At 48.4% G+C, this 70,788-nt stretch overlaps 3 protein-coding genes across 5 annotated transcripts; 1 reads left to right on the top strand and 2 right to left on the bottom strand.

Moving 5' to 3' along the window:
* Nucleotides 1–8,859: 8,859 nt before the first annotated feature.
* On the bottom strand, nucleotides 8,860–9,810 carry TAS2R60 (taste 2 receptor member 60). The gene is given in 3 exon segments (XM_065883601.1): nucleotides 8,860–8,931; nucleotides 8,933–9,591; nucleotides 9,594–9,810. Coding segments are annotated over 3 exon segments (948 nt in total).
* A 34,734-nt stretch (nucleotides 9,811–44,544) lies between these two features.
* Nucleotides 44,545–59,825, top strand: EPHA1 (EPH receptor A1). Its single transcript, XM_065883407.1, has 18 exons — nucleotides 44,545–44,658; nucleotides 45,670–45,737; nucleotides 50,045–50,326; nucleotides 51,300–51,708; nucleotides 52,172–52,327; nucleotides 52,650–52,994; nucleotides 53,119–53,246; nucleotides 53,468–53,618; nucleotides 54,149–54,245; nucleotides 54,476–54,543; nucleotides 55,375–55,500; nucleotides 56,365–56,550; nucleotides 56,711–56,772; nucleotides 56,892–57,098; nucleotides 57,272–57,421; nucleotides 57,683–57,876; nucleotides 59,250–59,405; nucleotides 59,489–59,825. The coding sequence occupies exons 1-18, from the start codon at nucleotides 44,577–44,579 to the stop codon at nucleotides 59,565–59,567; spliced, it is 2,946 nt and encodes a 981-aa protein (XP_065739479.1). The 5' UTR covers nucleotides 44,545–44,576; the 3' UTR covers nucleotides 59,568–59,825.
* Nucleotides 59,826–59,923: 98 nt separating this feature from the next.
* On the bottom strand, nucleotides 59,924–68,805 carry ZYX (zyxin). 3 transcript variants are annotated; one of them, XM_065883804.1, is made up of 10 exons: nucleotides 68,521–68,805; nucleotides 67,818–68,017; nucleotides 67,575–67,667; nucleotides 67,262–67,459; nucleotides 66,929–67,225; nucleotides 62,591–62,711; nucleotides 62,276–62,445; nucleotides 61,945–62,123; nucleotides 61,065–61,185; nucleotides 59,924–60,481 (listed from the first exon to the last, which is right to left on the bottom strand). In XM_065883804.1, exons 1-10 carry the CDS (start codon nucleotides 68,720–68,722, stop codon nucleotides 60,377–60,379), a joined length of 1,686 nt encoding a protein of 561 aa, XP_065739876.1. In that variant the 5' UTR covers nucleotides 68,723–68,805; the 3' UTR covers nucleotides 59,924–60,376. The 3 variants fall into 3 exon arrangements, with proteins under 3 accessions (XP_065739876.1, XP_065739875.1, XP_065739877.1); XM_065883803.1 differs by having other exon boundaries at nucleotides 60,377–60,481; nucleotides 66,929–67,459; nucleotides 68,521–68,722; XM_065883805.1 differs by lacking the exon at nucleotides 67,575–67,667 and having other exon boundaries at nucleotides 60,377–60,481; nucleotides 66,929–67,459; nucleotides 68,521–68,722.
* Nucleotides 68,806–70,788: the final 1,983 nt, after the last annotated feature.

The following is a 70,788-nucleotide window of genomic DNA, read 5'->3' as shown; positions in this document are numbered from 1 at the left end:
AACTAATTTCTCCAATAACTTGACAAAAAAGTATTTCCAAAGTTTAGGAATTTTGCCAAATGGATAGTTAAAAAAGGGTATCTCAGTATAGTTTTAATTTCCGTGTCTCTTGTTATAAATTAGTTTGACAATCTTTGCTGTGTTTAAGAACCGTTTGTATTTCCTTCTCTGTGAATTACATATTCATATTATTTGTCTTTTCTTTTTCTTTTGGGTTGTTGATCTTTTCCCTAAAGATTCTAAAAGCTCTTTGTATATTAAAGATTAAACTTTGGCTATGAATGCAGATCATTTCCCAGCTTGTTATATTTTTTTGTAAATTTCTTATGAATTTTTACCATGCAGAACTTTTTCATTTTAATTAATCTTTTCTTTTACGAGCTTAAAAGATTTTCCAGGGCTTCCCTGGTGGCGCAGTGGTTGAGAGTCCGCCTGCCGATGCAGGGGACAAGGGTTCGTGCCCCGGTCCGGGAAGATCCCACATGCCATGGAGCAGCTGGGCCTGTGAGCCATGGCCGCTGAGCCTGCGCGTCTGGAGCCTGTGCTCCGCAACGGGAGAGGCCACAACAGTGAGAGGCCCGCGTACTTCCAAAATAAATAAATAAATAAATAAATAAATAAATAAAAAGATTTTCCACACACCAAGGTTTTTTTTTTTTTTTTTGCTGTACGCGGGCCTCTCACTGTTGTGGCCTCTCCCGTTGCAGAGCACAGGCTCCGGACGCACAGGCTCAGCGGCCATGGTTCACGGGCCCAGCCGCTCCGCGGCATGTGGGATCTTCCCGGACCGGGGCACGAACCCGTGTCCCCCGCATCGGCAGGTAGACTCTCAACCACTGCGCCACCAGGGAAGCCCCACATCAAGGTTTTTAAAAGAATCTTCATCCTCTCACTTTTTTCCAGTAACTCTATTGGGGTTTTTTTGGTTTTTTAATATATTTATTTATTTTTGGTTGCGTTGGGTCTTCACTGCTGTGCGCAGGCTTTCTTCAGTTGCGTCAAGCGGGGCTACTCTTCATTGCGGTGTGCGGGCTTCTCACCGTGGTGCCCTCTCTCACTGCGGAGCATAGACTCTAGGCATGCGGGCCTCATTAGTTGTGGCACGCAGGCTCAGCAGTTGCGGCACACAGGTCCAGCTGCTCCGTGACATGTGGGATCTTCCCGGATCAGGGCTCGAACCGGTGTCCCCTGCATTGGCAGGCGGATTCCTAACCACTGTGCCACCAGGGAAGCCCAACTCTATTGGTTTTTTTTTTTTTTTTTGCGGTACTCAGGCCTCTCACTGTTGTGGCCTCTCCCGTTGCGGAGCACAGGCTCCGGACGCGCAGGCTCAGCGGCCATGGCTCACGGGCCCAGCCGCTCCGCGGCATGTGGGATCTTCCCGGACCGGGGCACGAACCCGCGTCCCCCGCATCGGCAGGCAGACTCTCAACCACTGCACCACCAGGGAAGCCCAACTCTATTGTTTTGAACATTAAAATATTTGATCCATTTGGACTTTATCCCAGTGTATGGCAGCACCTTAATTCTTTTTTTCAGATGACTATCCTGTTATCTCAGTATCGATTACTGAATAATCCATTTACTTCTGATCTGAAATATTATTTTTATTTACTGAATTTATACTAAAGTCCCATATTATAAATATTTGTTTTCTGGACTCTCTATTCTACTGTTGTATAGTCACACACTCTTCTAAAATTTTGAGGTTCATACCACAAATCAAACCATGGTTTTTAATGTATGATAGAGCTCATCTACCTCTTTTTGGGGGGGGATGTTCCTTCCAGCTTCCATAATAGCCTTAGATGTTAGCCCTTTTTTAAATAGGTTTATAAAGAGGGGTAAAGTTGGCATTTTTATAGATCTTACATTAAATTAGGAAATTAACTTAAGAGTAGCTGACATCTTTACAGTACTGAGCCTTCTCATCCAAGCACATGGTATTGTATTCCATTGATTCATATCTTCTTCCATGTTTTCCTGAGTGCTTTAAAGCTTCCTTCATGTAGGTCTTACATGTTTCTCATAATTTCAAAGTATTGTCTTTTTGTTGTTATTGCAAATAGAATCTTTTCTTTCATTCTAACTGGTGCCTATTTGTATATATTAGAAAATTTTGATTTCTGTGCATTTATTTTTCTCCCCACTACTTTACAAAATTCTTACTGTCCTATAGTAGTTTTTAACGTTGATTATTTGGATTTTTCAACTATGCAAAACATATATTTTGCCTCCCATTTCCAATGTCTATAACTAATTTCTTTCTCTTGATTACATTAGGTATTATCACTTTAAAATGTAAATAGTGGGAGGGCTTCCCTGGTGGCGCAGTGGTTGAGAGTCTGCCTGCCGATGCGGGGGACACGGGTTCGTGCCCCGGTCCGGGAAGATCCCACATGCCGCGGAGCGGCTGGGCCCGTGAGCCATGGCCACTGAGCCTGCGCGTCCGGAGCCTGTGCTCTGCAACCGTAGAGGCCACAACAGTGAGAGGCCTGCGTACTGCCAAAAAAAAATGTAAATAGTGGTCATAGTACTCATTCTTTTAATATCTTGAGTCTTATAAGAATGTCTAAATTCATTAAATATGCTGCAGGTTTTGGGCTGACATAGATATATGCATCGTTATTGAATACATATATTATTGAGTGTTTTATCAAAATTCATATTAAATTTTTTCAAATGACAGCATTTTGGAAGGTGGTTATATGAATTTTCATTTAGATTTATTTATAAGATAATTTAATGGATTTGCTAACAATGAATCATCCTTTAATTCCTAGATTAAACTCTATTTGATAATGATTTAACGTACTGCTGGGCTTTGCTTTCTAATTTTTTTTGTTTGTTAGGCTCGTTTTCATGACTATTCCATTGGTATTTGCAAAGAAGTTGTGTTTTCTGAGTGTGTACAGTTTGACATCTATCAATAAAAGCTAATTTATTTGATTGTACTTATTTTTTTCTCTTTTTGACGAAGTCTTTTAGTGATTCTGTTTATATTTCTTGTAATTTGTACTTTATAAGGCTGCTATGTTATTTATCATATATTCATACCAATCTAAATTTTTCATTTTACCTCTTAACATTAAAAACTTATATCATTGATCATTTAGGTTTAAATTTATTTTGTTTGCATTTACTTGACATGTTATTTTTCATTCTTTTATTTTCAACTCTCTCTTTTTTATGGATCTTAGAAATACCATAAAGTTGTTTTTGCTTTTTAGACAATCTGAAGACCATTGTCTTTTAGGTGTAAAGCCCATTTTTATTTAATTATATATCCAATATGCTTAGTCTTAGTTCTAGCACAGTATTTTATGTTTTGTGTTTTGTTTTTAAAGGGTTTCTTTAAGATTTTTATATTTGTTGCATGTTTCTTCATTTTTGTTTGTGGTTCTATTAATTCTAAGGAAAGTATGTTTTTTTGTTCTAGTGCTTACCTTTATAATTTTATATAATTTTCTTAGTCCTCTGCTTCTTTTGATCAAATCTGTTGGTTACTACCTATGAGCAATAATGAAAAAAATAATTAACTATGTTACAATAGTCTGTGACTTCCATCTTGCTGGCACTCTCTCTTGCTGACACTTTCTGTGTCACCTTCCCATTTATTCACTCTGATCTATGGAAAAGGCTGTGGCCAGGAACTTAAGGAGGCCTCCAGCCAACAGCTCATGAGGAGCTGATGTCTCATTCCAACAACCCAGGAGAAAGTGAATCCTGCCAACAGCTATGTGAGTGATTTGGGAAGTGGCTCCTTCACAGTTGAGCCTGGAGATGACTGTAGCCTGTGAGACCCAGAGCCAGGGAATACAGTTGAAATTCTCAACTGTATTTTGATGTGCCTGGATTCCTGATCTACAGGAGCTATTAGTTTGTAGTAAAGGTTGTTTCTTGACTTTCTTGACTTTAACTGATCTCATCTGTGATTGGTAGTGGTATCACATATTTTGAAATTCTGGATTATTTGTCTCTTAGCTTTACTGAAAATGCAGTTTTCAAAGTCTTTTTCAACTTTCTATTGCTTTTATGTGCTTTCCAGGGAAAGAAGAGGGAAAAACACTGACTTATGCAGCTGTGTTTATAGCAGAAGTCTTATTGTTGTTTTAGTTTGCATTTCCTTGATCAACAGTGATGATAATCTCATTTTCACATGTTTACTTGGCAATCTTTATTATATATTTTCATCATTAATCAACATTCTATTAGTTTGCCTGTCTTTTTCTTATTGATTTGTAGAAGCTCTTTGTATATTAGAGATATTAGATTTACCTTTCTGTTACTTGTCCTTTAAAATTGAAAAGGACTTCAGTGATCCTTACATTTATAGAATTTGTTATTTAAAAAGTTTAAAATTTTTCTGTAGTCAAATTTACCAATTATTTCCATTATGACAATATTTTGAGTCTGACTTAAGAAGACCTAAGAAAACAGGGGTTTAGAATTGTAGGAGCTGAAGGGTAATACATACTCTTGATGACACCCAAAAGGGTGGGGAGAAAAGAGTCAATATTTCTGTAAAATATAAAGGCAGTATTTTATAGAATAAAATATTAGAAAATTAAATTATCAAGAAAGGGAAGCTTTTAAAAAATTAAATAACATTTACATTAAAGATCATCTATGTAGGATCTAGGATAAAATGTTGGCTCTATATTTGCTGCAACACTATTAAATGACTATCTTTTCCCACACTGATTTGAAATGCTTTGTTTATCAAATATAATTTTCCATGTAACTATTACCTGGATTGTCTGCTGATGTACTTACCTATTCCTACACCAATAACACAATGTGTTACATATTATAGCACTAAAGTATCACAGTTCTATCATACACTGACCATGAGACCTCAGTAAACTCCTCTAAACCTCAGTTTCTACTTTGCAGTGTTTGTTTGAGAATTAAGTACATAAAGGATATAAGTAAATAAATTTTGTGGCCCCATGCCTCACACAAGATAAGCATTCACGAATGACTGTTATTAATACCACAATAAAGCATGATGAAATTAGACTATAGGCAAAAATTAATGATAATAATATTACTAGGTATTTTTTAACATCTTTATTGGAGTATAACTGCTTACAATGGTGTGTTAGTTTCTGCTTTATAATTACTAGGTATTTTAAAAATATAACAAATCCTACTTCTCTTTTATATTTCCCTATGTGTTCAAGTTCCAAGGGAACTTCTCCCTGTGGGGAGATCATGCAGATTCTGGTAGATGTCCCATCTCCTAGCCTAATAATATAGAGTGGAAGGAACAAAGAGTAGTTGACAGTTTGCTTAGGAAAGGTCCACTGGGTCAGTAACCAAGGGGAGAAATGGCACTTCCCTTATATTTCCAGAGGTAGGAGCTTCACAGTTGCTTAACAACATGTAAATGCATAAGAAAGAAGGAAGGTAAAGGTATCACAAAATCAGGCAAATTTTACTCTCTCATCCATTTATTATTCCTACATTGTGCATAACTCAAGAGAAACAGAATATATGTTTGACCTCCAAAAATAAGCTGGCCAGTGAATGGCATACAGCTCAAATATAACCATAAAAATATAACTGGTAGTAGTGGGTAGCCCAGATTATATACATACAGACAAAAGTACATGTGCTTACAGCTGGATTCCAGAGGCAAGAGAACCATTCTGTTCAATGTAGCAAGTATTTATAAGTGCTTCAGGGGACACATGGAAGACTATGAGGCAGCCCACACTTTCCAGAACTTTAAAATCTACTAAGGAGAATAAAATGAGTATACAGATCATACCACCACAAGGCAGAATTCATGTCACAACTGAGCAACACCCCACTTGTATGTCCTCTGAAGTGAGAGATCAAAGCTTGAGGTGTGGGGGCATCCAGAAAAGCTTCCCTGAAGAGAAGCCATTTGAATTAACCTTTAAAATTAAACAGGAGGGCTTCCCTGGTGGCACAGTGGTTGAGAGTCCGCCTGCTGATGCAGGAGACACGGGTTCATGCCCCGGTCCGGGAAGATCCCACATGCCGCAGAGCGGCTGGGCCCGTGAGCCATGGCCGCTGAGCCTGCGCGTCCGGAGCCTGTGCTCCGCAACGGGAGAGGCCACAACAGTGAGAGGCCCACGTACCGCAAAAAAAAAATTAAACAGGAAAAAAAATTAAATAGGATTTTGACAGGTAGATGTGTGATAAGAGAACACATTTCAGCACGTCATGGAGGAAGTTCCAGGCATGTCCAGAACAATGATAACCCAAATTTTGCTGCAAAATAGGGTTGGTTCTACTAGAATGGAAGCAGTGAAAGATAAAACTATTTCCACATTGTGGAGGTCCATGAATGCCAATTTAGGGACATGTGCTTTAATTGATAGGCACTGAACAGTGATAAGGGTGTGGGTGAAATTGTCAAGAGATCAATCTGGTAATGGTACTTTTGATTGGGGGTCGGGGGAGTGTGGGAGAGAAGACACTGTAATGAATCAAGTGGTGAAAAAGAAATATAAGCAGTCTAGGTGGGAGAAGAGGACAGTCTAATCTAAGGTAGGATCTACAGGAACAGGAAGAAAGGAACAGATAATAGAGATACTACAAGGGTACCAATTGAAGACAAGCTGCTGATTAGATAGAAGGGTTCAGTGGAGAGTGAGGAGTGAAAACTAACTCAGAGTTCGTAAGTCTGATTTATTAGATATCAATAATATAAAAAAATAGATTCAACTGCGTGGTGGAGGGAAAGAAAGAGGAGGAAGAAAAAAAGGACAGCTGTTACAAACTTGCTAAGTTTGAAGTGCTCATGGTACTATCAGATAGAAATGCTCAGCAAGCAGGAAAAAATACAGGCTTAGAGTTTTGAGGAAGGTCAAGGCTTTGGTGATTATTCACATGAAGGTCGTAATTGAAACTACGTGAGTAGATGTAAACAAGAAGGAAAAAGGAGAAGATTCATGTCAAGGAAGGAAGAGGGCTGGTGAAGGAAAACACCGAGTCAAGATGATGAACAGACAGTGAGGAAGCCACGAAAGGAGCCGCAGAGCAGGGAACAGAACTTAGTGCAGCATCTGAGAGGCCAAGAGAAGGACTTTTAGGAAGACATGTGGGTAAGCACTTACTGGTGATGTTTATTTTCCTGCTTTAAAATCTTCTACCAAAATCAGGTATTACTTTTTGTAAAATATTTTAATCCATTTTTTTAAGAAATCATTTTCTATTAAGAGAGGCAAATACTACAGAGACACATGAAAATGGGGGCTGAGGATAATACCACTTTAGGGATCAGGAACTCATGTGCGTCCTTCAGAAACACATTTCAACAGAAAAGGCAGCAGGAGGTTGTAGGTGCCCACGGGGAGACGCTCAGCAAGTGACTGATCAGCAGGATGGTAACTTGAGGGAGTGAAGAGTGGAGGGGATTTTTTTTTTTTGTGGGGGAAGGTAAGAGGCACACTGAAGAAGGGAAGGACAGTAAAGAGGAAAAGGTTGAGGAGTGGTGTAGAAGTGGGAATTCTTGACTCAGCAAGGGATAGAAAAGAGGCAGGAGAGCACGGGGCTAGGATAGCCTGAATGTTAGCCCTGAAAAGCCAAAAGCAGGGACCTGTCTTCTAATACAGAGGGAAAGGGGAGGAAAAAGAGGAAATGAGGCTGAGAGATTTCAAAGCAATTACAGGGACATTGAGGGATCTCAGTTTGAATGATTCAAAAGGTCACTGAGCTTAAGGAAAGTTTGAGAAAATCTGTGAAAGGCAGAAAAGCAGTCTACATGCTTCACCAAACCAAGACGGGAGCCTTCTTCTTCAATCTTATGCATCAGAAACAGATGAACCTCTCCATGTCAAAAATTTTAGTAGGTCCCAATGGTAAAATAAAAGAAGTCACATCTGGGTTCATGGACCTTAACATTTATAGAACAGACTAACTGACTGAGCTACTGTAGAGGACATAAACCATATATAAATCATAAACCCCTAGAATTCAGGGGGATCTCAAAAGGTAATCTGTGAATATACAAATCCCAGGTAACACACACAGCTGCACACATGCACAAATCACACCGTGCTCTGTAAAGAGAGTTCAGACACCAGGAACTCTTGCATGAAAGGAAAGAGAGCTTCACTGCACTAGATGGCTAGAAATCAGTTAAGGATGAAAAAGGAAATACGGTTTTACAGGATGAAGCCAAAGGAAAACTGAGTTTCCAAAAATCTGTCTGATTCAACAGATAAAAAGTGAATCGTGGGCTTCCCTGTGGTGCAGTGGTTAAGAATTCACCTGCCAGTGCAGGGGACACGGATTCAAGCCCTGGTCCGGGAAGATCCCACAGGCCACAGAGCAACTAAGCCCATGCGCCACAACTACTGAGCCTGCGCTCAAGAGCCCGTGCTCCAAAACAAGAGAAACCACTGCAATGAGAAGCCCGTGCGCTGCAATGAAGAGTAGCCCCTGCTCGCCGCAACTAGAGAAAGCCCGCATGCAGCAACAAGGACCCAACACAGGCAAAAATAAATAAAAATAAAATTAATTAATTTTTTTTAAAAAAGTGAATCATGTGTCCGGATCCTTGCATCCAGTTTCCAGAGGGATAATTTTAAACACCGAGTTTAGTCACAGGGAAATAAAAGTTTCCTGCTTCTTTGGCCACATCAAGTCCCACAGGGAACATTTACTATATCAGCTACACCCTTCCTGAGTGGAAATCAGTGACACTAGACCACTAGTTCAGTACATTCCATCTCACCTTGAAATCCTATTTCACTGCAATCATGAAATGCATCAAAGAGGGAAAGAGCATTAAATGTGGCAAAGAGATTTAAAGAAGCAATGTCCCATTCTACCCAGGCCTTCTGCAGTAGAGTCTCTGAGGCTCTTCATCAAAGCAACTCAAGATGCCCCATGCCCTGAGGAGCAGCCCCTCTCTAGCACAGCTCTCAGCCTGCGATTACTCAAGAAAAGGAACAATGGGGTTGACTACTGTGCACAGATAAATCACAGCCTGCCACACCCAGTGCCTGAATTCCCGTGGTGGAAACATACCGGAGGCACTGAGCACCAGTGACAGAAAATAGGAAACAAAGAGGACAGCAAAGGAGATGAGAGCCAGGAGAGCCTTGATGTGTGCCTGGGTGCTGGGATCATGAGAGCCTGAGATGGACAGGGAGACCTTCTTGGTGTGTCTTCCCAGAGGTGTAATGAGCAAAGCCGTGCCAGCGATGAAGACAACAATAGGGACTGTCCAGGTAACAATTTTCAAAGGGAAGAAGCAGAGTCTCTCATATGTTCTCACAGCATTCCCAGTGACATTCCAAGGTTGCAGAGCCCTCTTTAAATAGTTCTGATATATTCTCTGGTTGCCTATGAAAACTAGAATGGTGCTAAAGCTGGAGAACCCCACAGAGCTGAGCAGCATCCATGGAACCAATGCAGACACCATCTGCTTTAGCCAGAGGAAGACAGGGTGGGTGAAGGTTGCGATTTTCACACAGTAGAAGACACTGAGCCAGGTGGAGAACCATAACGTGACAGCATTCAAGAAGTCCCACTGAAAGGCTAGGAACCGGAATACAGGGTTGTATGGGAAGGCTACTGGATTCAGGAAAATATAAATGTTCTTATCACCACCCATCACAGATAGAAGCTAGAGGCTCCCAGGCTGACCAATAACTTATTGCAGGGTGACAAAGTTCTCTGCAGCAACCACTCCATGCCCAGTGCCACGGTGATTAAGCCATTACCCACCACTGCCACCAAGCACAAAAGGAATAAAATGATAGCAAAGATAAAGGCTATCTTATCAGCCAACTGAGGTCCTGGAACCACGTCCTCTCCACTCATCTCTCCTGCAGACAAGATGGGTCCCAAGACTTCAAAGTCTATTCCTGTAGGGTGGCTCTGGAAGGTCCTGTATGATGCTGGTCTCTCCAGCTTCCCTACATACAGAGGATAAAGTAGAGGATGTGGGCTATCTGAGGAGGGTGAAGAGGTTTCTTCTTCTCTGAATAGATGCAAATATCATTAAGGCTCAGTTTCAAAAGTCCCCCTGCCTGCCCATGAATTTGCCTGTCCTTCCTCTGCCTACTGTCTGCCTATATCAACATTGCTGTGGATATTATATCAGGCCCTTGCATTTAGCATCCCTTACATGGGAGCTTATACCTCTCTAAGCTGACACCTAAGATATGACCACACACCTACTGGCTGCTCTGTGAGGAAATCCAGTGAGCACACCTGCTACTAACAGTCAGAGCTCACATCCTTGGTTGGTTGGTATGTTCTGGGCATTGTCCTAAGTGATCTTCATTGTCTTTAGTTCTCACAATGACCCTATGAAGCAAGTGCCTTTAGAAAACCCCTTTGACAGGCAGAAAACTGAACAAAGCCTCTACTGACAGAGGTTAATTCAAATACTATTACTTGTGGTGACTGTTATCATCAAATAGAACACAGCAGACAATTATACATAATCACTCAAGTGAATTTTTTAACCATATTTTATTAGTGACCTTTAAAGGGCATTTCATATAGGAAAGCCTACTATGATAGCTATAGCACTAATGGGCTATGGCAGGAAGAACTCTGGGCTAGGAATCAAGGCAAGTGTTAGTCCTAGTTCCACCATCACTGTGAGTTACTGGGTATGTCAGTAGGCCCCTCTGTGCCTCAGTTTCTCCATCTGTAAGATGTGAAAAGTATCATCCGTTCTAATTCACAGGATAAGACTAGATTCTAGGACTAGAATCTCAGTTTTCAGAGTGAAAGAAGACATTAAATGGACTGACATATATACACTAGTATGTATAAAATAGATAACCAATATATAGAACCTGCTGTATAGCACATGGAAGTCCACTTCGCTGTACAGTAGAAACTAATACAACATTGTAAAACAACTATACCCCAATAAAAAAATTTTTTTTAAACATTAGAAACATCAAAAAAGATATTAAATAATTTTATAGATGAATAAATGAAGCCTCAAGTTATAGATTAAGACTCCCACCTAAAGTCACAGTTTGGAGAAAAGACCAAGACCCAAACTGATTCCAAGACCAGAAATCTTTGCAGAGTTAGCAGCACATCTTGTATCCTATCTTCTTCATCCACAGCTGAAGGCAGAAGACCAGGCTTTAAGTTTTGTCACAGTCACTATCTATGGATCTTTGGACTAGTCGTTTAACCTCTCTAAACCCAATTTCTTCATCTATAAAATATGGATCACAAATATATGTGAATATATATACACACACATATATGGATGTATATGTGGAAACTAGAAATCTCTACACATGTATAAGAAATAAGTAAGGTGGTGATGACAAGTGTTATTATAATGATATCCACCCTGTAGAGGGACAAGTGGTCCAAGGAAAATTCAGGAGAGCATCAGGGATACAACAGAGGTCCAAGGCACCAAATACTGGATATCTACTTTAATTAGAGGAAGGTGGAGTAAGCAAAGGCCACATTTTCAATAGGAATGAGGCTCAAAGAATCAAAAAAAAAAAAAAAGCAATCAGGTGAGCGCTTACTTACTCAGGTGCGTGTGAGCAGGTTAGTGTGTCACAGAGAGTAAGGCAAGCAGAAAGGGTTCTGGGTCAGCTATGGCAATAGTGAAGGCTCAGGATCAAGTAACATGAGAGTGAGGGAGTATCTTACAGAACACTCATCTTGTGACCAGCACCATAGCCTACTATTTCCATGCACAGAACCCCACAAAGACAGAAGAGAATCCGGAACTCTCAGCATCTCTTTCTAGTTCCCAGTTCACCTGAGACAAAGGTCCAGTAGAACTGTCCTTCCAACACAGAAGCCCTGCTGTGGTGAACATGGTGATCTTGGGGGAAGGAGAGGTGAACTGAGGCGACGAATTCACTCTGCCTTTCTCAGAAGATGCAAATCTCCAGGGGATAAGTTCCCAGCTGCTCTCTACCCTGCCCTTGTTCCTCTGGCTGACATTTGGCTGTTTGCTCCTGGAACACGGAGCAATAAAGCAAACTTTGAGCTCGTAGCTCTGGCGTCTGGCCAGCCACAAAGTTCTCAATATGGAAAATTTATATCTTTTCCCTTCTACTTCCTACATATTTGATGGCTCATATAATGGGAAAGATATGCTGTTAACCCTCAATTTGGCCAACAACAATTAATAAGCATCTCCCGTATAGCATAATGACCCTGTGAAAGGCGCTGGGGCTGTAACAGTGAACTAGGTATCTGCCCTCAAAGTGCTTTCATGCACTAATCATAAACCACAAACATTTACTGGACATACACTATGTGCAGATTAAGTTAATCCAGAAGTGTGAACAATCATTTGTATTTTAATAAGGAATATGCTTCGTGGTGATTCTTTTGTTGTTTGTGCTTTTTGTTTGTTACATTTTGTTTCTCAGACTTTATTTGGTGGAAGCCAAGTCTGAGAATTTTGAAATTTTCACAGGTAGTCTTTGTATGTATGATCATGAGGGTGGTAGAGGTAGGAATCCTGAGTACGTTGTCCGTGTGGGAAACACTTAGCTCAGTTCTATCTCTCAGAGGATAAAAAAGGAGCACTCCCAGGCTGTGGTTCTAAATGTATGTGTCATCCTATTTCCATACCAAGAATTCTGAGAAGAATTCAGTAACATCAGCAGCCCCTTCATTCTGGGACAGCAAAGGTGCTGTCTTGTATGTTGAAAGGACAGAGAGATGACACCAGTAAAGGAGATGGAAGTTTGATCATGTCCAGGAAATAGGTAAGTTTGACTACAGCAGAGGATTTCCATAAGGGAATGGTGGCATATCAGGCTGAAAAGGCAGGCTGGGGAGAGATCCCAGAAGGCTTTGAAAGTCAGGATGAGATATTAGGCTGTGTCTTTGGTCAAGATGGGGCCACCAAATGTTTATGGGCTCTAATGAGCTAGAGCGTAGGAAAGGGAGGTTGAGAACATCAACCAATTAAAAACTCCTGAGATAAGCCCACTAGTCCTGGCGTAAATCAAAAGGCTGTGAAAATGTTGCAGAACATGAGAGTCGCACCACCATTCCCCTCCCACCCAAGACATTCAGTAAAGTTCTGGAGCTCTGTCCAAGGGAAAGCCAGTCTTCCAGGTGACATCCCTGAGGCTCCTGCCTTTGCTGCCTCCACCCATCCCTCTTGTGGCTTAAGCCCCAAAATTCAGTCCCCGCAATTTATTATTGCCCTCCCAGCTCACTCATATTGCTGCCAAAAAAAAAAAAAAAAAAGGAAAAAAGAAAAAATTTCTTTATGATACTCCCAGCTTTCCACAGTTTCCTCTATCCGGCTTCACCTTCTCTCTACTCTTTGGGAAATCCCTTGTGCTCCTCTCCTACAATTTGGGAATCTCCTCTTTTAAAGCCCTAATCTTCTTCTTCCAAGTGAAAACGCCTCACCCTGTTACCTCATCTCTGTTCCTCTTTCTTGCTCTTCTTGCCGTAGCTCAGCCTCCAGCTAGCATTACAACAGAATGTTTTGGGGTCTCAGCTCCCAAGACTGTTGGACAACTTATCATAAATGCAGTTATTTACTTGAAAATCCTTTGTAAACTCTATTCTGTTCTGTTGTTTATTACTCCTAGCTTGATTAGCTCAGACATATAAATCTGTTAACCATGTATGGTGTTTTTCCCAATCTCTTCTGGTCTCTTGGTCTCCACTTTTTTTTATAGTAAACTCCATCAGTTAAAAAAAAAATTATGAACATGAATTCCACCATATGCATGTTTATTTAGTTTAATTATATGCTTGTAATACTCTACTAATACATTATGTACATCATAAAACACATATCAGAAATAGAGATTAAAAGGATGAGATAAAAATAAATGGAAATTGTCACGCTTTTCTTTCTACATCCAATGGATCATTTTGCACACACTCCGGGATGCAAACACCCTAATTTAGAGACTACCATCCTAGACATCGGCATCCAAGGTCCACCTCCTGGATGAGTGGACAGGAAGAGTAAGATTCTCAAAATTTAAAACTATAGCAAATTTCCTTTGTTTTCCTTTTCTATCTTCTGTTGGCCAAAGCATTTCCACATCAGAAAATTCCTTTTAATTCAACATATACCGAACACACAAAACCATGGGCAGGTCCTATAGTGGCACAAAACTCATAACATGCCCTCAGACATCAATTGTTCAAAAGAAAAAGCTCCACGGGTGGAACTGGTCTTAAGCAGGGCACAAAAGAAGGGAATGGCAAAAAACAGCAGAGAAAGGAAAGAAGGAAGTTCCAGATGGGCCAAAAGACCACAGGCTGCAGGGAAGAGCATACGGGGAGACAGAAAGAAGCTTTCCTGGGCTGAAGTAGAGAGACTGGGCTCTGAGAGCACAGCAAGGTTGAGGAGGGCAATTGATGTGTGTGGGATGGTGTGGGATGGTATGAGACAACCTATGTCACCATTCAAAAAAAACTTTAGGTTGACCACAGAACAACTGACAACCATTACAGGTCTCTGTAAAGGGAATACAGACCAAAATGATGCTTGGAGAATATATAATTAGGGCTGCTTGTGTAGAGAGTGAAAGAGGCCTGTGAGGAAATGAGGCCACCATTCTAGTCCAAGGTGGTTTGGGACCCAGATGAGGGACCAGGACCACTGGAAGGGAGGGTAGAAACAGAGAGGAGTGGAAAAAGAATCAGTGGGGTGTAGAAAGAGTGGGGAAGAAAGAAGGAAATGAACAGAGAGGACAACACCCAAACCTTGTGCATTCTTGCCACCCATGGGCTTGTCCAGTGACAGCAGTTACTGACACTGATGAGACAAACTGCTCCTTGCCCAGGGCTCTCCAAGGCCTCTTCATCAGGGCCTTTCTCAGCCTGGGGCTGCTGTGCACCGAGATGCTGGAGTGCCGACAGATGCCTGCACAGGTCACCACTTCCCAGGCCCAGCGCCAGTGATTCCAGAGGGTTAGGATGTTTACAACAACGATAATCAGGCACAGGTAACATGATGGTAGAAGGTGAGGAAGAAGGCAAGTGACTTCAGGGCCACGGTGTGAGCCCAGGTGCTGGGATCACTCGGGGCCAGGTCTATGGTCCCTCATCTGCCCCAAGTGCCGGAGCAGCGAGAACACGAGAGGGTGGGCACCGGGGACAGGAGAAATGGAATTGACCACATAATAATTACATGAGGTAGAAAAAAGTACAAAGAGACAGTCTGTGTTCTACCAGCCAGGGTGCTGTTTCCATGGGAACTCTAGGCAGCAACCATCTGCACACGAATTGTGTTCCCAGTGTCTAAAAGGATGACTACCAGAGCAGATAAGATCAGGAAGCCCAGCAGCAGCCTGGGCACTGACCGAGAAATCCTCCACTTCAGCCCAAAGAAGATGGGGTGAGAGAAGAATGAGATCTTCACACAGTAGAATGTAGCAAGCCAAGCAGTAAGCCAGAAAGTGAGAGAGTTGATGAAGTCCTAGGGGATGCTGAAATAGTAAATTCTGGAACCAAAACCAAAGAAGGCCACGAGGTTGTTCAGGAGGGCCATCCCATGCAGTCAGAACCGGGAGGCGGCCAGGGAGGCCGCCGCAATCATGTCGCCTGCAAGCAGTGTCTGGCATTGTACCCACTCCCTGATCAACACAGTAACTATGAAGCCATTCTGCAGCATGGCAGCCAGCAACTCCAGGAAAAAGATGACCATGAAGATCAACATGGGTGAGGAGGGCACCTTCTCCAGGGAGGCTCTGCTCAGACTCGGCTTCTCCTCCAGGGTGCCGGGGCACATCCACAGCCTCTCTGGACAAGCCACACTCTGTTGAGACTATAGATTCAGAGGCTCTCCTTGGATTCAGGCAAAAGCGTAGCAACCAGCAAACATCACCACCTCCCCACCCCCACCCCCACCCCTGCAGGTCCTCCAGGATTTGAAAGGAGGATTCCCGTGATTTCCCGGGGCATGCAAATCCCTCCCAACTCAATGACACCCTGTCTCTGTTTTGCCAAACCTGTATTTGCCTGTTCTTCATTAGGGCCAGATGTAGGAAAATGGTAACAGAATAGAGGCTCCAAGGGTGATTGAAAATACCCATATTTTGTACTACATTTCTCACTATACTATTTCTTTTCTAACTTTTCCTTAAAAGTTAGAAAAAGTCCTTATCCCTGTTTGCCTCCCATGACCACAAACCTTCCCTGACCCTTCATGTCCCAAGTTAATATTTTATTCCATATGCTGCATGTATTATATATGGGCAGAATAAGAAGTCATACAGAGAAATTAAAACCTTTATAGACAAGCAAAAGCTAAGAGAATTCAGCACCACCAAACCAGCTTTACAACAAATGCTAAAGGAACTTCTCTAGACAAGAAACACAAGAGAAGGAAAAGATCTATAATCACGAACCCAAAACAATTTAGAAAATGGGAATAGGAACATACATATCGATAATTACCTTAAATGTAAATGGCCTAAATGCTCCCACCAAAAGACACAGATTGGCTGAATGGATACAAAAACAAGACCCTTATATATGCTGTCTACAAGAGACCCACTTCAGACCTAGAGACACATACAGACTGAAAGTAAGGGGATGGAAAAAGATATTCCATGCAAATGGAAATCAAAAGAAAGCTGGAGTAGCAATTCTCATATCAGACAAAATAGACTTTAAAATAAGGACTATTAGAAGAGACAAAGAAGGACACTACATAATGATCAAGGGATCAATCCAAGAAGAAGATATAACAATTGTAAATATTTATGCACCCAACATAGGAGCACCTCAATACACAAGGCAAATACTAACAGCCATAAAAGGGGAAATCGACAGTAACACATTCATAGTAGGGGACTTTAACACCCCACTTTCACCCATGGACAGATCATCCAAAATGAAAATAAATAAGGAAACACAAGCTTTAAATGATACATTAAACAAGATGGACTTAATTGATATTTATAGGACACTCCATCCAAAAACAACAGAATACACATTTTTCTCAAGTGCTCATGGCACATTCTCCAGGATACATCATATCTTGGGTCACAAATCAAGCTTTGGTAAATATAAGAAAATTGAAAGTGCATCAAGTATCTTTTCTGACCACAACGCCATGAGACTAGATATCAATTACAGGAAAAGATCTGTAAAAAATACAAACACATGGAGGCTAAACAATACACTACTTAATAATGAACTTATCACTGAAGAAATCAAAGAGGAAATAAAAAAATACCTAGAAACAAATGACAGTGGAGACACAACGACCTGAAACCTATGGGATGCAGCAAAAGCAGTTCTAAGGGGGAAGTTTATAGCAATACAAGCCCACCTTAAGAAGCAAGAAACATCTCGCATAAACAACCTAACCCTGCACCTCAAGCAATTAGAGAAAGAAGAACAAAAAAACCCCAAAGCTAGCAGAAGGAAAGAAATCATAAAAATCAGATCAGAAATAAATGAAAAAGAAATGAAGGAAACAATAGCAAAGATCAATAAAACTAAAAGCTGGTTCTTTGAGAAGATAAACAAAAGTGATAAACCACTAGCCAGACTCATCAAGAAAAAAAGGGAGAAGACTCAAATCAATAGAATTAGAAATGAAAAAGGAGAAGCAACAACTGACACTGCAGAAATACAAAAGATCATGAGAGATTACTACAAGCAACTCTATGCCAATAAAATGGACAACCTGGAAGAAATGGACAAATTCTTAGAAATGCACAACCTGCCAAGACTGAATCAGGAAGAAATAGAAAATATGAACAGACCAATCACAAGCACTGAAATTGAAACTGTGATTAAAAATCTCCCAACAAGCAAAAGCCCAGGACCAGATGGCTTCACAGGTGAATTCTATCAAACGTTTAGAGAAGAGCTAACACCTATCCTTCTCAAACTCTTCCAAAATATAGCATGGGGAAGAACATTCCCAAACTCCTTCTACGAGGCCACCATCACCTTGATACCAAAACCAGACAAGGATGTCACAAAGAAAGAAAACTACAGGCCAATATCACTGATGAACATAGATGCAAAAATCCTCAACAAAATACTAGCAAACAGAACCCAACAGCACATTAAAAGAATCATACACCATGATCAAGTGGGGTTTATTCCAGGAATGCAAGGATTCTTCAATATATGCAAATCTATCAATGGGATACACCATATTAACAAATTGAAGGAGAAAAACCATATGATCATCTCAATAGATGCAGAGAAAGCTTTTGACAAAATTCAACACCCATTTATGATAAAAACCCTGCAGAAAGTAGGCATAGAGGGAACTTTCCTCAACATAATAAAGGCCATATATGAAAAGCCCACAGCCAACATCATCCTCAATGGTGAAAAACTGAAAGCATTTCCACTAAGATCAGGAACAAGACAAGGTTGCCCACTCTCACCACTCTTATTCAACATAGTTTTGGAAGTTTTAGCCACAGCAATCAGAGAAGAAAAGGAAATAAAAGGAATCCAAATCAGAAAAGAAGAAGTAAAGCTGTCACTGTTTGCAGATGACATGATACTATACATAGAGAATCTGGCAAAAAAACAGAAAGATAGATCAATGGAACAGGATAGAAAGCCCAGAGATAAACCCATGCACATATGGACACCTTATCTTTGATAAAGGTGGCAGGAACGTACAGTGGAGAAAGGACAGCCTCTTCAATAAGTGGTGCTGGGAAAACTGGACACGTACATGTAAAAGTATGAGATTAGATCACTCACTAACACCGCACACAAAAATAAGCTCAAAATGGATTAAAGACCTAAATGTAAGGCCAGAAACTATCAAACTGTAAGAGGAAAACATAGGCAGAACACTCTATGACAAATCACAGCAAGATCCTTTCTGATCCACCTCCTAGAGTAATGGAAATAAAAACAAAAATAAACAAATGGGACCTAATGAAACTTCAAAGCTTTTGCACAGCAAAGGAAACCATAAACAAGACGAAAAGACAACCCTCAGAATGGGAGAAAATATTTGCAAATGAAGCAACTGACAAAGGATTAATCTCCAAAATTTACAAGCAGCTCCTGCAGCTCAAAAACAAAAAAACAAACAACCCAATCCAAAAATGGGCAGAAGACCTAAACAGACATTTCTCCAAAGAAGATATACAGACTGCCAACAAACACATGAAAGACTGCTCAACATCATTAGTCATTAGAGAAATGCAAATCAAAACTACAATGAGATATCATCTCACACCAGTCAGAATGGCCATCATCAAAGAATCTACAAACAATAAATGCTGGAGAGGGTGTGGAGAGAAGGGAACACTCTTGCACTGCTGGTGGGAATGTGAATTGGTTCAGCCACTATGGAGAACAGTATGGAGGTTCCTTAAAAAACTACAAATAGAACTACCATATGACCCAGCAATCCCACTACTGGGCATATACCCTGAGAAAACCAAAATTCAAAAAGAGTCATGTACCAAAATGTTCACTGCAGCTCTATTTACAATAGCCCAGAGATGGAAACAACCTAAGTGCCCATCATCGGATGAATGGATAAAGAAGATGTGGCACATATATACAATGGAATATTACTCAGCCATAAAAAGAAACGAAATTGAGCTATTTGTAATGAGGTGGATAGACCTAGAGTCTGTCATACAGATGAAGTAAGTCAGAAAGAAAAAGACAAATACCGTATGCTAACACATATATATGGAATTTAAGAAGAAAAAATGTCATGAAGAACCTAGGGGTAAGACAGGAATAAAGACACAGACCTACTGAAGAACGTACTTGAGGATATGGGGTGGGGGAAGGGTGAGCTGTGACATGGCGAGAGAGAGTCATGGACATATACACACTAACAAACGTAAGATAGATAGCTAGTGGGAAGCAGCCACAAGGCACAGGGATATCGGCTCGGTGCTTTGTGACCACCTGGAGGGGTGGGATAGGGAGGCTGGGAGGGAGGGAGACGCAAGAGGGAAGAGATATGGGAACATATGTATATGTATAACTGATTCACTCTGTTATAAAGCAGAAACTAACACACCATTGTAAAGCAATTATACCCCAATAAAGATGTTAAAAAATATATATATTGTAAAATATAAAGAAAAAAAAAAAGAAGAAGTCATACATACGCACAAGTCTTGGAAACACTAAGAAAAGGCTCCCTTTCCCTTCTAGTGGCTGCTCAGGCGGCCTAAAATTTCACTGGCAGGCTCCATATTGGAGTTCAAGGAGTCTCCACTTAAAAAGTGAGTTTCCCTAATGTGTTAACATCAAATCTGTTAGCCATTAACACTTTAGTTTCAATGTGCTTAGAAAACCAAAATTAATCATTTCCCAAGAAGCCTCTGAGGAAATGAGAGAGAGTAGATACGTCGTAACGAGAAAAAGGGAAAGACAGAGAATGGAAATAGGCAGATCAGATCCAGAGTGGACATCACAATAAGAGCCAGAGGAAGCAGGAGTTGGTGGGAGATAAGAGGAGCTAAGAATAAAGCTCAGAACAAGCCCCCAGGGAGGGACTATTGTCCTTGGGATGAACCACTTCCTATAATAATGCTTAAGATAATAACAACCCACCTGTTAGAGCATCACCTTGCCATTTATAAAGTGATTTCACACGTTACATTTTGCCTCCACTGCCCACCATGCAAAGGGACACTGGTTCAGATCAGCCAACCCAGGCTCAGGTAGCCACTAAGAAAGATCCAACTAAAGTGGGTTGTAAAAGGCAGGAATGCCTGTGAACGTGAAAACAGACCAAAAAGGGGAAAAACGAAAAGAGAGAGGAGGGTATAAGAAAGCAGAGGTAAAGGTGGTGAAGCAAGGAAGATCCCGGAGTCAGGGTCCTCCCCCATGACCACTCACAGATAACAGCCTTGCTTCCCACTTCACATGGTCTCACTCAAGATTCCAAAGGTGGGAGGTCTATGTGCAAAAGATTTAAAATAAATAAAACCAAGGTTAACTATTTACAGTGGAGACCTCAGGAGAAAGAGGTTATGTCGCTTGCTTGAAGAGCTGCTTTATTTTTCTCAAAAGGTTATCAAAGAGCAGATAATCCAATCTGACCAATGGTTTTGCAACAAAGCTTCAGTGATGTGATTTAGTTCTTTGCCGGTTTTCTCTGTCTTCTCAAAGACAGCAGCAATGCGTGGTTTCTGCAGGTTTCACAACATTTTGGCTCTTCTCAGAATCCTTCGGTGAAAAGCCAGCTTCATGATGTCATCAAGAAGCAAGTTGAGGCCATGGTACACACGCCCTGTTGTGGTCATATGTAACCAAGCATTCCCTGTGTGTTCACAGGCAACTTTCATGTGACTTGCACAGTCATCAAAACATATGCTTTCCCAGAAACAGTCTTTCCCAAGACTTTTCCTTTTCTACAGTTAACAGCTCTACAAAGTGAATGTTTTCTCCCATTTTGATACTCTTCTATAAGAAGGTTGAAAGAGTACCGTTCCTCAGGTACCTGTTCATCCATCTCTCAGCGCTCCACTAGACCTGTCTTAGAAAGGTCCCATGTCCCTAATAAATGGAATATTGCCTGCCATAACAGTAAACAAAGGATGTCACTGTCAACAGCGATTGCAGCCACAAGCCGACTAAGGAAACTCAGGAAGGAAAAGCATACCTGCCATCTAGCAGCCATGAAACTGCAGCCATTCCCCAATGGTGAGCCCTGAGGAAACTCAGGATATGAAAACACAGGATACTGGCCCCAGATAGCTGAGGTGCATTTCAAAGGAATGATTTCAGGGAGCCCAGACTCCTGCATCTTCCCATACACAGAAAAGCGCTAAATGCCTTAACTTGGGATATCTGGTTTTCTTTCATTAACAATAATTTTTGACTTTCAGACTACCTGCCCTTTGTTGCAAAGTTCCTATATATCCTAGCTCCCCCCTTGCCTCCTTGGAGCAGTTCTCTCAGGGTTCCTTGAGATGCTGCCTCCTGGGCTTGAAGACCTAAAAATTCCCTCCAAATAAAACATAACCCTCAACCTTTAGGCTGTGAATAGTTTTTAGTCAACATCCCATTCATCATCTGCCTCCAAAAGAGGCCACAGGCAGAGCAACTCTTTGAGTTGTTGCTAAGAGCCCTTTCAATACACAAAAGCAATCAAAAATACCAGGTGATTCTCACAAGAGTTTGGGTCATGTTTCTGCTTTCTAAAGGTGTCTCATACTTGCAAATGAAACATATAAATCCTTTTCTGTAGCACAACTGGCAATATTTTTTTAAGATGATGCCTGAGTCTTCTATGAAGTGATGCTAGTGTCAAACACATAACAGATTCCAAGTGTATGATTCCAAAAAGATCTATTTGTACTCCCTTCGTTTTGGTGCTCTACACTTGTAAAGGAGTTTTATGGTTTCTGTTCATTAGTTTGCTTCTTTGTCTTGTTTTATTTTTTCTTATTACGTTCAAAAACTCACTGAGTCATCTTAAAAACATGTGAAAATACACATTTTATTTGGCAAGGTTTGTAAATCTTGGTGTCCATTCCCCACTGGACCTTTGAGCGACCTGCAGTGTGCAAATACTTCCACATTCTTCCATGGTTTCATCAGGTAACTGATGGTCTGTGCCACAGAAAGGTGGAGAAGGAAGGAAATAACAACGTTTTTAATGGAGAGACTGTACATAAATATGAAGCTAAATCATGCACAGTTTCAATGATGCTCATACAGAACGAGCTCTAAATAATATTTTGGCCCTACAGGCTTCCTCTCACTCTTCTATTTAAGTAAATAATTTTGGATAAAACATTGGATCTGATAGCAATCCAATATAAAACAGTATTTTAGCTCTCTAAAATTAAATTGGGAATTTCCAACATCCTCAATTATCAAAATGTATAAGCAAGTTAAACATTTTTTAATATTCAGGTAAATTTATACAGTTTCTTTTCAAATAAAAATAGCATTTTTATGATGATAAGGTTAGCCTGCAAGGAGGTCCAGAGTCCAATTTTATTTCAAATCAAAATTTTTTTGAATAGTTCTTTCTCTGTCTTGCACCATTTAAACAAATTGGAAGCAATACAATTAATCTCTTAAAGAATAAATCAATGCTCCTTCCATACTGCCATAAAGTTCACTCTAATATCTACTGGAGAGAGAAATCATGTTCAACAACTTCTAAATCTGTGGTTTAGAAACCATGCTTTCCAGGGGCTCCTTCTAGTAGTGAAGGGGCAAAGGAAAACTGAGAAAGTAGAACCACAGCTTCTCATCTTCTCTTCACACAAAGCAGCTCTGTTTATATCTACTTTCTAGACTAAGCTTCTGCGTAAGATCTAAGTTAAAGACAGAACTCCACTGAAAAAACAAATTTGAAACTACTGTCCTAGATCAAAAGTTATCAAGAGGGAAAAAGACAGGTTGAGTCAATGCATCTTCTTTCACTCCCTTCCAAAACTCTTCTAAATTGACTGTAAAGGAATTTTTTAAAAATTATTTTCAAGGCATCAATTCACAATGACAGCACAAACATTTGGGAGACTGGAAAGTATGTAGATGGAAGAGTGATAAAAACAGAGCAGAGCTGAGGAGACTGAACTCTGTGCAGGCAGAAGGAAAAATCAAAAAATAACCTGACTTTTACTCAGGATTTGTGGTACCAGGTACCATCAAAGAAAAAATGGTAAAAATTAGCAAAAAGTCAGTTTAAGGTTCAGATTCCCAGATCACTTCTCCCCTTTTGCATAACTGAGCAACCACTCCTGCCTACCCCAGGAAAAGACTGGAGGTGTATCCTCTGGAGAGGGTTAAACAGGATCCCTGAGCTGGGTGCATATTAAATCCATTTGAGGCAAAGGTATATTGAAAACAGTGAAATTAGGTGGACAAACGCTTTCCCCTCACTTGGAGTCCAGAACATTGGCACCCAGGCCTTCACCCTCCAGGCAGGAGGTAAGAATAGCCTTTTTCCAAGAATTTGAACTTTCCCAGAGGAAGATATCAGAGAGTCCTCTAAAGACACTGATATCAGAGAGTCCTCAAACAACTGGCCCAGTCAATCACTCTACAGTGAAGCCTATGGTCAACAAGTCCCATTCATGAGCTTGCTTTCCAACCAGCCTTTCCATCCCTCACTCAACAGAGCAGACAACAAGGAGTTTGGGACATCTGAGAAAAGATGGAAGATAAAACCAAAACAAAGAAATAAAATAGCTACTTGGAGGAAAAAACAAAGCAAGATAAAGAAATCTTCCCCCCACCCCCCAGTATCAATATTCCCAGAGAATTAAGAGAAAATGACAAAACTATATAAAATAAGAGAATGTTGTTTAAAAGCAACACTCAAAAATTTCAAAAGGGGAGCTCTCTGTAAATAAAAGCACATCTGAAATTTAAAACTCAGTAGAAGAGTTGGAAGATAAAATTTATGAAGTCTCTCAAAAATACAGCCAAAAAAAAAAAATGTACTGAAAAAACAGAGAACACCAGTCCACAATATCCAATACCCAAGTAACAGAAATTCTAAAAAGAGAGATATAATAAATAGAGGGCAGAAAAGCATCAACAAAATAAATGAAGAAAAGTTCCCAGAACTAAAGGATATGGATTTTCATATTAAAAGGATCTACCAAGTATCTGGCACATCATCATAAAATTTCAGAATACTGAGCATAAAGAGACCATCCTACAAGCTTCTACAGAGGGAGGATACCAAATTCAAAATATTAGAAATTGAGTGGTTTTAGTCTTCTTGAAAGTAATTTTGGAAGCTAAAAGGCAATGTAACAATTATCTCTAACCTAGGTCCTCTATCTGGACACTCAAGTGCAAGGTGGAAATAAAGAACATTCAGACAAGCCAAGCCAAGTCTCAATAAAAGACTTTCTATATACTTTACTTTCTATACACTTCTATGTACTTTACTTTCTATATACTTTCTCTGGGAACTACTCCTCCAAAGCTAGAGAGTACACCATGATAAAGGAAGACATAGGGTACAGACAATACAAGATCCAAGAGAGACGCAAACAAATCACTAGGATGATTGAAAAGGCAGATCTCTAAATGAAGGGAGGTACACCAAGCATGGGGACACGTCCATTTAGAAGCAGGACAAGAGGCTCCAGGAGAGACTTTCTCAGACAAAATCTTTGAATACCTGATGAGACCAAAATTGTTGAGAAAGATTTAAACCACTGATAAAGAGCTTGAGGGACTTCCCTGGTGGTCCAATGGTTAAGAATCCGCCTTCCAATGCAGGGGATGCAGGTTGAGGGTTTGATCCCTGGTCAATGCGGATCCCACATGCGGCACTGTGCCTACACACCCTAGAGCCCACACGCCACAACCAGAGATAAGCCTGCGCACCACAACGAAAGACCCCGCGTGCCGCAACAAAGATCCTGTGTGCCGCAAGTAACACCCGACAGAGCCAAATAAAGAAATAAAATAAACATTTTCTAAAAGTTATTAAAAAAAAGAAGTGAAGTGTTTTATTTTAAAAAAAAAGTTTGAGAGCAAAAGCAAACAAAACAAGACAATTACTAACTGAACAGAAAGCAAAAATCCGTACAGGAGAGGAAAAAATATTGTTTAATAAATGGTTCCATCATGAATAACATTTACACTTTCATTAAAAGAAAACTTGTTTGTCCACTCGCAACACTTCTGACACCAAATGGGGAGAGGGTCTCACACCAACAAATTCTCCAATCTCCAGTCATCAACCAGATGGCCTACAGTTGGATTCTGGCACTGACTACTTGAAGCTAGTGCAGACTCACAGGTTAAGGGCTCAGTCCCACAAGACTGCTTTCCACTTGTCACCTGTACTTCTGACCAATCAGCTATAAATTGGGGGTTCCCACACCACCACCTTAGGTTTAATAATTTGCTACAACAACTCACAGAACTCAGGGGAACAATTAACTTATGTTTTTGGGTTTATTATAAGGGATTCAGATGAACAGCTAGATGGAAAACTACATAGGGCTGTTAAAAAACAAAATTCATCGTAGTAAAATTTAAGATCTAATTGACTTTACTGAACAATGAAGGAATCAGGCAGCATGCCATCTATCCCAGCAATAGAAAGGATCTCCACTCAGTATAGAAATGGAAAGGTTTTTAAAGGTGAAGAGGAGGAAAAAGGAAATTACTGTATTAGCAAAAAAATGCATTCTTTTAGGCAAAGTTGCCCTCCTAAGGGGAACAGAAGGGGCCCATCCAGTGGACTATCTCATTATTGCTGATCAGGTAATTCCAGGTTGAGTGGTAAAAGTTTACATTTCTGGGAGAGGTTATAACTGCAGTTAGGTTAGGTATTTAAGTCTTGGTTTGCTGATATGGGGCCTGAACACAAGTGACTCCACTTGGGGCCTGTTTCTTCTTAACAAGACGAGGTGCAGAAGGTTTTTGAGTGCAGTTCCCCACTCCTACATCATATGGATGTGTTCACCAATGGCCTCTGAATCCCCTTGTTTAGGGTTTTTATGGAGGCTCTATTATGTAGGTATGATTGATGAAATCACTGACCACTGGTGATTAACTCAATCTTCAGACCCCTCATCTCCCCAAGGTTGGTGGTGGAAGTGAAAGTTCCAGCCTTCTAATCAAGCCTGGGTCTTTCTGGTGACCTGCCCCCATCCTGAAGCTGGGGCCCCCCAATCATCTCATTAGCATACAAAAAGGCACTCCTAGCACTCCAGAGAAGCCAAGAGTCTTAGAAGCTCTTTTGTCAGGAATTGAGATCAATGACCATATAGTAGAACAAAAGATGCTCCTGTTACCCCTAACACTCAGGAAATTACAAGGGTTTAGGAGTTCTGTGTCAGGAACTGAAGGCAGGGACCAAATGTATATTTCTTATCATGTCACAGTCCTAATATTTCAAACACTGAATATTGAGCTAGCCAACATCACAATTAAACTATATTGAAAAGTGGGATGAAAGTGTCTGCCATGGAAATGAAGTGAGGAAGAACTAAGTTTTCATATTACATAGTGGAATGAATGCCTGAGACTGAAAAATCAAAAGTAGCAATACAAGCATATAATTTAGAGACAAAGACAGAAACATACACACACACACACACACACACACGTGCACACATCAAAGGAAGTGAAAGTAGTTGCCTTAGGAAAGGGGAAACGGAAGAAGATGGCAACAAGAACCACTGTTTTTCAAAACAAGCTGGTAGAAATATCTGGCTCTTTAAACTAGATGCATATATCACTTTGATTAAATTTTATATAAATTTAAATTTTATATAAACTAAGATAGCCAAGTTATTCTTCCTTGGTTTTTGTAAGTGGCAGTGCCTCCTAGAAGCACGGATTCATTTTCCTCTTGCAATTAAGTATTGGACTGCTGTCCTCCATAAACAGGAATTATAATGATCTAATATTCATAATTTTATTAAAATCTTCCAGTATGTATTTTTCATAATCATTTGGAGGAAGAAAGGGCAGAAGTCAGTATGAGTCATGTTTCTAAAGTGGCTTAATCATTTTGCTTCAAAAAATCATAATCTAAGATTTCCATTTTTCAAATGGTGATTCTTCTGATTTTTTCTTTCTAACCCCTCCATCTTGTGCTTCCTCAGACCCTTGAACACCGTCACCCCCGCCACTCAGCATCATACAGCTTCCTGGAGGCATAAGGGGTAAAGGGAATGTGGGTGGTAGCCGATTATGAGACACTTCTTGGGATGAGGCCAAAATGTGCTGACGTATATGCCACTAGTAGTGGGAACTGGGAGATAAAATAAAGAGGCAAACGAAGAACATAGCATCCAATGTGCTCCCACAATGATGCGGAAGTTCACAGATTTCCTCTTAAACTCAGTGGACAAGAGAAGGAGTTAAAAAAGAGCATAGCCAAGATATGGGAGCAACCAAGGTGCCCATCAAAGGATGAATAAAGAAGATGTGATATATATAATGGGATATTACTCCGCCATTAAAAAGAATGTTGCCGTCTGCAACAACATGGATGGGCCTACAGGGCATTATGCTAAGTGAAATAACTCAGTCAGAGAAAGACAAATATTGTATGATTTCACTTGTATATAAAATCTAAAAACAAATGAACAAACCTAACAAAACAGAAACAAAGTCATAGATACAGAGAACAAACAGGTGATTGCCAAGAGAAGCGGGGCAGGGTGGGGAGGACAGGTGAGGGAGATTAAGAGGTACAAACTTCCAATTACAAAATAACTGAGTCACAGGTATGAAATGTACAGTGTGGGGAATATAGTCAATAATTACATATTACCTTTGTGTGGTGACACATGGTAACTAGACTTATCATGGTGATCATTGTGAAATGTATAGAAATACTGAATCACTATGTTGTGTACCAGGAACTAACAGTGTTATAAGTCAGTTATACTTCAAAAACAAACTCATAGAGAAAGGGATAGGATTTGTAGTTACCAGAAGCAGTCAAAAGGTACAAAGTCCCACTTATAAGATAAACAAGTGCTAGGGATGTAAAGTACAACACAATAAATACAATTAACACTGTGGTATGCTATATAGGAAAGTTGAGAGCAAATCCTAAGAGTTCTCATCACAAGGAAAAAATTTTTTTCTATTTCTTTAATTTTGTATCTATATGAAATGACGGATGTTTACTAAACTACCTGTGATAACCATTTCATGACATATGTATGTCCAATCATTATGCTATATACCCTAAACTTATATAGTGCTGTGCATCAATTGTATCTCAATAAACCTGGAAGAAAAAAAAAAAAAGCATTCCCAACTTTCCAGCTCCTCCTGACAATCCCCATAGAAAACTCCCATCATTTTGTCTGCATCTCCAGAAATGAAGGAAATAGAGGGATTTCAGTTGGCTGCAGCGGTAGTTTCCAACTGGGTAAACATAGGGAAGGATGGCAGAATGGTGGCAGGAACACTGGGTGAGTGTGGAACCAGTAGGGAATGGGCACTGGCCTCCCAGGCAGGTAGGCTGGCGGAGTAGTTTTTGCCCATCAGACTGTGGCAATAAAAGTAAGAGGAAAAGGAATCCCCTGGCAGTCCAGTGGTTAGGAATCTGCGCTTTCATTGCCAAGGGCATGGGTTCAATCCCTGGTCTGGGAACTAAGATCCTGCCAGCCACGCGGGCAGAAAAAAAAAAAAAAGAGGCGAGAAATAATTTTTAAAATCACAAGTTATTAAGTAGAAAGTTCTAGGAAAGAAATATAATCTCAAATTGAACCATCATTCATTGAAAACCTAATTTGTGGCTGGCATTAAGCTAAGCACGTTTGCATATAGCATTTTCTCATTTAATCTTATTTAACGATGCCATATGTGCTCCAGATTTTGCTCTTTATTATTAGATACACTGTCTATGCCTTTGTTTTTTTTCTGCAGGAAAATATCAAGAAGCTCCTGCAACTCTGCCTTTACCCTTGATGGAAAATCAGGAAGCCACGTGGCTTGACAGGGTTTTCCATTGCCCGGTGGGGCCAGAAGAAACCAGCTCTACCTACCTGTGATTTTTCAGTGTCTGAATCTCAAATTTCTGAACCAAGATGGCTGTTTGGAATAACTAACAAGTGTTTTGTCATCTCCCTGTTTCTCCTCTTCCCCATAATATTTCTTATTTACCACCAGGTGGCAATGAATAAATATGTCCACGCAGGCAAACATTAGGGAGAATCTAAGAAAATATGACATTCCAAAGCAATTTACAAAAATAAATGCTCATCTTAACATTCTACAAGTTTAAATTAACTTAGAGCCAGTTTGTTGTAAAGGGCATGTAACTAAGTTTCAGAAGACTTGGACTTGGTTTTTTTTCTGTCATTTTCTCAACATGTAACCTAGGACTAAATCTCCTCTTTTTCAACCTCAGTGTGTACAACTTAACAATAAAAACTTGGCAAGTTTGTGAACTGTCACCAAGCAATATATATATATAAATATTTTGTCCATTGCTGAGGCCTGTGTATTAGTCATTTAGCAAAACAGGCACAACCCACAAAAGATGGTACCGACAAAGCAAAAGAAACAAAATGCAAACTCTAGTTTTCTGTCTATTGTTTTCCTTTTCTGAAGGGAAACATTCCCACAACATTCCTGCTCCAATACCTTTCCTCATCTAAAAACCAAAATGCCTTTTGTGTCTTACTGATGAATAAATCTCAAATCTTGTAACAGCTTCTTTGTAAAGTTCTGAAATTCTGTTTCTTTCTCTCAGAACATTCAGTAGCACCTGCTTCATCCAACGCTTTCTAAAGGGGTCTCTCTTGTGGAATGGGCATCAAAGACTCAGACTAAATGTCCTCAAAGTTCTCTGACAGCCTGAGAGTCCCTGTTTCTGACTCCTCTCTTTCCCAGTCACTGTGGGAGAACTTTTTACCTCTTTCTTTTTCATCAGCCTCTCTGGGAAAATGTCCAACTTCACCATCTCTCCAATGCCTTAAAGCTACTCATAATTTTCAATATGCACAATTAAGATACCTCATTAATCCAAAAATCAGTCTAATACATTCTAATTATTTTGCCCTGTTCTGAACCTGATATGTGGGAAGAGTGGGGTGAGCTCTTGGAAATCATGAATGTGCCACCTCCATTAGAAGGACAGGTAAGAGCAGCTGACCCAGAGCACGGCTGCCTGCCTGGAGATGGAGGGGAGACCATGGCTCTGAATTTTCCCAGTGAACCAGAACCAGCTCTGATCCAGGTCTGGGAGCTAACTGGGAAGGAGAAAAAAGTGGAACAGAAAGAGCCGTCCTCCAGAGAGGTCATACTTCACACCCCAGCCAACCTGTGAGGACAACTCAGTTGAAATCGCTTGGGGATCTGCCTTGCCCCCAAGACCTGTTCTGACATGTATGTAAAAAGGCAAATATAAAGATACTCTTTGCTACTTTGTTTATAACAGCAAAAAATCTAGAGAAAAAAATAAAAGCATAAATGTCCTCATTAGTTCTCAGTGCCACCCCCCAAGAGATACCTAGGAAATTTATGCAGGTGTTGATTGTCATGATCTTTGGGGTTACCACTGGTATTTGCTGGTTGGTAGCCATGATGTATCTCACTCAAGGAAGAATTTTTCCCATCCAGCAAGGACTCTTGGTGTCCTGCCACATTACTGTTGGTGAAAAACATCTAAGCCAAGAACTTAACTCCACTATATATAAACACAAAGCAAATTTTGCACAGTTTTAATATATGTTGATTTCTAAGAATGGAACCACCAAATAAACTGGGGCACGTTGGAACTTTGTTTAGTTTGAATCTTTACCACGAGTTGTTCACCATCTCAGAAAAATCATGCAGTCCATGGCAATGTCATCCAGGGTATTTAATTCAGCAACAAATCACACCCAGATCTGTCTGCATTTGGGAATATAGCACTCACTTGAGTCTATATTCGTACAAGCATCTGTCTGCTTGATGATGTCATCTGCTGCAGTGTACCCAAGTCACTTATATATCAAAGTACATGTTAATTTATTATAAATGTTTTTTCTTTATATCCTTATATTACAATTAGAACATTATATTGATTTTTAATCATATTTTAAGTAACTTGTATTATTCATGAATTTCATTTCAGGACAGTATGGGGGTATTCTCCGATGTTTTTATAATAAAGAGTCATTGGTCCAGACAGAGTATCTTGAATAAAATATGATACATTATATTATGGAAAACTCTGCAACACTTAGAAGAATTAGCTAAATCTGCATATATTGATATGGAAAAATCGTTAAGACAGATAGTTGAGTGAAGAAAGCTGTTTCAGAGAAATTGATACGGTATGTACAGCTAATACCAATTAAATAAAAATACATGCACACAAAACCACATTATGTATGATGATATACGTATATAGAGAGAAAAACTGCATGGAGGAAACATCTGAAAGTCTGTAAAATAAACTTATATTTTATTCAGCCACGGGGATGGAATCAGGAATGGCAGTCAAAGTGGATTTCCACTTAAATGTGTACAGAGAATATATGCAGGTATTCATTACATAATTAAAAACTGCTAAAATTAAAATTTTGAAAAGAATTGCTGGGAAAAACAGCTAAGCTTGAGTTCTCACAGTTGTCACTCCCTATTCTTGGCTTGAACCTCAGGGAGGCCGTCTGCACCAGCAGCCTGAGTATAGCGAGGCCACTGCCCCTGGAGCCAGCTCTCCTGCGGGAGGAACTTCACCGGCGCCAGGCAACCCAAAGGCTCTCTGAGCCCCACCGGCAGTCCCCCGGCAACAGTCAGCCACGTCTGGATTCCTGCATCCTGCACAGGAGACTGGAATAGAAAACACTTTGACCCGGGTCTCCACTTAGCCCAGGTGGAGCCCTCCACTGAGCGTGACACCACTGGGAAATGGGCTTTCCCTGGTCTGCCACTCCAGGGAACAGCCTTGCATTTTCACCATCAGCCATAAAGGCGGCCCTTACGTAAGCCTCCTTGCTTTGGGGCTTTACACGCAGGAGAGGAGGGCCAATTTCATGCAGCCGTCAAGACAGACTGCGCCAAACTGGGCTTCCTCCCTCTGTTTCAGACCAAGACTCAGTGAAACATCAGGACACCCCAGTCCCATGACAGGAAGGAGACAGGAGCATCAGAGAAGGGTTACAGCGAACCCCTGGGCCTTCTGCCATCACCATAGGATCAAGGGCTCAATGCACTCTGAGAAGGAAAGTGGGTACCTGACCCCACAGTGCCATGTGACTAACTCATAATGATTTGTGGTTATGGTCAGCACAAAGGGCCCTCTCTGAAGTTCACTGGGCTTACTGTCCATATTAAATACAACAGAAAACTTGGAACTCACCTTTTGGAAAGGCAGCTATAGCAGTAGAAGAGTACATTTAGACAGCCCAGTTTGGAGGAAGACGTTCTAAACATAACAGATCCATCTACATGCATGGTAACAGTCATTTCCCCAAGTCCCAGCAGCCTGGAGGACAGGTGACGCATCACAGTGGCACTAGGCTCCGTGCGCCCCAGCCTGCTCTGAGCATCTCCACACCCGGTCCCCCAGGCCTCCACACCCCCACACAGCTGTGCAGGGCTCTGCTCCCACGGCTGTCAGGCTCCCCACTGTTGCTGTCCATCCGGCCGCTGCTCTGCCTGCCCCTGTCCTCACGTCACCACCACGCCCTGCGGTTCCCAGAGGAATGTTCCTGCCTCAGAGGAACATGCTCTTTCCTTCAACCTTCAACCTTAGACACACCTTAGACAGATAGGTCAGGACCAGAACACCTAAGAAAACTTCCCTGATGGCAAGACCCGAGTGCTATGAGAGGTCACACACCTTCACTCTCTCCAAACCCCGATGGGAGTTCCCTGCCTTCCAGGCATCCAGTTAGGTGACATTCTTTACTGCTTTATTTTTTACCCTTAAGTCCCCAGAACCTAGCCATCACTAACAAACTCTTCACAGACATAAGATTCCTGGTGTCTACACAGGCAAGCATTAAATGTGATTTAGAGTGTGAGTTCTGGTGTCAGGCCCACTTAGGTTTGAAGGTCACCTTTACCATCACTTAGCTTGAGCTAGTTAACTTCCTGGATTTCAGCTTCATCATCTATAAATGAGCGCACCACATGTTTCTTCCAAACGTTAAATGGCAATATACGCGAAGTGCCCAGCACAGTCCTGGTTCACATAAGACTCCAAAAGAGCATCAATGCTCTGTCCCGGGGCCACCTGGAAAGAGTGCAGATGAAACCCCCACTACAACTTCCCGACACAGAGATGCACATTTTAGAGAACTGTATTCTGATGTATATACTATCTCCTTTCTTTAGCACTGCTTTCTTATCTCATAATGCTTCTGTGGAGAGTGGGAATTCTAAAATTATGCTGGATTGTGACTTTGTTTGGGGGACTTCTGAATAAAAAGTATTCATAGGATTGTAGCTCTTAGTACCCAGGGGCCTTCAGAGATGATGTGGTCCTGCCCCTGACTTCAGGTAAGATCTTATTAGCCCCAGTGGAAGCCAAGAGAGCTCAAGAGACCTGGCTAGGGTCTCATAGTAAAGGATGAGGGATCAAAGGCAGAAAGAAGTTAGAATTAATCCAATAAAATTAGGACATTTGGTCACTTCCATTGTATGTGAGTGTCCATGGTTCTTGGTGTCAAACCCTCAACTTCCTAAGAACTAAGGGCATTTCTGTACAAAAACTATGCTTGTTCACTGCTGTCCCCAAAGGCCAGTTACAATTAGATGCTTCCTCCAGACTTTGCTATAAAAGGAACAATAATTATGATAATAACAGGTTAATGCCATTTTTCTATTTTCCTACTGGTTTTCTTTCTAGTTCTGAGAATTGCAAAATGACAGCGAGGGATGTATTTCAAGCTGGAAAAGTGACAAAGGAAGAGGGAACAGAAACAAACCCTCACCAGGAAATGAAAGACAAGTAAAGGGGCTTCTCTGGTGGCGCAGTGGTTAAGAATCTGCCTGCCACTGCAAGGGACACGGGTTCGAGTCCTGGTCCGGGAAGATCCCACATGCGCCACACCTACTGAGCCTGCGCTCTAGAGCCCGCGAGCCGCAACTACTGAAGCCCGCGTGCCTAGAGCCTGTGTTCCGCAACAAGAGAAGCCACCGCAATGAGAAGCCCACACACCACGAAGCCCACGCACCGCAACGAAGAGTAGCCCCTGCTCGCCACAACTAGAGAATGCCCGCGCGCAGCAAGGAAGACCCAATGCAGCCAAAAATAAAAACAAACAAATAAATAAATTTTTTTAAAAAAAGACAAGTAAAGGACAAAGTGAGCTTTGGTGCCTCTCGGGACAAATCCCCGCCCGGGGCAGAAGCCCAGGCCCACGGGGAGGATGCTAAGACCCGGCCCGAGGGAGCGAGCTGGAAGGCAAAGGGCCGGGAAAGAGTGACCTTCATTTTCAATCCAGCTGGGCGGCTGGGAGACAGAAGCAAAACCGCCGCCGCAGAGCAGCAGCAGGAACAGGACACATTAGACAGAGAACATATCATCGTGTGCTTGGAATTTCCATTCGCTTCATTCTCCTACCAGGCGCCCAGCAACACGGCAAACAAAAGACTGGCCTGCTCCCGGGTAAGTGTCCTCGGCACCGGCACCCGCTCCTCCCAAGAAAACCGAGGTCTGACTCCAGCGCCCCACACCATGACTTCGTTTGGACAGAGCCTCTCTGGGGAGGCAGAGGCGGCGGCTACATGCCCCATCACGCCTCAGTGCACAGCTTCACAAATGTCCCCTTGAAGCATCTGGGCCGTTTTTAACCCATGTTCTGCCCCAGAAGTGTCACCAGGTTAAGCCCATTAACTATTTCCTGGCAATAAAAATAAAATCTGGGTAATAAAATAAGGCCTAACCTTTCTTTTTCCTTTGTACTTAGTCGGGTTTCACTTGCTTACAGGGGTCTACGTGCTGAGGCCTCGCACCCGGCTCTTCCGACCAGAGTTCCTAGGGCGGAATGACGGCTGCCGGTACCTCGCCTCAGGCGGGCGTGTGCAGAAGTGAGGCAAACGACACTGCATCCAAGAGGGCGACCAGGGGCCGTGTGCAGAGAGGCTGCGCGTGACGGTGCCATCCAAGATGGCGGCCAGGGCCGTGTGCAGAGAGGCTGCGCGTGACGGTGCCATCCAAGATGGCGACCAGGGGCCGTGTGCAGAGAGGCTGCGCGTGACGGTGCCATCCAAGATGGCGGCCAGGGCCGTGTGCAGAGAGGCTGCGCGTGACGGTGCAATCCAAGATGGCGGCCAGGGCCGTGTGCAGAGAGGCTGCGCCTGGAGCTGATATCTGGAGCCGTGAGCAGTGCTGCTGCGCTGGAAGGGGGAGAAGTCTGTCCCGTCCCTTCTCCTCCCCGCTGCGGAGATCCCTATAAAGCAGCCCCACCCACGGCCTAGGTGGGGAACACTGTGCTCTAAAGCAGAGCTTGCATCTCTCCATTTTTTGACCAGATAATAAAGCTTTCCTTTGTTTCTGAACCAAACTTGGCCTCATTCTATGGGCTCGAGCGATACCAGGCAGGAGGACCCTTGTTGGGTCCTGACTCGAAAGGGTCAGTAACAGAAGGCACCTGCCGCATGTCCGCCTACTCTCTTGTTCTCTCTCGAGCCACCTTCTTCCAAGGCCTCTCTGGTTCTCTGCCTCTCCGTCGCCACCGCCAATCCCGTTTCTCAGTTTCCCCAGCCCGCACGCCCCACTCAGCCAAACAAAATCCTCATTAACGATTCTGATTCCAACTACGGTCCTGTTCCCAATTCCTACGTTTTTTTGCCACAGCACCAAACAATTCCTCAACACTGGCTGAGTGTCCCACAATTCAACAGAATTCTGACATTATCTACCCCAGGTTAAGGGCTCATTCCCACCAGACTGCCCCCACTTCCAATACCAACAGCAAGTCTATAGATCAGAGGCTGCCATGACCCCCTCCTCGGGTTGGATTAATCTGCTAGAGCGGCTCACAGAACTCAGGAAAACAGTTTACTTATTAGATTACTGTTTTATTATAAAAGGATATAATTCAGGAACTGCCAGATGGAAGAGATGCACGAGGTAAGGCAGGGGGATGGAGGAAGAAGCTTCCTCTCCAGGCACCAGTCTCCCAGAATCTTCATGTGTTCACCTACTCAGAAGCGCTCCAGATGCTGTCCTTTTGGGGTTTTACGGAGACTTCATTATGTAGTCATGAATGGTTAAATTTCGGGCCATTAGTGATTGATAGAGCCCCTCTCTTCTCCCAAGAGATTGGGGTGGGACTGAAAGTTCCAACCCTCTAATCACATGATAGGTTCTCCTGGCAACCAGGCCCCCTATCCTTAGGCTACTGAGGGCCTTTCCACAAGTTGCCTCATTAACATAACAAAAGACACTTTTTATCTCTCTCATCAGAAGAAATTCCAAGAGTTTTAGGTGCTGGTCAGAAACAGGGACAAAGACCAAATATATATTTATTAAATTACAATATCACATTGATTCATCACCATTATCTCTAAAGCATTTAACCCAGGGGGAGGGGGAGGAGAAGAGCAGACATTCATTCCAGAACACTTACTTCCACAATGAGATATGTCTTTTAAAAATCAAAAATATGGGAATTCCCTGGTGGTGCAGGGGTTAAGAATCTGCCTGCCAATGCAGGAGACACGGGTTTGAGCCCTGGTCCGGGAAGATCCCACATGCTGCAGAGCAACTAAGCCCGTGCACCACAACTACTGAGCCTGTGCTCTAGAGGCCGCGAGCCACAACTACTGAAGCCCACGTGCTGCAGCTACTGAAGCCCGCACACCTAGAGCCCATGCTCGGCAACAAGAGAAGCCACCGCAGTGAGCAGCCCGCGCACCGCAACGAAGACACAACACAGCCAAAAATAAATATATAAATATGTGTATATATATTTTTTAATTCAAAAATATGCCTCAGGCTTCCCTGGTGGCGCAGTGGTTGAGAGTCCGCCTGCCGATGCAGGGGACACGAGTTCGTGACCCGGTCCGGAAAGATCCCACATGCCACGGAGCGGCTGGGCCCGTGAGCCATGGCCGCTGAGCCTGTGCGTCCAGAGCCTGTGCTCCGCAACGGGAGAGGCCGCAACAGTGAGAGACCCGCGTACCGCAAAAAAAAGAAGGGAAGGAAGGAGGAGTGGGAGAAAGAAAGAAAAAGAAAAGAAACAGTGCTGCCACTTTTGCTTAGTCGGTGCTCTGTCCAGATGATGGGCAGCTTGTCAACAAGAAGGCTTAAGCAGAGTGAAGCCTCTCTCTCTAGCTTGTATCAAGAGACACTTTCAAATAATGGTCATTCTTTTTTCCCAGCCAGCATCTCCTAGACGATTTGGTTTCTGCTTTTCTGTCTGTATCTAGAACTGAAGCCAGAAGGTAAGGCAAACCCTTCATCATACCACTATGAGCCCTTCCGTCTCTTCCTTTCCCGCCTGGGTCTTACCTTCCCTCCTCTCAGAGGCTGTCATTACTGGGATGACACCGACAAGCTAAGAGAGCTACTTTCTAGCCTAAAGCCTACCCATTATCATTATCATAATAACTAGAATTTTTTTAAAAAATCACTGTCACCTTCACATCATGCTGATGAATATCCCCAGGACATTCTAAAATTTTATAAACAGTAATTATCTGCTGATAGCATACCTGGAATTTGAGGATACAGGTGCAGTTACCCACTTTCATCACCAGGTGGCGCTCACACTTTATGACCTGTGGCCTGGGTACCTTCTAAACCCAGGGATGCATTCGGAGAAGTGTACATTAACGTTTTAACAGAGGTGGTTGGTATCTACCATTCAAACATGTATGTTTCTGTGTGTATACATTTATAACAGTAATTTCCTAACTAGAACTTGCTGGAAGAAGTTATAGATTGTCCTATTAGAATCTCTTTATTAAAAACTTCTTCAGGGTTTCCCTGGTGGCGCAGTGGTTGAGAGTCTGCCTGCCAATACAGGGGACACGGGTTCGTGCCCTGGTCCGCGAAGATCGCACGTGCCGCGGAGCGGCTGGGCCCGTGAGCCATGGCCGCTGAGCCTGCGCATCCGGAACCTGTGCTCCGTAACGGGAGGGGCCACAATGGTGAGAAACTTCTTCAAAGCAAAAATTAAAAGGAATCAAATTTATGCTCAATTAATAGGCCCCATACTTATCTAATACTTCTTTTATAAGACAACAATAACTATTGCCTTCAGACCATAGGACCAGTAAATGAAAACTGTAAGTGTGTGTTATAACCAGCTACATCTCAGCCCTCTCTAGAGATTAGTTCCCCAGAACTCCCAGCCTAGACTAGCAATAAAATTGGAAGCTTTACAAATAATCTTGGTTAACCAAAGCTGACGGTTTATTTCGACCTTCTCCTCTCTCATACTAGCTAAACTAAAAATGACTTGGAAACATAGCTAGTTTACCTCTTTCGCTTCTCTTCCAGCGGTGTAACCCGCAAACTTCTTTTTTTGTGGTACACGGGCCTCTCACCGTTGTGGCCTCTCCCGTTGCAGAGCACAGGCTCCGGATGCACAGGCTCAGCGGCCATGGCTCACGGGCCCAGCCGCTCCGCGGCATGTGGGATCTTTCCAGACCGGGTCACGAACTCGTGTCCCCTGCATCGGCAGGCAGACTCTCAACCACTGCGCCACCAGGGAAGACCCCGCAAACGTTTTTTGATGAGGACAAAGCTATCTCTCTTCACCCAAGGGATTCTGGTTTAACAGTTGTCTCGACTTGTTATTAAATTTCTGACATGCCCCAGTTCACTGAGACTCATTTGTTCTCTTCCTTCTTTTCCTCCCTCCTACCTGCCCAAGCATTCATGCAGTGTATTAATTTCTCAGGTCAGCCAAAGCAAGCAGGTTAAGGTAGGAACACAACAATTTCTCATGAGACGCACACAAATATCAGTATAAGGAATTCTGAGTCTTCATGCGACTGACCCTTCCACGATTTCATGTCACTACTCCAGAAACTAAAGGAAATAACAGGATGGTTGTGAATTGGTTTTATTTTTACTTTGGAGTGAGATCAGTTAAGAATGGGAAAGAGGAAGGTGTGGTCAAGCTTGTACCTAAATGCGTGCTTGGATGTAATGCATAACCCCAAGAGAATTCCCATTTCACCCCCTTTCTCTCTCCCAGCAGCACCAGAAACAATCTGACTTCCTTCTCTGTGTCTGCTACTATCCATTCTTCAACTCAAGTTTCCACTTCCCTGTGGCCCATGCTGCAATGCAATGGAAGCTTACAGCTTCTCCGCCACCTTCTTGCCTCTAAGACAAACAGAATGCTTTGGAGGATGTTAACATTGCAAAGAGAGACAGGATTTTTTTAAGTGCAGGGAGAATTGCAATATGACCTGACAGTGTTAGAGTGGTTTTATTCCCATAGTGCCTCACAGTCTAAATGGCTCCAGAGCGATTTCTCCCAGCTCTTTCTTTACTCTTCTCTTGCCTCTTCTTGAGATCTGAACTTCAACATAACATCCCTTTTAATTCAGGGGCTGATGCTACTCAGACTCCGCCATCCTTCAGCAGACTTTCCCTTTGATTCTCCCAAATCTGTCTTGCAAATAACACTGTGTAGGAGGACACGAAAATGAAAAGGAAGTGGCCTTAAGTTATGTGGGGTACCAGGAATATCTGTTTGCACACTTGATCATATTTATACTCTCATTTACCGTGAGGTAGGTGTTTAGGACCAACATCATTCTCACCATTTCCCCCATTTTGTAGATGAGGAAGCTGAGGCTCAGGAAAATTAGATGATTTGCCCAAGCTCGCACGGCTATGAAGTGACAATATTAGAACTTTCTAATAGCCAGCTTTGCTCCTAACATCTCAGAGAAAACTTCAAACTGCCTTTATCTCAAAACAGTCCTACTTCTGGTATGAAGAGTTGCAGCTACTTAAACATCAGGTGTTTTCCTCTTGGCAAAGTGACAAGGAACAGGGGAGGGACATGCCGGAGGAAGGGGGGGAGGTAACCAGGTCAGCGGCATTGCTCACAGGCCACCTCTGCACGTATTTAATCGATTAACGAGCCGTGGGGCTAGCAAAAAGTCTCCTTTAAAAACGGACATACCGGGTTCCCTGGTGGCGCAGTGGTTGAGAGTCCGCCTGCCGATGCAAGGGACGCGGGTTCGTGCCCCGGTCCAGGAAGATCCCACATGCCGCGGAGCGGCTGGGCCCATGAGCCATGGCCGCTGAGCCTGTGCGTCTGGAGCCTGTACTCCGCAGCGGGAGAGGTCACAACCGTGAGAGGCTCGCGTACCGGAAAAAAAAAAAAAACCAAAATAACCGGACATACCTTCTGGGCAGTTTAAGCAGCTTTCAGAGACACCCAGACAAGCCCAATCAACTTCAGGGGGTGCCCAGTAGATAATTCAAGGGCGGTACTTTAACCACCAATCAAGAGGTCTTTAAAAATAAGGTGTTCTTTATACAGTGGGATACCACACAGTGATAGGAATGAATCAGTACACAACTACGTGAATAAATCTCACAAACAGCAGAGGAAAAGAAAGAACTCAGACACCAAAGAACACATATCAGGTGATTCCATTTTATGAAGCTGGAAAAAGGCAAACCTAATCCATGGTGTTTAAGGGGTGGAGTGGGGATTAGGTTGGGTAATAAAATAAAATGTAGGTGTCCCTTACCGTCTTTGCTTCTGGAAACCCTGAGTAGAGGCCACGGGCCCCCGAGTCAGACAGACCTGGGATCAAATCCTAGTTCTGCAACTGAGTGATTTTAAACAAGTAACTTAAAGCCCTGTGCCTCAGGTTTTTGCATCTATAAAATGGGACTAATAATACCTTCCTCAAAGGGTTGGTGTGAGAAGTAAATGAAATAATGTATGTGAATCGATGAACATCCTACCCCTGTCACCTGATGGTAAAGCAGGATATGCCAGGTCAGCAAGGAACCGGGTGTGATGGGGTACAGCGGACAACTTCAACAGGGTAGTACTAAGGTGGTGCTGTAGAAGAGGAGCCAGAGCCCAGAAGCTCCAGGCTGTAGAGGGGCAGGTCCTTCCTGACTACAGATGAGCCAGAGAACTTGGTCCCTCACCTGACTAGAATGAGAACAGAGGCCAGAGAACTGGGTTCCCTCCACTATGGCTCTGGGACCTATCCAGAGCTGGGGAAGACTCTTTGATTTGCATTTTGTATCGTTAACTGACATCCAATTGCATCCCTACAGGAGAGCAATCACGGTTGCCACAACATCGATGACTTGGGGCCGTCCGAACCGCTGAAGGGGAAAGCCAGAACTCAGGAGACTGCATGAAGTTCTGAACCAGGCAAAACAGAAAGCCTGGGGCCAGAGGTGGGATTGACAGCAAAGGGCACGAATGTTTTTGGGTGATGACAGTGTTCTGTTACTTCACTGAGCCAGTGGTTACCAGGGTGTATGCATTTGTCAGAACCCACTGAACTATACACCTGGGATGGGTGCCATTTATGCAAATTATCCCACAATAAAGTTGCCTTTTTTAAAAATACATTATTTATTTATGGCTGTGTTGGGTCTTCGTTGATGCACGCAGGCTCTAGGCATGCGGGCTTCAGTAGTTGTGGCATGTGGGCTCAATAGTTGTGGCACGCAGGCTTCAGTAGTTGTGGCTCACGGGCTGTAGAGCACAGGCTCAGTAGTTGTGACGCACGGGCTTTGTTGCTCTGTGGCATGTGGGATCTTCCCGGACCAGGGATCAAACCCGTGTCCCCCACATTGGCAGGCAGATACTTAACCACTGTGCTGCCAGGGAAGTCTCTAAAGTTGCTTTTAAAAGAAAAAAAAAATTGATATCTTAGTCCTTGTGGTTGTTCCACTCTGGGAGTAACTGGGGAAGCCTGTAGGAGAAGGTCAGGAAAGTCCTGGCCTCTATCATTCTTCCAGCACATTAATGTTTGCTGTTTGCTCAGTACCTTACAGTTAGCAAAGCACTTTCTCCTCTTTTGACCGTCACACCTTCCCTATGAGGTGGGCGTGATGATTAACCCCATTTTGTAGCTAGGGAAACAGAGACACACACATGCTAAAAGGGCTGGCCTACATCTTCTAACTCCGTATCCCAACGTCTTTCCTGGAAATGGCCTCGGAGATCACCTAGGTCCAAGAAAACTAAGGTTCAGAGGGTGGAAATAACTCTACAAAACTGCACTGTTCGTTAAGGAGAGAGGCCAAAATTGAAGGCGTGCCCCCTCCTACAACAAAGGGAATGAGGAATTGTCCAGTTGGGCTCACCCTGAATACAGGTGGCCCTTTCCTTCCCCTTCTGCAACACTTCCAGACCCGGCACAAAGAGACAGAGGGAAAACAAGAGCCAGGCTCCTCTGGGCTCCACCTCTCCCTGCATGGGGCTGCCACCGCCCTACCCCCTTGAGTCCCAAGGGTCTTGTTACTGTAACGAAGCACAGCACCGAGCCCATGCATTACCTCACCACAGTCTGGCTTATTTCCTAGCACGATTGTCCAGAGCTTGCTCCATTTCCCCCCTCTGTTGGCTGTGCACCCTTAGCCCATTCCTCCCTGCTGAAATCACAAAGCTCTGTCCCGAGTGAGCCTGCAGGAGCCTCCCCCTCCTTCCCGAAGTCCTTTACTTTAGAAAGAGGCCCATGGGGCAGAGCCTGTGTATCCTACCGCCCCTCTGTATATACATTCTAAAAGCATGCGTGTGTGTTGGGCCGGGGGAGAGGGGGTTAGAGCGAGACATATATGATAGTGTGTCCATAGGGGAAAACATCCTGGGTGAATCACAAGAGACAATTGATGGTGTGTAACTTTGGGGACAGGAATTGGAGGGTGGGAGGAGGGAGGATTCTACTTTCCATTTTGTTTCTTTGCTGTTCAGTGTGAATTTTCCAACCAATGGACTTGGATTACATTTATTTATTTATGCCAGTGAGGCTAGTCTGGGCCGGGAAACTATGAGCCATTTTCTTCTTATACTTATCTGTATATAAAAAAAGAAACACGAGAAGGATTAATTTTTGAAAATAAAATAAGCACCTAAAACGCATCACCTCCCTTCCTCCAGGGTGACCAAAACACGCAACAATTTAAATGATAGAAAAACTATGAATAATTCACCCAAATGAGATGGAGCCAGAGAGGGGTGTAGGAAGGAGAGGCCCCAGGAGGGGGGCTGGCCGCCGTTCCTCAGTGGATGACCACTCCCCTTGGAGCCACTGTCACCCCTGATTTGCACCTCTGCTGGGGTCCTCTCCTACCTGTCATTTTAGCCATCTGTGTGCTTGCTTTACGCCCTGGCCCCCGACACTCCTCAGACAACAATTTGTTTAGGGCCAAGACTGTCGTACTCTTCTCTGAAGCTTTCAAAGCTTGCTGCACGCAGGGTAGAAACTGAAGAAACATGTATCGAATATACTGGAAGCCAGTCTCCAACAGGTGGGAGGGCCGTGGGTCTACCCCACTAGCTTCCCTACCACTCGCGCTCGGAAGCCCTCACCAGTTTCTCACGTTGCTTCGTAAAGGGCATGGCAACGTTCAAACTCCTTAACATGTTTACCGAGACCTTCCCTGCCCCGGCCCACACCTGTCTTTCTGCCTGGTTCCCAAGACAGTCCTGAGCCCCAGCAGTCAAACTGGTCCCTTCACTCCCAGAGGCCCCTTGAGGCTCCCTGGCTCCAGGCCCTTGCTCGCGTGTTGCCCAATCTCTACCACCGAAACCCGGCTCACACAGTCTACTCCCGGGAGACTCAGTGTGCTCCCGGCTGGGCCTGCTTCCTCTGCCAACCAACCTCGCCTTGCATTATGGTCATCCAAGCCTCCCCGACGGGAACGTCAAGATGTGCCTCTTACCCGGCCTTCCCCTGTGTCTATTACAGTGCTGGGCCCTGAAGACAGGGAGAGGGAGGAATACAAATTCGAGGTAGAATTAGGCGAAAGGCTGGATCGAGACAGGGTTGGGTTTAGGGTTAGCATTAGCACTGGGTGAGTCAATTCCCGATCCCACCCACTAGGCGGCGCCCGCAGTCTCATTCCGGTCAAGACGCCTCCGCTTTTTGAAGTTTATTACCTGTTTTACAAGTTTCCTTCCTGCCCTACTGTCCCTTTAAGAAGGTGATCCAGGTGAGGCCTGGACTCCGCCCCGGGCTCTGGCCCCGCCCCCCGCCCCTGTCCGGCCGGCCCTGCTCTCCCAGTCCTCGCACCCAGGCCCAGCCGTCCGGGCCTCGGTCCCAGGTCCCGGCCCCGTGCCATGGAGCGGCGCTGGCCCCTGGGGCTCGGGCTGCTGCTGCTTCTCTGCGCCCCGCTGCCCCCGGGGGCGCGCGCCATGGAAGGTACCGACCCCCGCCCCGCCCCTCCCCCTCCTCCTGGAGTCGGCATTCCTGAGGAGGCCCTCTCCAAGAGCCCCTCTCCAGCGCTCTTGTTTTGCCCGGCTGCCAGGCGATCGACTGGCCAGGCCAGTCTTTGGTCTTTAACCCCAAACAGCTGCTTTCCCTGGTCAGTCACCCCCGCCCCGGCTGGCCAGCAGTTTTCTCCTGGGGGTGGGGAGTGAGTTTCTGGCGGAAGCAGCGTCCAGACCTCCTACCCCAGCAATGGTGGGGACCCCTCATTCCCAGGCAGCCCCGGCCTCAGGCGCCCAACCCAGAGATCTGAACCCTCTGAAGTCAGAAGTGGAAGTCGCTTTATGCCAACCTAGGCCGCTGGGGGATGGGTTAGGTACTCAGGAGGCAGGGGCTCCGGAAAGCAGGGGTCAAGCCTTCCATGTGGACCCTTGCATGCTCTCTGACCCTACTACCCCCGCTTCCTGGACTCTCCGCTCTGTCTCTACCCCCAGTCCACACCCCCAATCAGGGGCAAGTCAGGCCCTTTGCCAGGGGGAGGGAGCCCCTGCACCCAGGACCCCCCTCCCAAGTCCCCTGTCCACACCCAGCCCACTCATGACCCCCAGAGGCTGAGCTCCTCTCTCGCCCATCCGCCCTTCCAGTTCTGCTGCTGATGGGTCCCCCAGGCTGCACCAGCCCCACTGAGTGAGAGGCTGCCCGTCCTCTCTGGGGCTGCTCTTCCTAACGCTTCCTGCGTTGACTTTGGTCAAAGGTCCAGCGCTCCAACCCTTGCCCCACTCTGCTTTCCTCCCTTCACACTCGGGAGGAAGACAGACTAATCATCGTAGCCCTTCACTCCTCCTCCCTGGGCGGGTTTCCTCCCCTAAATCTCAGGAACTCATAGCTGTTAACGGGATGCTGAAGCCTTGGGGCTGGGGGGCCCAGGAAGAGGAATGTGGGTTGCACGTGTGCGGGGGGTCTTCTCCCCCAGAGATGACAGGCCCCCTTTCTCTCCACCTTCAGTCACTCTGATGGATACTAGCAAGGCACAGGGAGAGCTGGGCTGGCTGCTGGATCCCCCAGAGGATGGGGTAAGTGTCAGGGGAGGGAAGGACCTAGGGTGGCTCAAGGCTGAAGGCCAGTGTGAAATGGGGTGGTGAGGTGGGTGGAGGAACGTAGAAAAGAGCAGGAAACACTGGAAGTGTCTCCTCTGGGAGGGGGAGGGGAGGGGAGGTGAATCAGAGCCTCCTGAATGTGTGGAGCCTTGGCGGGGGGGGGGGGGGGGGGGGGGGGGGGGTGTCAGGCTTCACCCCATGGGGACCGATTCAAAGCCTGGCTCCTCCTCTCCCTGCCCCAGCGAGGGAGGGCTGAATACTTGTGAGGACCTGGGGGAAGATGAGAGTGACACCTCCTGGGAAGAGAATGGACCATCCCTGGGATGGTTGAGAGCTGAGACCCAAACATAGAAGAGTGTCCTCAATCTGAGGTCCGTCCATCCCAATGGAGTTGCATAGACAGGTTTCAGGGGGTCTGGGAACCCCATAAAAGAGTATTCGAAGTTGTGTAGCTGTATGTGGACTTTTTTTTTTTTTTTTCCTGGAGAAGAGAACCAGAGTTTTCATCAAATTCTTCAAAGGGTCTTTGACTCTCCCAGAGTTAAAAGCTGCCCCATTAGAGGTCCCTCAGCCCTTGACACCTCCCCCGCCTTCCCCAGCCCAGGCACACCATGCATTTCAAGCCCCTTCCCTCCTTGGATATTCCGAAGACCCAGTGAGCGGAGGTAGGATCTTGTGAGTCCCACAGAGCACCTTTCTGTCTCTCAGCAGAGCTGGCCCTGGAAACACAGGAGCCTCCGCAGGTGCTGCAGCCTCCAGGACTCTGGCCTCAGGCCTCTTCCCTCTGGTCCTAGACCCTGTTCTCTGGGTGTTCCCTTTTCTCTTTCCTACTCCAGGAGGAATCCAGCCTGTATTTCTGGGATTGGGGTTACTTGCTTTCTTTCCCTCGGAGTCCTAGGGCCCTGGCTCCACTCGGCTCTCCCATGGAGTGGCCTGTAATTAGAATGAATAGACTAAACCATAATGTCTCCTACAGGAGGGGCTGCTCAGAAAATCCTGGATTAGGCCAGCTCTGATAGGCACCTCATCTCATAAAGCAGCTAATCACTCCACAGTGAGGGCTGCAGGTCCGTCTGCTGGCTCCCACAGGCCTCCCCTGCCACCCCACCCAAATAGCTCTTCCCTAATTGGGCTGCAGTGGAAGCAAGGCCCCTTTTGCAGCTCAGGCTAAACAGCTTTGTACTAGGAAAGCAAGGAGACAGCAGCAGTCACATTCCCACTGTCTGCCTTGTTCCCCCTCTACCCCTCCCCATCTTTTCAAAACACACACACACACACACACACACACACACACACACACACACACACACATTCAGATTCGCGCTCCCCAGAATGTATCTATGTAGTAGCCAGCAACCAAAGCGGTAAGTGAAAGGATCCTTGTTGCTGATCCTGGGCAGCTGCTTCTCCCCCATCTGTCACTGCTGGAACTGGGGGAGGCGAGTCATAGCTGGGAGTCATAGCTGGGAACATCTGCTGCCCCTGGTCCAGCTGCAGCCCTGGTGGTCTAGCTAATGAGCTGCGTGTGAACCCCGCACCACCTTTCCACCTGACCTTCACCCCAAGCCTTCCACTGCGGCTTCCCCATCACAGCTTCTTCCTAAGAACAGGCTCTAGGTGCCTTCTATCACTGCAGCCTGGACACCCCTTGTCTGATCTTTGAACTCCCTAACGTAGTACAAAAATACATTCCTCACAGCAACATATACTTCTGCCCCTGCCCCCATGCCACCCCAGACTTTAGTTAAGGGTGCTTTTTCTCACCCTCCAAAGCTGCGAGTAGCAATGAAAACCCTTGGGAAAGTGAACTTTCTATGGGCCTCAGCCTCTTCTTTATAAAATAAGGGAGTTGCAACCAAAATATCAATGGAATATTTTATAGAATTTGAGAGCTTCTTAAGTTCATCTGGCAGAGAATATACTTAAGAATGTCTGAGAATTCTTTTGAAAAAAGAAGAATGAAATAGGAAACTTGTCCTACCAGATATCAGAACGTACCATACAGTACATCAATTATAATTAAAACATTTGGCATTGCACGAGAATATTCAGGTCAATGGAACAGAATAGAAAGTCCCCAAACAAACCCGCATATTAGAGATTTTAGTATGTGATAACACTGGAATTGCAAATCAATGTGGAAAGTATAGACTAGTCAATAAACTGACAATTTGGTGTCCATAATTTTTTTTAAAAAAAAGGAAAAAGATAAAGTTACATCTTCACACTCTACAGACAACAAAATTAATTCTAGGAAGATTAAAGTCTAAACCTAAAAACCAAACCTAAAAGAATCTTAGGAGAAATATAGAAGATCTTTATAAGTTTGGGATGGGAGGGCTTCCCAAGCAAAATACACAACACAAAAAGGAAAGAAGATAAATGGTATTATGTAAAAAATTTAAAAGTATGTCAACATCACAGACATCATTAGCAAAATTAAATGGCATGACGGAGAAAATATATGAAATATGCATTTCGAGCAAATGATTAATGTCTATAATGTAAAAACGAAAAAAAGATCCAAATGAACACTCGGAAGATAGCAGTAGAATATCAGGCAAAGTTATAAATACGTAACTGCATAAAAATACAAATAGACAATGAACAAAAGAGAAACGCACAACCTCCTCCTCAAAGAAAGGTACATTACAATGGCCAGAAGCTGTTCTGTCCATAAGATTGCCAAAAGTAAAAAGCTCATTAATATCCCCTGTTGATGAGGTTTTGAGAAAATGCGCCCTCCTGCATTGTGAAAGTGTAGATTGATAAAGCCTTTGTGGAGGACAGTCTGGCAGTATCTTCTTATAAAATTTGTACTATATTTACCCTTTGATACAGCAGGTCTATAGAAATCTTACAGGAATCTGTACATGTTTACCTAAAAAGTAAACAATCACTAGAAGTTACTTAAATGTCCAACAATAGAGGAATAATTAAATAAATTATGGTACATCCATACAGTGGGATACTATTTTATGGATTGCTAAAAAAAATTAGGTAGATCCATATACTCTTGTGGACATCTTTCAAAGACTTTTTATTCGTTATAAAAAAAAGAAGTAAGTTACAGAGTAACACTTGTATATTTTTTAAAATTATGTTAAAAACACACGCACACGAAAAAAAACATTCAAATGTTTCTCTAGAGGCACTGAAAATGATCTGGAAAGTTTTACTCCAAGTTGTTAAGAATGGGTGGGTGGATGGGAGGACTTTCACTTCTTGTTATATGTAAGTTTTTATTCTTTGACTTTTTGTAATAAGCACATAGAGGCATAATGATTAAGAGCATAAACTCTGGAACTTAGAGTGTCTGGGTGCACCTCCCAGCTCCTCCTCTTAATAGCTGGTGCCTTGGGCAATGTGTCCTTTAACCTCACTGTGACTCAGTTTCCTCATCGAAAGTGCTTAGAATAGTGACTGGCCCATGGTAAGCGCTACATTATTGCTGGCCGTTATTATTATTAAGATTAAATGTAAAAGAACTTAAGGATGGTCTGGATGGTATCTAGGGGTCCAACCAACTCTTTCCGTTGTTGATTTTTTTCAATTTTTATTTTATTTTATTTAAATTCTTTTTTGCGGTACGCGGGCCTCTCACTGTTGCGGCCTCTCCCGTAGCGGGGCACAGGCTCCGGACGCGCAGGCTCAGCGGCCATGGCTCACGGGCCCAGCCGCTCCACGGCATGTGGGATCTTCCCGGACCAGGGCACGAACCCGCGTCCCCTGCAACAGCAGGTGGACTCTCAACCACTGCGCCACCAGGGAAGCCCCCGTTGTTACTTTTGATAGTGGCTGTAACTGGAAGAAATTTTGTAGAGAGTGAGATTCCCTCCTACAGAAGAGTTTTATGCTTGCTCTCACCCTCCAAAGGTCAGAGGCCTTAATATTAAACGCTGTCTCCTCGTCTCTGAACAAATAGGCAGAAAGTTTTTGTGCATGAGCTTTTGCTACAAAAATCTGCCTTTGGGGTACCTGACAGCTCTGCTGAGGGTAAAAATGGTGCTCATATTCTTGCAGTTGGAGGGGCTCATCGAAGGGTCCAGAGCTGGCCGGGGTTGTCAAGGGGGTGTTGTCTTGCCCATGCTATATCCGAAGAAATCTCCGACCCTAAACATTTAACCTACTATCCTGGGGCCATGGGGTGGGGAGAGGGCAGGACAAGTAGCGTGAACCTGGGCATCTCTGACACCAGCTTCCTCGCCATCCATTCTAGAAATTGAGCGTTTGGGGAACAGGTGATGATGGCTTGGAGGCTGACACTCGTTTTCCTCTCGCAGTGGAGTGAGGTACAGCAGATACTGAACGGGACACCACTGTACATGTACCAGGACTGCCCAGTGCAAGAAAGCAGAGACACTGACCACTGGCTTCGCTCCAATTGGATCTACCGGGGGGAGGAGGCCTCGCGTGTCCACGTGGAGCTGCAGTTCACTGTGCGGGACTGCAAGAGTTTCCCCGGGGAAGCTGGGCCTCTGGGCTGCAAAGAGACCTTCAACCTCCTGTACATGGAGAGTGACCAGGATGTGGGCATTCAGCTCCGGCGGCCCCTGTTCCAGAAGGTGCTTCTACCCCTCAGGGCCATTTCAGCCCTGACACTGATCCTTGCCCCACTCCCTTCCATGACCCCATTCCACTCAGAAAAAGAGAAGGTGGCAGAAACAGGAAGAGAGCGTAGGTGTGGAATAGTGGAAAGAATGTGGGACTAGAAACCAGAAGGTCTGGATTTGAGCACCTTTTCAGCTGCGTCCTGACATGGGGCGTGTCACTTAACCTCTCTGGGCTGTTTTTCCTTGTCTTAAAGGAGTGATAATAATATTTTATTATTAATAGTATGACTGTCAGCCTCATCTACTCGAGAGGCTTTTACAAGCATCCACTGAGATAAGAGCATGGCATGGTGGAGGCAGGGGAGAGGTATTTGGACTTTTCCGTCCATGCTCACTACACTCGTGTGTGACACACGCCCATGAGTATCCCTAGAGTTGTGTAGGAAGACAGTTCTCTGCAGGCTACTTTTTAATCCCTTCCCTCTCTTTCCTACTCAAGAAAACATACTGGAATGCAAAAGAGAAGGGAACATATTAGAGGATGGACTCTCATTTTTTTCCAAAGAGCAGCTGTTGTAAAGTTTGTTATTAGTAATAAATTAATGGTGACGCACTTTATAACTGATCACCTCGTTGGCACCTTTGAATAGTGGAAATTATCTGGGCTGTAGCGTCCCACAGCTGGGCTCCAATCCCAGCCCCACCATGTAGTAGCTGTATCGTCTTGTTCGAGGTCTTCAACTTCTCTCAGCCTTAGTTTCTTTATCTGTCAAATGAGGAAGGTGATGCATCCCGCCTTGTAGGATTATTGCATGGACTCGACCGTGTAATGCACATACGAATGCTTGGCTCGGTAGCTCCCGTGTAATCAGCCCTCTGTTTATGCCTGTGTAAACTGCCAAGTATTAAGCAAACAGTCGTTTCTGTTACGTGGGAATGAAGCACGACTTTGCCATTTTTCCCTCTTCCGCACCCTTCTTCCCAGGTAACCACAGTGGCTGCAGACCAGAGCTTCACCATTCGAGACCTCGCGTCTGGAGCCGTGAAACTGAACGTGGAGCGCCGCTCCTTGGGCCACCTGACCCGCCGAGGCCTCTACCTCGCTTTCCACAACCCGGGCGCCTGTGTGGCCCTGGTGTCTGTCCGGGTCTTCTACCAGCGCTGCCCTGAGACTGTGCACGGCTTGGCCCAATTCCCCAACACCCTCCCTGGACCAGGCGGGTTGGCCGAAGTGGCAGGGACCTGCTTGCCCCACGCCCACGTCACCCCTGGCCCCTCGGGTGCACCCCGCATGCACTGCAGCCCCGACGGCCAGTGGTTGGTGCCAGTGGGGCGGTGCCACTGTGAGCCTGGCTACGAGGAAGGCAGCAGCGGCGGTGTTGAGGGCTGCCTCGGTAAGGAGACTCCAAGAGGTGGTAAGAACCTGGAGGGACCACTCGGGGGAGGGTCTACCGGGTGCCAAGGGAAGAAAGGAAGCCGACGCTCCATCTCAGTTTTGTTTTGTTTTTTGGTTTTTTTTTTGCGGTACGCAGGCCTCTCACTGTTGTGGCCTCTCCCATTGCGGAGCACAGGCTCCGGACGCGCAGGCCCAGCAGCCATGGCTCACGGGCCCAGCTGCTCCGCAGCATGTGGGATCTTCCTGGACCAGGGCACGAACCCGTGTCCCCTGCATCGGCAGGCGGACTCTCAACCACTGTGCCACCAGGGAAGCCCATCTCAGTGATTTTTAAACGGAGTGTCCCAAGGCCCTAGGGAGACACACGCGGGGGTGTTCCCAGCACAAGCGATTTGCGGGAGGGGTGTGATTCTCCCAGTGAAACACTGGACAACCTTGGCTCTGTGTCATTCTCTCTCCAGCCTGCCCGAAAGGCTCCTACAGGGCGGACGTGGACACACCCAGTTGTCTCAAGTGCCCTCAACACAGCACAGCCGAGTCTGAAGGGGCCACCGTGTGCACCTGCGAGAGCGGGCACTACCGCGTTCCTGGGGAGGGCCCCGCCGCAGCATGCACGCGTGAGTCCGGGGCCGGGGCCTGGCCGCCTGCGACAAGGCGCAGGACCTTGGCTTAACCCGTGTTGGGGTCCGAACTTTCCAGAGCCTATCAGATATCAGGGACCATCCAGGGTGCCGGCCACTTAAAGGCCCCAAACGCGCACCACTGCTCTCCCTGGAGGAACACAGAGATGCGGTTAAGCTACCTTTTCCCCACTAGGAATCGAATCTCCGGGCAAAGGCCGCAGAGGACTTGGAGAATCGGGGTTGGGAGAAGGCTAGGGGCCAGCAGCTCCAGTGAGGGCCGTGCTGCTTCCTACTGATGGCCTGTCTTCTCCCACAGGCCCCCCCTCAGTCCCCCGAAACCTGAGCTTCTCTGTTTCGGGGACTCAGCTCTCCCTGCGCTGGGAGCCCCCAGTAGACCTGGGGGGACGCGAGGATGTCAGATACAATGTGGGGTGTTCTCAGTGTCGGGAAGCAGCGCTGGACGGGGAGCCCTGCCAGCCCTGCGGGGGAAGCGTGCGCTTCTCCCCGGGGCCCAGCGGGCTCACTACGGCCGCCGTGTGCGTGGATGGCCTCGAGCCCGACGCCAACTACACCTTTAACGTTGAAGCCCAGAATGGAGTGTCGGAGCTGGGTGCCTCCAAGCCCGCCAGCGCCTCACTCAGCATCAGCATGGGGCATGCAGGTGAGGGGTCTGGGGGGCCAGCAGGGCCTGGAGGAGACCGGAGGGCAGAGGACCCCAGGGACAAATTGACCAGCAGGAAGCAAGGAGCGGCTTCTTGAGTGATTTCCTCCCTCTGGACTCGCAGTGACCCTGTCAGGCTTGTCCGTGAGGCTGGTGAAGAAGGCGCCACGGCAGCTGGAGCTGACCTGGGCGGCGTCCCGGCCTCGCAGCCCTGGGGGGAACCTCAGCTACGAGCTGCATGTGTTGAACCAGGTGAGCTCACGGCGGAGCACCTCCAGCCTTCCTCTCCTGGGGCGCCGGATGGGAGAAAGCTGCCCGCAGTGAACCATGTGGCTTTCTCAGGACAGAGCCCTCTGAAGAGCCCTACCCTGATCACTCCGCAGCCCACCCCTCACACGTGTTCCCAGGACTGCCCTTCTCCTCCACCAGGTCTGGTTTGGCACGGCCCAGGTAACACGAGTCCCCATCCACAGGATGAAGAACGGTACCAGATGGTTCTAGAGCCCCGGGTTTTGCTGACTGAACTGCAGCCAGACACCACGTACACCGTCAGAGTCCGGACGATGACCCCCCTGGGCCCTGGCCCCTTCTCCCCTGACCATGAGTTTCGGACCAGCCCACCAGGTGGGTGGGTTACTCTGTGTTCTGTCCCAAACACACATGCGACTGTCATCCCCCTGAGGTTTCTCAGACCCTGTTCCAGTCAGTGATCTTCCTTCCTCGTCCACGCACACACACACACACGCACACACATGCACACAGACGCACGCAGGCACGCACACACATAGACGCTGCCTGGGCGGATGGCCCTGTGCAGAGTCACACCACACCTCCTCCTCAGACACACATTCTGGTGCTGTATACCGCCAGCCAGCATCCTGTCCCCTCTCCTAACCCCTCAGGTTAGTGTCCATTGACAGACCAAGGAAGCTGGTGCCCCCTGGGTGGGGCCCTTTCCGCGGGCTCTCTCACCCACGCTCACACCCATCTCCCTGGTTGGGGAATGCACACCCAAAGCCACCGAGAGACCGCCTCACACACACACACACACGCACACACACACACACACACACACACCCCGTGTGCCCTGCCAGCCTCCATCATCCCTGGGGGCTCTGAGCACCCCCAGACTTCTTCACCCCACGTGCCTATAGTTTCCAGGGTCGTGACTGGAGGAGAGATCGTGGCCATCATCTTTGGGCTGCTGCTGGGTGTAGCTCTGCTTCTCGGAATGCTTGTCTTCCGTTCCAGGTGCTGTTCCTGCCCCCCCACCCCACCCCCCGCTTCCACCACCCTGGGTCCCTTTGCCCTGGCAGAAGCTGCTAAATGCAGCCCAGCAGCCCTCCCACCCCCTAGTACCAAAGTGTCCCCGCACCACCCGCTCCCCACCCCCTGCCGTTTCTGGGGAAATCAGCTGCAGCACGTTTGGGCCCCGGAGGTGGTCCTGGGCCCCTGAAGAACCTGGTCCCCAACCCTCACAGGAAAGCTCAGCGGCGACGGCACCAGAGGCGGCAGAGGCAGCGTGATTGTGTCGCTGATGGGGACAGAGGTGAGCCAGGAGCACCTGTGTGTGCACACATGTGTGTGTTGGGAGGCGCCACTGGGACGGGACCAAGGGACCCACATTTGCTAGGACAACTCTGGGGGCACAGGTGGGCTCTCTCGTCCCCAGGGCTCTTGTGTTTTGCTACTTAATTAACTTTGGTTAATTAACTTCGTACTGACAGTCCCCCGGAGGCTCTGTGCAATCGCCCGTTAGCTGTCGGTGCCACTGCACCGGCACCCGGGCTCCGGGCAAGCCTTCCTCATCCTCCCTGGCTGGGTCTGTGGGCTGAGGCTGGCTGGGAGGGTGACTGCCCGCAGGCTCCCTGAAGCCCTCCCAGGCATGTGGGCTTCCTGCTGGTCACCTCATTAGGTACCCCACAAAAGGGGGAGTCTAGGGGCCGTCCAAGTAACAGAGCGGGAGCGAGGCTTGTCTGGGAATGTGAACGAGCTGTGAGTGACTGGAGGGAGTGACCGGAGGAGTACGGTGAGCAGCGGGGGGCGGGGGGTGGGGGGAGGCGAGGAATTAGGGTCAATGAGCCATGGGACGATTGGGCAACTTGAGGCCGTGAACACGGCTTTCGGGTCTGTGTTCCGGGCCCCAGCTCTGGGCCCTGGATGGTGAGGACACACGAGCTTTGCATGTAGATAGCAGGAGGAATGGCTGCGCTATGCAGACGTCGTTGCTGAGGATAGAGACTGTCTTTCACTTCAGCCAGGACAGGACTCCTCGGGGAACAGAAGAATGAGCACCGGGGTCTGCCGGCCCCTCCCTCCCCCTCCCCCCAGTACTCCTGAGCCCTGGAGTTGGGCTGAGCCCTCTCTGTTCTCCCCGCAGAGGACAAGCTGTGGCTGAAGCCTTACGTGGACCTCCAGGCATATGAGGACCCTGCCCAGGGAGCCCTGGACCTCACCCAGGAGCTCAACCCGGCCTGGCTGGTTGTGGACACCGTCATAGGGGAAGGTGAGCCCTGTGGTCCCCTCTGCCTGTGGGGCAGCACACAGCGGCCAGCAGGCCCCTTCCTTCCAGCCCTTCCCAGTGGAGCCCAGCCGGCCTCTCCTCTGGCCCAAGAGCTCCCAGATGAGTTTCCTCCCTGCTCTATCCCGTGTCCTGCAACCACTGTGTTCATGTTTTAACCCCCTTATCAGGTGTCCTGGAGCAGCTCCCGCCTCCTGCACCATCTGCTTCTGTGGTTATGGAATTTCTGATAAAAAGCGTTAAACACATCATCTTTGTCAGGAGGGGGGTCGCTGTGCCCAGGCTCAGGCTGTTCTCAGATGGTTCCCGAACATGGGAGGGATTCAGAGCCTCCCTAGCCACACATTCCACCCCACCAGGGGCCCGGTGTCCTTGGGCTGCCCCGATCCCTTGGGTCACCAGGGAAAATGGATCTGAACAGAGAACAAAGCTCAGCAGTGTCTTTGCTGATTGTGTGGCCAAGTGACCGGAGGAGCTTGCGGAAGAGAGGCGGCAGTGGTCAGCCTCCCCGGTCACTTGTGTACTGGCCCTGACCAGCCTGCCCTTCGTGAACAGAACCCAGCCCCACTGCATGACCCCTACTCACCCAGCACCTCCTGAGTATCAGAGCTCTGCTAACTGGGGAGACAGTGCCGAACAGTTTGCAAAGCTGCACTCCTGTTCCAGACTCCCGGCCCCTGGCCCTGGGAAGTACAGCCAAGCCCTTGTCTCAGGGAGGAAGGTACACCATGTTTCTGATCCTCTGGTCCAGAGAAGAAAAGGGAACTGGAGGACTGGAGATATCGCTGCCTGTCCCCCTGGGGAGCCTGACAATGCACCTGGCCATGACCCTGTTTTCTTTCCACCCAGGAGAGTTTGGGGAAGTATATCGAGGGTCCCTGAGAATCCCCAGCCAGGGTGCCAAGACTGTGGCCATTAAGACCTTGAAAGACACATCTCCCGATGGCCAGTGGTGGATCTTCCTTCGAGAGGCAACTATCATGGGCCAGTTCAACCACCCGCACGTTCTGCACCTGGAAGGCGTTGTCACAAAGAGTATGACGAGGGGTGGTGTCCAAGAGCGTGCGGGGAGGGAGTGGTAGAGGAGGGGTGAGGCTACCGGAAGTGGAGGGAGATGTGCTGTCAGAGGCAGGAAGTGTGGTTCTGGGTGGAGACGGGGTGGAGGCTGCCGTGTGATGTGTGCTTTGTGTCTCAGGAAAGCCCATCATGATCATCACGGAGTTTATGCAGAACGGAGCCCTGGATGCCTTCCTGAGGGTAAGGAGGGCAGAGGACCAGCTTGGAAGGGGGATGAGCCACGGAGCCCCGGGCATTGGCTCTAGGTCCAGGAAGAGGAGACCCAGCCCATCCCCTAACTTGCCCACTCCCTGCTGCAGGAACGGGAGGACCAGCTGGTCCCTGGGCAGCTGGTGGCCATGCTGCAGGGCATAGCATCTGGCATGAACTACCTCAGTGACCACAGTTATGTCCACCGGGACCTGGCCGCCAGGAACATCTTGGTGAGTCAGAACCTGTGCTGCAAGGTGTCTGACTTTGGCCTGACCCGCCTCCTGGACAACTTTGATGGCACCTATGAAACCCAGGTTAGAGACTTGTACTTATCCCATACACACTCAGACACACACACACACTTACATGCCATGCATACAGTCAGTATGTACACAGTACACGATGCACGCTCATGTGGACACAATAACTTCCCATGCACTTCTGTGCCCTGAAACACATCAGCCTTCTGCCCTACGTGCCCTATTAGGGAGGAAAGATCCCCATCCGTTGGACAGCCCCCGAAGCCATTGCCCACCGGATCTTCACCACGGCCAGCGACGTGTGGAGCTTTGGGATCGTGATGTGGGAGGTGCTCAGCTTTGGGGACAAGCCCTATGGGGAGATGAGCAATCAGGAGGTGAGCCCAGGTGTTTCTCACACATCTCATCCCCTCCCCAAATCCTCCACGGCCCTTTCCTGCCAATGGCCTCATTTCTTCTTTCTGACCCACAGTTCGTCTGCATTCCTATCCACTCTCGTCCCCTTCACCTCATGCCCTGTTGTCTTGACTATGGCCATCCTGGTCAGGGGGTCTAGAGGCTCCACTACAACGATCTCGTGTGAACAGAGCTTCCTCGTGGCCTGCCGGGTTAGCTTCTTACCCTCTTCCTCGCTGCAGGTAATGAAGAGCATTGAGGATGGGTACCGGCTGCCCCCGCCCGTGGACTGCCCTGCCCGCCTCTATGAACTCATGAAGAACTGCTGGGCCCATGACTGTGCCCGTCGGCCCCCCTTCCACCAGCTGAAGGCACAGCTGGAGCATCTGCATGCCAACCCCCACTCCCTGCGAACCATTGCCAACTTTGATCCCAGGTAACCACCCTGGGGAGGGCAGATCTAGGAGAACGGAAATGGACATTTGGCCACAACCACCAAGCGCTGGGCCTGTGGAGCTCCCAACAGAGTCCGGCATAGGAGGCAAAAATCTGCACCTTTGGGAAGACAGCGCTCTGATGGAGGAGATGCGGTGTCTCGCCCTCGATAGCTCTGGTTGGATGGAAGATGGGAGGCAAACACGCTAAGATGCAAAGTACATATAAGCAGCTGCCAACCTGATACCCGCTCCACTGAGCTTGGTCACTTAGAATGGGGTAGGGAAGACAGAGAAACCAACAAGAGGCAGACGGGGGATGCGTGTTGTGACTGAGAGGGGCAACCTTGTGGGATCTGGGAAGGCGCCCGGATCCTGTAGCCAGCAAGGGTTGGGGAACTGAGGGCATGCCAATTGCAAATAGCGCAGGGTGCAGAGAAGTTTGGACTTTATCCTGAGCCTAGAGAACTACTGACCAATTTTTTAAAACTGTCCGTCCATGGGAGGGACATGATCGTTGCGTTTTACCAAAAACACTGCCAGAATATGGAGAATCAACTGTTTGCCGGGGGGGGGGGGGGGGGGGGGGGGGGGGGTGGTATGATGGGAGAGACGGGCAAGGCTTCAAATGCTTTATCGGGTAAAGCAGCCCTGGCGTGCTGGCCTCTGTATCAAACCACCATATATAAACTTGTTTCTGGGAGAAAATGTGCTCCGAGTTCCAACTTTTGGAACTGTCTTTTGGAGCACAGCTCCCTTATACACTGGAGACCGCATGTGCTAATCTTTCTGGAATGCTGGATATTTTCCCCCAGCAGATTTACTTTACTAATGGTTTCTGGCTCTGGCTGGCTTTAGGACAGGAACACTCATTGTATTGTGGGTGTCAGAGTGCAAGAATAACAGCCAGGGTTGGAAGTGGCGAGCAGGGGCCTGCTCCCAGAACTCGGGGGGCCACCCTGAAAAAAGCCGAGACCACACTGGCCTTCCAGGGCCTCTGCTCACCTCATGTCCCTGCTTCCTCTCAGCTGGGACAGTTGATACTTCATGTCTTTACTGGCCCCCATCGGTTGCCCAAAGCTGGCCACTGCAGTGCACGTGGGCTGGTGGTACCTTCCGTTTGGACCTGCAAGGCTGCCGCTTGCCCCAGGTCTGTCGGCGCAGCGGGACTGTCAGCCTGCCCGTTGCTGTTGCCAGGAAACCGGCCAGGAAGTGGGTTCACTGACAATGGCCGGGCTAATCCACAAAGTCTAGATAATCTCTGTGCTCAGACAGCCAACTTGAATGCTGCCTGCAGATGCAGAGAGGCAGAGCGCCGGTTTCAGGGAAGCCCTGCATCCTCCTGCATGGGACTGAGGCAGCCCATGTCCCACAGGGTGACCCTTCGCTTGCCCAGCTTGAGTGGCTCAGATGGGATCCCCTACCGGAGCGTGGCTGAATGGCTGGAGTCCATCCGAATGAAACGCTACATCCTACACTTCCACTCCGCCGGGCTGGACACCATGGAGTGTGTGCTGGATCTGACGGCCGAGTGAGGACCCTGGGGGCCCGGGTGGGGGATGCCTGCTGGGGTTTGAGGCCCAAGACTCACCGATTCCCTCTCCTTGCCCACAGGGACCTGGCGCAGATGGGGATCACCCAGCCGGCACACCAGAAGCGCATTCTCTGCAGTATTCAGGGGTTCAAGGACTGAGCCTTCCCCTCACCCACCCTGTCCTCAGGGAGCACGGATGGGACCACGGTCCCTCGACCTGTAGGACTTTGGTGCTGCTGCTGTCCACCCTTCCCTGAGGAACTGCCTCTGGAGCCAGGAAGCCTATTGTTTTAAAAAGGCGGCGGGGGGGTGGGGGGGCGGGGGTGGTGGGTAGAAGTAAAAAGATAATTGTGGGAGCTGGGGGAGGGTTTAATATATATTATATATATACATATATATTTTTGTAAATAAACAGAAGCTGAATTTTCAACTTTACCCCAGGGTTTTCATCCCTCTCTCTCCTCCATCTCACCCTCAAGGGCTGTAGGCACAAAAGAGTCAACTGCTAAGAATTCTGGAAAACACCTTTTATTTGTAGCTGTAGCCACAACCTGGCAGGACAGGGGTGGGTGGGAACGTCCACAGGCTCCCAGCAGGTCAGGGCGTTTCCTGGCCCTCAGCAAGCAGAATAAGAGGCTGCTCGAGGGCCAGCTGAGGGCATCGGTGCAGCAGTGAAAGCAGCAGCGCTCAGTCTGGTGCCCCCTCAGGTGGGGTACCTAGACGATGGTGGGTGGTCCCTGCAGGATCGGGGAGGACTGGACCCCAGGGCTGGGACTCTGCAGCCCTAGGCCATGTTGGGTGGGGCCCTGGATCAGGGCACAAGGGATACTGGGGTGGGGTCCGGCATGGAGGGAGGGGCTTGACATCAAAAATTAACTGTGGGGAGGGTGAAGGGGGGAGGTGTTCTCATTGTGGGCGGTCTGCTAATGGGGAATGGATTTGCAGTCAAGAAGGGAGCCAGTCCTCACTCAGGTCTGGGCTCTGGTGGTGTGGCATTTCCGGCAGAGCACATGGCCATCCAAGGGGAAGCAGCCGTTGTCGTCCGCCTCGATGGACAGTGGCTTCCCACAGTCCTGGGAGAAGGAAAAAGAGTGCACTGGCGGGGAGGCCCCCTAAGCACCCCACCTCCCCTCTTTAAATTAGGAAGGCCGGATGCTTCATGGCTCAGCCATGCTCTCGTTGTCTGTGTCCCCCAAATCACAGCCGCCTCCACTCCTATCCCCGCCTCCATCACCACACTTTCACTGTTGTCCCCTAGGACTCTCCCCAGGAGGACAGGCAGTGGGTAGAGCCGCTTCCGAGGCGCCCACCCCAATAAAGGATGTGCGGCCTCTCCCACCTGTCTCACCTCTATTCTGTCTCTCCTTTAACCTCACTGAGACCCCCAGCCCTACCAAGACAAAACAACACGCTTCCCTTCCATCGGTCGGTCCCCTTTCCTGGTTTATCGGCAACTCAGTGACCTCACAGAGGACCCACACCCTGCTGTCCTGGAGTGACAGGGAAGCATCTCTGCTGGGCGGGCGTGGATGCCATCTCTGTCCACCCTCAAAATTGCAGCACTGATTTACTCCAGGGCCCGGCGCTGTCCATCGCTCAGTTGGTGAGCAGCGTCCCACCACCTCCCATCCCCAGGGGGCCGGAGTCATGGCCGACCTCACACTTGTAGCACTTCATATGGAAGTTCTTGTCCAGAGCGACCACACGCACGGTCTCCTCTCGGCCAGGCTCGGGCATGATGGGCTCTGTGCAGACGGAGCACCTGGGGGCATACTGCCTGCGGGGCAGAGAGCCGGGTACGAGTCAGAATGGGGGCGAGGGGCACCAGCGCTGCCCCCAAGAGTGCAGGGAAATGAGATGGCAGACTGGTCCTTACCCCCTGCCACACCCACCCTGCAGCTCCTGCAGAAAGCACCCCCAGAGGATCCCATACCTGGGACCCCACACCTGGAACCCTGCCCCTCGCCTACCCCGCACCACGTGGCTGCCTCTGCCCAACTGCTGAGGGGCACAGAGGGGTGTGACGTGCTGGCCACCCAAGGTGGAGCCCTGAAACGTACACCTCCCACACACTCAGAGGTGGGAATCCGAGTCCGCAGCGTCCCTGCTCCCGCCCTTTAGCTACATCACAGGATTCTGCCAGTGGCCTGAGCAAGTCGCCACCTCGTAAACACCGTTTCTAAGGGGAAACCCGAGTTCCAAACAGCTGATCTCCAAAGGAACTTTTGGAATCCAGCCTGTGTGTGAGGTGAAGTCACTGCAGCACAAGTGCTGAATGCAAGACCACACCCAACATAAAGAGAGCCACGGGCCGGGGGAAGGGGACGAGCCAGCAGCAAGACTCGCTACCCAGGCCAAAGGCCGCCGGACAGCTCAGTCCAAAAGAACAGGTCTCTGCTGTCTACAGACAGGATGCGGGGACAGAAAGCAAGTCCAGGGGTTTGGAGCCGTCTTGGGGTCAGGGGGCAGCCTGGCTCCCAGAAATATGGGGGCTGGCACCCAGAGAAGTGCCCGGCGGGGGGTGGAGGATCCTCACCTGTGGTAGTCGGGGACGCAGTGGGGCCGGTTGGCCGGGTCCACGATGAAGGCGGTGCCCTCAAGGGGGCAGGCGCAGACCACACAGGTGAAGCACTGCGGGTGGTAGGCCTTGCCTGTGGCCCTCAGCATGCGGTCAGTGATGGGCTGCCCGCAGGCGTTGCACTTCTCCAGGGTGTCCTGAGGAGGCAGCAGCAGGAGGCTGGCAGGGAGCTGGCACCCACGGGCTGGCTGCCAGGGCACGTCTGCCCCACGCTCGCCCCCCCCCCACCCCACCCCCCACCCCCAGCCCGGGCTGAGCCCCGGGTGTCCCCAGCCCGACCGTGACTCACAGTATAGCAGCCCTCACAGTACGGCGCCCCCTCCAGGCTGTAGAACTGCTGCCCCTGCAGCCGCTGCTCACACTGATGGCAGGTAAAGCAGGCGATGTGGAACAGCTGCCCCAGAGCGCGCACCGCGGGTTGAGCACATGCCAGGGGCTGGTGACACCGGCCACAGGACTCTGGGAAAGCCGCGGAGACAGAAGGGAATGGGACGACGGGCATGAAGCTCGCAGGGGCTGAGCTGGCCTGGGCGGGGAGTGGAACCACAGACAGCGGAAAGCACGGGAACGGAGGAGATGTCCCTGCGGGCAGGCGGGGGCTCACCGCTGGCGGCCACGTTCTGCCTCTGAGGATGCTCCATGTCCTGCATCAGCTGCTGCGTCAGCTGCTCCAGCTCCTCTACCTCTTTCAGAGTCAAGGCTCCTGGGGCCCCAGAGGAGCGCACCTGCAACCCCAACACTTTCCTCACACTCTCTGAAGGGTCACGCCCTCCAAGGACCCGCCCCAGCGGCCTTACCCATTTCCTTCCTTTCAAAAAGGACCAGCTCCCCTCCCGTTTCCCAGATACTCAAGTTGGCTGGACCCAAAAGGCTGCTCGTCCTCCCTCCCCAAGGCCCAGCACCACACAAGGAAGGGGAAGAGGACGACACTTCCACCCGCTCTGCCCGGAGCCCCTGGGCAGTCACAGGCAGGCCAGAAGGACGGAGCGGACGCAGGCCACGCACACAGCAGCGCAGGTCACCGAAGCACTGAACACACCAGGCCACGCGTCAACTCCACAGAGCATGCTGGGACATGGCCCCCGTGAAGAGACCGGCACGCGATGGCGTGTGCACCCACACGCGCGCACACACCTACCCGTCCCGCCGGCTGCCGAGCAGCCCCTGTCAGCGTGAGGATACAACACAGGCGGGAGTCAGGTTAAACCCCAGGGCTGTCTGCAGGAGCCCAGCCCGCAGCTCCCACGAAGAGGTCCTGGGGTCCCTCCTTAGAGGGGGTTCCTGGACCACCTGACCACCGGTCCCTCCCTGGTAGGCCTCAGAGAAGAGCCACTCTCTAGGCCAGCCTAGCCCTCCTGTTAGGGGATCCTGAGACAGCTGGAGACTGGGGGTGGGGGTGAGGTTGGGGGGGCAGTGCCAGGAACCCTGAGATCTCCCGGGAGGAGGCGCTGCAGGGGCTGTCTGGCCTGTAGCAGCATTTCCAGGACGTGGTCCCACGGGAATGCTGGGTGGGTCTCCATTACTAAGTCCACCCGGGACCGAGGCCCCCGATACTGAATACTCTACCTGCCCATGCCTTCACTCCCCTAACACCCGGAACTCAAAGCCTCCCAGCTCCCTCCTCCCGTGGCCACCTTCCCCTCAGCCCTGGCTCTACCACCCTCACACCTGTCTGCATGGAGAGTTGCATCCGCCCGGGGAAGCACAGATCCATTGATGCTCCAGCTCTCAGCCATTTTCCCCACGGACTCCTGCTACCTCCTGCCTGTAGCTGACTGTGTAAGTCCCCTGTAAGCCCCCTCTTCTATGTAAGCTTCACCTTTTCCTCTCCCAGTCATCCCTTCTCGGGGACAGACAAAGAGGACACAGCCAGTCCTTTCTCTCTGGTGCCACTTAAATGCCTCTTCCATTCTTTGGAAGTATGAACTATTCAAACATCAGCCCTCCTTGGGTACCCACGCTCCCCCACGACACACCAATCCAGCCACTGTTTTCCCTCTCTGCCTGCGAGCACCGATGTCCCAGCTTCAACATGCATGGCACTCAGACCTCTGCAACTCCAACAGCTCCAAACGTCCCTCCAGCTCAGGCACCTTCCACCATGGGACACCCTGGACCTGAGATTTATTGGTCTCTGCCTCCAAGACCCTGGGCGTGACCTCCCAACCATCACCTCCTCCCCCTTTTCCCATCCACATCTACTAAACGAACCTGCTCAGAAAGGCTTTGGTTCCTCTGACTCGCAACCCTCTCCACGCGCCTTCTGCATCCAGCCATTCTGGCTTGCCTCCCCTGAAGCCCAGCCCCTCGACCATCGACTCCTACAAGGCTCTCATGGCCACTCTTGCCACCTTCAGCCACCGTCGCTTATCTGATCCAATCTCAACCCTGGGTCACGCCACCACCCGCTTCCTGCTTCTGCCTCCCAACTGCGGAAAGTAGGTGGAGAGATCCCTGAATGCTGCAGAGGGAGTTCACCAAACACGGCAGTGCCCTCCGGCCCTCCAGCCTCAGCTCGGCTGCCTGGTATTTGGCTCCTGTGGGTTCCCAGTCGCCTTCCCCATGGCAGCTGTTCCAAACCCTTGCATCTCCTCCAGCCCCCGACTGCGTCGTCGCGCCCTGGCTCTCACGGATGACCTCACCTCCTACGTGAGCGAGGAGCTGGGAGCTGGCCGGCTTGAGCTCCCTCTTGCTCCTCTCTGCCCAAGACTGCGGCCACACCGTCCAGGGTCTCTGGGCTGGGAAAGCCCTGGGGGCGGGGCGGTCACCAGCAGTGCTCTGCTCCCTGCTCTCAGGAAGAAGAACCCCTCTTCCACGGGCTTCTCCCCCCTGGTTCCCACCCATACCTGAGCCCTCCTCCCCTACTGTCAGCCCTACACACACACACACACACACACACACACACACGCGCGCGCGCGCGCGCGCGCGCGCGCGCCTTCCTCTCCCTGCCAACCTCTGAGAACAGGCCTCTCTGGCAACTGCACTTTCTCACCATCCACTCTGCTCAACTCTGTCCCCACCACAGGACATGGCTTCCGAATCATCCAATCTCCGGCCTTATTTTAATCATCACGCTTCTCAGACCCCCACTGAAGAGCTCCTCAGCCATCATCCTCTTCTCTGAGATGCCACCCCGACCTGTGACTCTCCTCCTCCTGCCGTTCATCCCCCTGGTCCAAGGTTCTTCCCAGGGACCCGGCGCCTCCTGTGTAAGTGTCCCCGGGCCTTCAGTATCACCACACACAACCAACGCACATATGCGCACCGCAAGCCCAGGCCCTCTCCTGCCACCCCATCCCCCACTGCTAACTGAATGACAGTTCCAGCTGAAAGGTCCTCCTGGAACCTGTTGCCCAACGTGCTGACAGCCGGGACCACCTCTTCCGGTCCACACCATTTCCCCTTCTGGACTTCTCTATTTTGTCAGCAACACTGTCATTCCCCAACACACCAGGGCTTTTTTTTTTTTTTTAACCCCTCCCCCTCCTCTCGCAACTGCGTCAGTTACTGAGCCTGGAGGCTCTTCCTCTGTAAAAGCTCTCCTCTCCGGGCCTTATTTTTCATTTCCACTAATGTTACTGCCGCTCAGGAGTGAATCCCCACACGTCGCTGACCTCCTGCGTCTAGGCCACACCTCTGCTGGAAAAACTTTTCCAAAAGCACGGCTGTCACCAGACCTCCCCACCCAGACACACACCACCTCAAAAATCATTACTGCCTCTCCAGGACCCACAGGCTCCCTGGGTGCGCTATTTCATCTCCTTCCCACTAAGCGCCCTCCCACCTCTCTAAGCATGGCTCCGTAATTTCCCCACAGGGACCTTCCACTTGCTACCCTCCAGACACCCCTGGTGTATCTGTGCCCCTGAGTTTTGTTCATGCTGTTCCCACCCGAATGCCTGTCCCGCTCCTCTCTGGATTCTCAAGTCCCACCAGCCTTCAAGGCACTGTGGCACCATGATGCCTTTTCCTAACTTCCCAGCCTCAACACTGGCTCCCTGTTTGGAGTTCCTGTAACACAGGATTCTGCAAAACTCATTGGCACTTGGCATCTCTTCCTACCCTGTGCCTGTACACACACAGACATCCATGCGGTCAGTTAACTCCGTGGCTGGTTGGACTAGATAGATGACTGGCAGGGTCCCTTCAACCCAGAAGGTCAGCCTCCTGAGCTGGAAGGCAGGAATGGTCAGGCAGGAGTGATGATAACTGTTCTGCGCTGGGCGTCCACAGGCAGGAGTGATAGCTGTTCTGCGCTGGGCGTCCAAGTGCTAGATACAGACCCAGAGCACTTTCCACACTTTAGCTCACTTAACCTTCCCAACCATCGTTAAGGATGGATAGTGAACTGAGGCTCAAAGTTCACCTAACTTGCCTGGGGTCTTGGGAGCCACAATCCTATCCCAGGTCCACTGACGCCCTCGGGCTCAACCTCTTTGCAACCTCTTCCCTCCCGAGTACAGAGCACAGTGCCTGGCACTGAGCAGAAGCTGGCTGGCTCAGCCAGTGTTTACCAGTGACTCTTATCACCAGATGGGCCCTCAGGCAGTGAAAGCACTCAGAGGAGCAGAGATTAACTCAAGACTCCAAGAAGGGGGAAGATCTGAAGTTGGACTGGTGATGATCTCATCCCTCCTCTTCAACCTCCTGGGGCAGGGCGCAAGGGAAGGTCGACCAAATCCTCCTCCTAACTCAGAGCCTGTGTGCTCCCCCTGACTCCCAGTCGGGCCCCACCCAGCCCCAGACCCTGCCAGGCTCTCCTCCAGAAGCGCTTTCTCTTGCCATTGTCCCACCATTCCAACCGCAGAGGCTGAAAACTCCTATCCCACCACCCCACACCCACCCCACTTTCCGGGACCACCATCCTCCTCGTTCTCGGGCTCCTGACTTAGCCCTGCCCCCAGCCCCCTGGTGTCAGCCTGGTCTTCCCACCCTCCCTCACCTGGTTTTGGTTTGGAGCCGGCGGGGGCACTGCGTGCTGCTTCTCCTGCACCAGGGGCTTCTCCTTCTGCTGAGCATAGGTGAAGCTGGGGGGCTGAGGGGAGCCTGTGCCAGTGGAAGAGGGAGCTTCAGGGGGCCCCAACTTCTGAGTGGGCTGTGACCCGGGTCCACCTGGAGCTCCAGCGCTGAACTTGGAAGCCACAGGAGTAAACTTGGGAGTCACTGGAGAAAACTTAGGGGTTGGAGATGGGGCAGGGGGACCTCGGGGCTGGGTGTTAGCCAAAGGCACAGGCTGCGGCTGGGGCTGGACATGCAGCTGGACCTGAGGCTGGGCCTGGGCCTGGGCCTGGGCCTGGGGCTGGGACTGCACGTGGAAATGTGTCTGGCTCTGAGGCTGAGCCTGCGACAGAGGCTGGGAGCTAGCAGGGGACTTCCAGGGAGGCAGGGGTGCTGTGCCCCCAGTTGCAGGCTTAGAACTGGACTTGGAAACGAATGGAGTGGTGACCGGTGGGAGTACATATCCAGATGACACCTGCAAGGGAAGGCAGAGGGGAGAGAGAAGTGCCTTAGAGAGGCTACTGCCCTCCATAGCTCCATCCCCATGCCCTTCCTCCCTGCCCTGCCTTTCCTACTCTCCTGCCCCTTACCCGGGCTTTGAAGGGATCATTCTTGGTCATGTCATCCAGCAACGAAGACAGAGAGTCGATCTCCAGATCAATACTGCTCACCTTCTCCCTGGGCTAGAGGGTCAGGGGTCAGAGCACCCATCCCAGTTCTCCACTGCCACCCCACCCCCCATGAGGGCAGAGATGCGGGGAGGTCAGCGGAGAGGACCCTCCTCTCCTTTCCTTGGGGTGTCCACTGTAGCTGCCTCTCCCAGGCCTCCATACCTGTGGTGGGAGCTGTATGGGGGCCTCAGGCCCTCCCTCCTCCACTAGCGGAGGCGGTGGGGAAGGGAAGATCTCCTCCTCCAAAGGCGCAGGGGGAAACGGTTCCTCGATCGGGGGAGGGGGAGGGGGGAAGGCACCTCCCAGAGCGCCCTCGGCGTCGTCGGCCTCCCCAAGCACAGGAGGAGGCGGTAGGGGAAAGTCTGGTGTTGGAAGGAAAGAGAGGGCAGTCAGCAGGGACCCCTCTACGCTTCCTTCAAGTTCCCTTCCTTGAAGCAGCAGCTCTAACCCCTAACCCAATAACTCTCTCGAGGGTCCTGGAGCGTACGGGAGGGTCCTGGAGCGTACGGGAAGTTAACGGGGTGGGGGGCTGGGCGCAGGACGCCCTGGGAGCACTGGGTCAGGAAAGGCCGGGGCTCAGCCGAGGAGTGGTACATCTCCCATTACACTTCGGAAAACGGACCCAGAGGGGAAGATTCGTGCCCCACATTCCCGCCTCCCACCCCCAGGCGGGGGACCTGGAACACTCCCAGGAGCCCTGGCCCCCAGCCATGAGCTCTACGATGAGGTAAGAACATCTGCTCGGGGCTCGGTGGCTGCGCCCAGCCCCCTCCGCTGCGACCTCTCCAGACATCCCCAAATTCCCGAAACCACTCCCCCCAGGCCGGCGCCCGCCGAGGTCCAGCCCCCAAGCTCGGCCACATACCTTCCGGGGGCGGCGGGGGAATCTCGCCCACGCGGCCCATCTGTGCGCGTTGGGCCCCAGCGGCCGAGGGAGGCTCGCCGTCCCCGGGCCGGAAAGGATTCACTTTGGGCTTTGGGGCCACCACCGGGCCGAACTTCTTCTGCGGGGCGTAAAAAACTGGAGCCGAGACGGAGATCGCGCGAGGCGGGCGGGGGGCCGCCATGGCCAGGCCGTGCTGCGGGGGGTGGGTGGCCGGGTTACGCAGCGCCGAGCCGGGCAGAGGACCCCCTCGCCGGCCCGGCTCCCCTCTGCGCCCCCGTCTCCCGACCCCGTGGGCGGCCGCGGAGCGGCTCCCCGCGCCTCACCGCGGGTCGGAGCGTGCGCGCCGCGTCTCGGGTGGCCGCCTCGCAGCCGGGTCCGCGGACTCTGCGTCCCGGTCCCGAGCCGCCTCCAGCCCGGCGGGGAGGGACGCGGGAAGAGGGAGGGAGGGAGAGGGCGGGGAGAGAGCGGCGCCGAGACCATACAAGGAGCGGCCCGGGGAGGGGGCGGGGAGAGGCGGGGAGGGCGGACGGGGCAGGAAACTCCCCCAGGAAGGGGCCCTGATCCTGCCCCGGGGCCGGAGGCTTCAGCAAGGTCCTCCCGCCCCCGTCACCCTCCCCCCCCCCCCCCCCCCCCCGCCCCAGCCGCCCCGGCCGGGCACGGACCGCCCCTCCCCAAACACAGGCCTCTGATGTCATTTCCTGACTTGACCCCCTCCACACTCCCGCGGGTGCCCGAGATCTGACTCACCGTCCCCACTCCGGGCTACGCCGGCGGAGGTCGGGCGGGGGCCCCAGAGGTGCCCAAGCAGCCCGGTGGCGCCTCTGCCCCGGCCCAGCCCCCTCCTCTCCGGGCCTGCAGTTACCTGCCTCCGCCACCTCCAGCGGCTCCTCCGCCTTCCCAGCCAGCCGCCAGCCCCGCGCCCCAAATCCCCTCCGGGTCAGCCCAGACAGGCGGGACTGGGATGGAACTGGGCTCCTAGGTGGACGGGGATGGTGAGTGGGGGGCGTCCTCCCCGCCTACGGCCCCCTAGGCCCTCTGTGCCCTGGGGCAGGGGTGGGCGGTGTGAGCACGAACCTCAAGGATCCTTTGGGGGATCCTAACTTCAAATCCTGGGCAGCTACTTAAGGCTTCGAGGAATTCGCATCACCCGCGACCCGCCTGCGGATCGGTTAAACATTGCAGGAGGGAGAGTCGCGGCGGGTGGGGCCGGGCAATGGAGGTGGGAGGGCGGGGCGGAGGCGAGAGCGGCCAGCGCGCTTGGGGCGGGGGAGAACGGACGTGGGCGCGGGCTGCCAGTCTGCGCCCGTCCTGACCCACCCCTCGAGGAGGCGGTGCGCGGCCGGGCGGCCCTCGGGGGATTCGGAGACTGCGCTCGGTGGAGCCCCCCATTGGTCCGAACGGATTCCTCAGCCTTCTTGTGCCCTAGGTCACAGGAAAGGGACAAACCTGGGTTCGTTCTTTCTTTCTCTTGTCTTTTTTTTAATTGAACATGGAAACTTACCGAATTGCCTCCTGAATTGTTACCGAATTGCCTCCTGAATTCTTCCACACTCACTACCTACAAACTATGAATTCACATGGCCTTTTGGCTTGTAAGTCCAGCGTATCACCCTCAGACGCTTCCTTTTCTCTCTGTCCTGCCAGACTTCACTGCCATCTAAGGCAGTCCCCTCGTGCACACTCTACTCAGTATTTCCTTCCAAACTGGCTACATCCTACGGTCAACGAGCATCTGTGCTACGCTCTAGAGATTGTCCAGACTCACTCCTTACATTTACCATGAGAAAACAGTCTGGGAACTTAAGAGGTGGGCCCAGGGTCACGCCCAGTAAGCTGCAGGATCTAGACTAGAACTGTGTCTCTTTGAGGGCTCTGATGTCAGAGCTCATTCCTCTCCACCCTGGTGTCAGGTGAAGCAACCCTGGGTACAGGAGAGCAACGTGAGGCAGCCGGAGTGCCCAAACTAAGGGACAAGTCTCTTTGTTCTCTCCGCATCATTTTCTCCATGTACAAAAGAGTGATGATATTTAATCCACGTACCTCATTGAATTATATAAAGAAATAAATGCAATATCATATCTGAAAATGCTGTGTAATACCCAGTATTATTATTCAATTCGCAGTTCTGACAGGTTAACCTAAGGCCATTTTCCCCATATGTCCCCTTCCAGGTTTCCAGGCACGTCTCTCATGAGCCTTGGTTTATGCATGCCGTCTCCTTCCTTCAACTTGATCAAATATTTAATC

This window comes from Phocoena phocoena, chromosome 9 (genome assembly GCF_963924675.1).
Source record: "Phocoena phocoena chromosome 9, mPhoPho1.1, whole genome shotgun sequence".
NCBI lineage: Eukaryota > Metazoa > Chordata > Mammalia > Artiodactyla > Phocoenidae > Phocoena > Phocoena phocoena.
This window is presented reverse-complemented; position numbering and strand designations above follow the sequence as displayed.

Coding starts and splice junctions, on each gene's coding strand:
- EPHA1 (XM_065883407.1), top strand. CDS start 44,577: ATGGAGCGGCGCTGGCCCCTGGGGCTCGGGCTGCTGCTGCTTCTCTGC. Junction 53,247..53,467: donor AGCTGCATGTGTTGAACCAG/GTGAGCTCACGG, acceptor CCCCATCCACAG/GATGAAGAACGGTACCAGAT. Junction 56,773..56,891: donor CCCTGGATGCCTTCCTGAGG/GTAAGGAGGGCA, acceptor TCCCTGCTGCAG/GAACGGGAGGACCAGCTGGT.
- ZYX (XM_065883803.1), bottom strand. CDS start 68,722: ATGGCGGCCCCCCGCCCGCCTCGCGCGATCTCCGTCTCGGCTCCAGTT. Junction 67,668..67,817: donor CCATACAGCTCCCACCACAG/GTATGGAGGCCT, acceptor CTGACCCTCTAG/CCCAGGGAGAAGGTGAGCAG. Junction 61,186..61,944: donor TGCGTCCCCGACTACCACAG/GTGAGGATCCTC, acceptor TCTGCCCCGCAG/GCAGTATGCCCCCAGGTGCT.